Source organism: Harpia harpyja, chromosome Z (assembly GCF_026419915.1).
Source record: "Harpia harpyja isolate bHarHar1 chromosome Z, bHarHar1 primary haplotype, whole genome shotgun sequence".
NCBI classification, from domain to species: domain Eukaryota; kingdom Metazoa; phylum Chordata; class Aves; order Accipitriformes; family Accipitridae; genus Harpia; species Harpia harpyja.
In genome coordinates this window covers 65,225,911-65,286,321 of record NC_068969.1, presented here as the reverse complement: position 1 = coordinate 65,286,321, position 60,411 = coordinate 65,225,911, and the positions used below count along the sequence as shown (strand labels likewise).

General features: G+C 39.7%; 1 protein-coding gene across 1 annotated transcript; it reads right to left on the bottom strand.

The window, feature by feature from the left end:
• Positions 1–42,407: 42,407 nt before the first annotated feature.
• ISOC1 (isochorismatase domain containing 1) lies at positions 42,408–58,503 on the bottom strand. The gene is made up of 5 exons (XM_052778140.1): positions 58,068–58,503; positions 48,748–48,867; positions 48,380–48,583; positions 47,878–47,994; positions 42,408–43,895 (listed from the first exon to the last, which is right to left on the bottom strand). Exons 1-5 carry the CDS (start codon positions 58,365–58,367, stop codon positions 43,749–43,751), a joined length of 888 nt encoding a protein of 295 aa, XP_052634100.1. The 5' UTR covers positions 58,368–58,503; the 3' UTR covers positions 42,408–43,748.
• Positions 58,504–60,411: the final 1,908 nt, after the last annotated feature.

The following is a 60,411-nucleotide window of genomic DNA, read 5'->3' as shown; positions in this document are numbered from 1 at the left end:
TCCTCAGAAATTCCTGTGTTTAGCCTCACTGAAGGCAATACTTGACAGCGATATTTCTAGCTCAGGTTGTCTGGTCTAATCTCCAAGCTCAGAGAGGAGTTATTGCCTACAGAAGATTTTTCCTCACACTGAGTTCAATAGTTCTAATTTAGAATATTCTGATAGTAAGGCAGGGAAAAAAGAAATTAGTTTTTTCCAGATCAAACAATGCTTAACAGTAAGGACCTTTCATAGAAGAAAAACAGTCTGGTTTATGATATTAACCTCCAAATATGTGTGAAAGCCACATATGAGCCATGAAGTGAATGATTAATCAAATGAAATTCTTTATATTTTTCTGAGCAGGAAAGGAAGAAGAAAGCCAATTTTGATTTTGTTTTCACTTTTACCTTCATCCAGCTTTAACCAGCTAAGCTACATAATAACACACATTTCAAAATTACAGTGCCAATTAGCATTACGACAAAAAATATTTCTGGTCTCTTTGACAAAGCCGCTAAGTCCTTTACTATTCTAGAGTCAGATTTTAACATAATTCTATGCTGTTGTGATTACATATTTACTTAGATGTGGACTACACAGAAATCACTGGATGGGAAAAGGCCAACTCAAACAATTTTCCAGCAACCTTTCCAAGTTAAATCAAAGGAAGTGTTCAGGCGACAAAGAGCTCTTTACTTTAGCAACCAATGCTTAACTACCTTAGGGACTACTGACTAAGATTCCTGTTTCCTGGTAGGTTTCTTGTAACTTTTGGATAGATGTTTCGGAAAGGTCAGGAGGATGGTCATTGATTTGCATATGACTTTTTCAGAGATGTGGCCCTGAAATGTCTGTGACTGCTATCCTCTTTTCACTGTAATGAAAGGAAACAATTTTTTTTTTTCAGGAATACAACTAATTAGCAAATTAGTTATCAATTAACTTATTCTTAATGGTCTGTCAGTGGCATCTAAGAGATAGCATCTTATCTGCAACTAGAAGTCATAGAAAACAAAACACATTTCTGACACTGACATTGCAAAAGTCATAGAGCTAATGTTTCCTCTATTTTAATTTTACTAGGTGGTGAGAAACAGGAGAGGGTATCCTGTCCCTGTGGACAGAATGGCAAAACCTCAGCTGATTGCAGTGGTGCCAGAATTTTACCCAAGGAGTTCAACTGGAGTGACAAGGATTGCTGGATGTATAGACTCTTTGTAACATTTCATAAGAAAATGCTATTGGACAAAGTTTACTTTCACTTTACTTAAGGTTTGCTAATGCATTGGAACCATAACCTATGTCGAATGTGAATACAAGGTATAAAAAAAATTATTTCCATGCAGTTATTTTGTTTACCTCATGCATTTAAAACCACTTCATGAAAAGTGGGCAAATATAAACGCAGAAAGAGGAGGTCTGGAGATCTCAGAGTGGATGTCCTGTTGTAGCTCAGGAAAAGAAGTAGACTGACTGAGTAAACCAGCGTGAGGTTTGTCACACTGTAAGTTCCCTTGTACCTCTAAAACTGCTGCAGATGAACCTTTCACTTTGTGAAAATAAAATTAAGCCCCATGATTTTTACCCAGATGTAGCTGGAGAATCCCTATCTGATGCAACTGGAAGTCAAAACACCTCAGTGGGAGCTAGCCCACTGTTCAAGTCTGTAGTTATCTTTATATTTATATTTATCTACCTATATATGTATAAAAATATATGTGAGTTTATGTGTATATACACATGTATATATGTACATGTGTGTGTGCATGCTCCCCGAAGCCCTAAGAAATTAAATTGCTCTTTTCAATAATTTGGCTTCTTCTTTTGCATTTCCAGGACAAAACCTTCAAGAACATAACTTTGTTGTGCTCTTCTACAGACTTGAGTTCTGAGTTTGGGTTTTCTGCTGCCCATATAAGTAAAGGATTAAAACTTAGTACCCAGAAAGTGAATAAAGATCATTGTATCCCATGGATCGTCTCTTTTTATATTCACTGTCTTTCCTCAGATTTCTTTTTCCTAAAAAAAAAAAAAAAAAAAAAAAGGCAATGTCACAGTCACAGTGAATACTTTGTGATAGTAGCTTTTACTAGAAACATGGAAAGCATCCTATTTCTCACAATTAAAACAGAGTTTTTAATGAGTTTTATTAGACTAAAAATTTCACCAGATGAAGGCAGATAGCATGTCTTATGTGCTAGCAAAGACACAAGATGAATATTCTAAGATACAGAGACAGTCATTATATTTTATATGACACATTCTGTAGAATTACCATGGACAAATGTCATAGGAATAGACATACATACACAGAACTATAAAGTATTTGTCATGGCTATTGGAATGCAAGACACACCCACGAAAGCATGGATTCACCCATAAACAAATGTTTCCAGTTCTCATAAATTTAGCCGAGTGCCGTGTGTCCAGCTCAACTTGTGGTGTGTCATTGTGGTAGCTTATCCCAAGAAAAATCAGTTCATGCCTACTCTCAGAATCACACAAAAGCTATTTAGGGACTGCAAAAAGAAAGGCTCTGGCTGATAGTTGTATGTGATACACAGAAGTCAAGAACTGACAGAAGATTTTAAAGACTTTCAGTAAATGCAAAAATATGCTTAAACCCATTCTTTAGCATTCTGGGCGTAAGCATCTGTGCTGTAGCAATGAATCTACATAGATTATGGCAGGGAGTTTATGAGAGGTATGTTTTAAATTGCTTTCAATACTTCTTGAAAATTACTGGAATTATTCTGTATGAATTATATCTAATGTAATGGAGATGTTGGATGTGTTAAAATCAGTGTTTTAGGGACAGCAGTTTCTGAACACATTCTGTCAATGAATCTAATTCACACTCAAGAGTTTCTACTGCTTGTCAAAAGAAATGGCATCAAATGTAACATCGCTATCTAGCAACAGATAGCTTAATATGAAGATTTATTTAAAAATTAAAATGTAGGTGGTCAACATTTTCCACCTAATCAGTCTTATTTGAAAAGATATATTGTTTAGGCTTAAAAATTCTTCTTTGTCAATGGAACTGACATAAAATATTACGTCTATCAGAATTGTTTTGTTTGTTGAACTTAATCAGTTCAATATTTTCTTAGCAGCCCCCTGCCCCATAAGACATGTAATTCAAGGTACCATTCTTTTTTCTGAGCCCAGATTCATTGAAGTTTCCTCTCCTGGAGTGCAGTGGATCCTTCCCTCCTACCAAGCCTTACCATGGGTCTCACCTAGGAGGTATCATCTGCCAGGTGCCTGCAGAATCAAGAAACATTCCTCCACTAAATCTCTATAAAGGAGGAAAGGCAGTTCAGGAAGCCAAAAAAAAACGATTGAAGATGTTACACATTTTTATTTAAATAGGAAGTCCATCAGAAAATGTATAATCCTTTAATGAACTGAATGCTTCTGACACTTTTTCTGGGATTAGTATTCCGAAAGTTCGATTTTTCAACTTTGCTCAGAATGAGAACAAAACTATGGTACTTCAGAAGTTCCAGGTGAAACAAAAAATTCAAGTTTTATGCCAGTTCTAGGTTTGGGCCAGTAAGAATATGCATTTTACCAAGTCTTGCATATTAGGAGTATTTAGTAAAAATTGTTCTTTAAGCTTAAAGAAACCCACTTCTTTGTACCATGTATAATATTTAAAGAGTTAAAGGCAAATTTTTGTCAACTGCCTCCATCAAACTTTTAAGTCCAGAAAGGCAAATATTTCAGACCAATTATGAACTTAACTTCCACTCCCCTCAGCCCTGTCACATGAACCCGGGTTTAATTTTGAGGGGGTTTTTTCTTTCTCATAAGAGTATTCATTCACAGTTTGGTCCCCTACTGAGTGATCTCATTAAAGATAATCCCATTTATTGAATGTCCTTTCTGAGCGACAATTTTATCCACTGCCCTCTCTGCAATGATCCTGGAAGTCTTGCCCTGCCTGGCAGGGGTTGAAGCATAGGTCAGAGCTTTCCAGGTGTGCTACTGCTGGAAATCTCCCCTAAGGAAACAGTGGGATTCGCTGTTCTTTCCTCCAGCTATTGAGGGAGCCTGTCAGTAGGCAATGACAATTTTCCTGTGCATAGAAGAAAAAAGTATTCTACTTTCATAGTCTCGGTTACTTTTGCCTTTATTTTGGCACTGTTGGGAGAAACAATTAAAACCTGAAGCATTTTAAATGAGCCTGATAATTGAAAAGTACAGGGATCAATACTGCACTTTCAAATTAGAGGAAAAGATCACCTGCTCTCAAGGTCATTCCCTGTTAAAGGCTCAAATCCACTTAAATCTATGGATATGTTTTCAGTAGTCTAAGGATATATCCCAACGTCAATAAAATACTGGCAAAAGAAACCATTAGCATTCCTATGAATTATTCTTTAAAATCCAACACGCTTGCACTGTAGCAAACTGAACTTCTGAAATAATTGACGTCTGCTGCCAAATGCAGCCGGATGCCTCCCCTCCATGTAACAGGAAGTTTGTGCTCCTGATGATGGGAGCCCTTAGTGGGGAATTACGGTACCCCTGTCTGCTCACTCTCTCCTCCTCTGTGAGTTATGATCTGTGAGCTGTGAAACTCATAGTTTTGTCATTCATTGTGTTTCCCCCAAAGCTGTTAAAAATTAATGAACCATTCAACAAAATCCACATGTTCACCATCTAAGATTCTGATCCTTGCAAATAAATCTATGCGGAGCTGTTTGGCTTTATGCCTGCCTGAGCCCTGATGGTATCAGTGGGATCCTGCACAGGTCCAACAGAGCAAATTCATGTACAGGACTGAGCCTCCTGCAGCCTCTCTCTAACATAAGTCTTTATGTGATGCCATGAGTGGTTCACATGCTCAGAAAGCTGTCTGGCAGGTGTAACTCTTGGGCCAAATCCTTTTTTTTTTTGCCTTATATTTACCTTCCTTAGGCTGAGAAAAATATTTGGAAAAGACTTCGATTATTTTCCAAAATAAAGGCTTTTATGCAGTATTGTAGTTTGGTTTGATGTGTTTAGGGCACAAAGCAATCAATGAAGGTAGTTCCCACATATTTTTATAGTCAAGAAACCTTCACTCTAGAAGCCTAGAAAACTATCTTGTGTCTTAATTCTTTTATCATACCTACAGAAAAAGAATAAAAAATCAAATGTACAAAATAAAATGGAAGTACTACACAGTCAGAGACACTATGGTTTCAGAGGTATCACTATCCATTTATCTAAATTCTCCTATATTTAATATGCATTTATCTGGCTATCTATTGTCAAGACATTGCAAGACTCAGTTTCAGTGTACAACATTTAGATATTCTGATAGGAGATGGGAACATCACAGAGACTAGATACCGATGAAGAATACAGGGCAATAATATTTCTTATATGTATCCATCAGATTGGTGAAGTGAGCTTTCACATCTGTCAAACCAATTTAATGAAGCATTTAAAATACCGAATTCCTTTAGTCTCATAATTCAATGTACCAGGCCAAAGTGCTTTCAGCAAAAGCAAGGAAGGAAGCAAGAGGGATTTAACAGGTATTGCATAATGAGTAAAGGGTAAAGTTGACCCAAGATATGCAGGAATAATTCCCTTGAAATCACTGAAGTTTGTCCCTTTTGCACTGAGATTTAATTTAATCCCAGGTGCGTAACTACTTTGACACTATAACAAGCAAGCATTATTGTAGTCAGCCTGAAATGACACTACAGCTAGAATGATTTTTGCTTTGGTATGGGATGTCATTATTAGAACAGAATAGCTCTTACATATCCATATTTAATTACAGCAAAACAAAATAAATAATTTGTTAATACAAAAAATACATTACAATATTTTCACCTCTCAAATACCAGTAATTAATTACTGTAAAACAAATTAATTTGTCCTGCATTTCAGTTAATGTTCTGAGCTAATTACATGGTAATTATTCTGTTACTAACAGCTCCATCTTTTAAGTCTCTGCTGAAATTTGCAGGCAAGGAAGAAAAAGAATCCTGCTGCTTAGTTTGGAGGCTAAATCTTTCCTAAACACACAGTGTCATTTCATAGAACACAGAACTCCTTATGACAGCTTTAGTGTTATGCTTACTATCTCTTATAAAGAAAATATTAAAAATTATTTCTTTGGATCATTTCTTCCCATTTCCCTAACATTTATTTATGTTTCCCTACATAAACAACTTCAACTCTTACCAGCTCCAAAAACTGTGATAGCATCTCCTGTATAGGCCAAATTTGAAGTCTTAAAATTAATCACGTAAGAAGTTGATCATTCCTTGTAAACTAATTGCGTTTTGCCAAGATTTCCTAGTGGGACCTCTCAGATTAATCATCTATTTCTGTTTTCCAGTTCTGCCAGCCCTTCTTCCTGGCTGTAAGTGAAATTCATGATGAAAAACAAAAATGAAAATAATTCAGAATGTTAGTTTCTGGTTTTCATCAACATGTCAAATTTGACCAGCTGTCCTTTCCACATGCCTCTGAGGAGAAGACACAGAGCCACAGGAACATCTGAGGTGTCGATCTCATCTGATAAGAAGGCAGCTGAAGGATGCTGGGACTGTACAGAGAGATTGAGATTAGAAGTTCATCACCTCTGTGGTAAGATGCAGACCTCATTTCTACTCTGGATCAGGTAAAATAAACCAAATTACTGCTTGTACAAATTGTGTTACCTTTTACTAGAATGGTGGCCCAGCCTCATAGCTCAAAAGACCATATATTTAAGCCTTGCAGCTTTGCAACACTTGTAATCAAATGGGCCCGTTACTTCAATGCAGTGATCACTCTGATGAGTCTTAAAAATCATGTTGCAAATTTCTTTCCCTCATTTAAACTGCTATATTTCAGGAAAATGATCTCTTCAGGCAGTGAAGAGCTGTGTGGCCTCCAGGGCTGCATTGGAGACTAAATATTTTTGTCTCAGCACTTTAAAGACTGATACCGCTAATTTCCCTTCAAAGTAATTCAAAGACAAGGGCTGTTAACCTTATCACCTTTGAAAAAACTTACTTCTGCAAGCACGTAAAGGAACTTTATTAGGGCAATTATTCTCTGAGTTCAAGCAAATTGGACTATATTTATCTATAAATAGATATTAAAAATTGGACATTGACCTTATGTCTATCTTATCCGCTATGAACTTACTTATTGATACTATTTCCATTCTATTTAATATGCTTTTTTCTTAATATTTACACCCTCATGTCTTTAATACAAGCTGACTAGAACGTGTCCTTCTGTAATGCTATATGTAAGACCTAATATCATAGAAAAAGCAAGATATTGTGCTATGTTCCTATACTGCAAAGCATATAAGCAAAGGAGCAGCACTCACCTGACACTTCCTGAGAGAACTGATACTTAAACAATGCTAAGTGTCTCTTAATTTTTACAGCTGACATGATTTTGAACTCCTATAAATGGAAGGCAAATATCAGCAAGTCCAGAACTAGTGAAAGGAGCACAGAGGGGTACGCAACACTCTAAATAATATGCACGTTTGCCAGGTAATGTACTTTAAAAGGCAACTTTACTCCTTAATCTTGGATCTACATATGGAATTCCCACTGACACCAATAAAATTTGCAAGCTGAAGACAAATGGAAGAAGCCATCAAGACTGTCTACTCAAAGTAAAGTAATAAATGATTTTTTTTATTATTGTGCCAGATCTAAGAAAATGGAAGAATACAATATTATTAATACAGGACAGGTGGATCCAATACAGTTATATTCAAATTTGCATCTGAACTTTCTCATATCTAGAAAGAACTTATGTTACTTACAATACCGCTTATTCAAAGATATCAAGTGGTTTTACAAATACCAGTATTATAACCTGAAAAGTAGTTGAAGATGTGGAATGCATTTGGAAAAATGAGAAAATTATTTACATGGAATAATACAACAAATCATTGAAAGAACCAGGGATAGAAATTAACAATCCTGATTGTTAATTCTGTACTCTACCAAGGTAATGCAGCTTTCCAATGGAAAAAAGTCAATTACTATTTATAACAAGTCCAATAGTTATGCTTTTATACTGAAATAAATCAATTTACAGAAGTAACTAAACGTCTTCAAGTTAATAACTGTAATAGTCTAGTTTGTAGTTTATATATAGGAGGTGAAGAGCTAATGGGTCATTTTCCAGACTAGAAAAGCAAATGGCATTAGTATTTTTGAAATCTATCCAAGCTCCAAGTGTTTATATAGTGGTTGGTAAACTGTAACAGCTTGCCTACTGCTGAACGGAACAGGATACCTGGTCTAGACATTTAGACATAGATGACAGAATCCTAAATTATGCACTACTAATATGTATGTTGCATATTTCATACACTTAAACTGCCTAAGTAGAATTCAGTGAGCAAAAATGCTAGGACGATTCATATCTTTTTTTCAAAGAAATCTGTCTTCATAGCACTCTTGGTTCTAAAAATTACTTTTTATAATGTTATGCTTAAAGGAGTAAGCCTTAAATGCCACACTACAAAACTTCAGAGGGCAAGTTATTTTTATTTTACACTAGTATCTTGTGACCTCTACTAAGTCGAGTGCTTCCCCCTCACAGCACAAAACACCTGATTTTCAGGTGAGGATCTTCACCGGGGTCAGGGACCCCTGAGCACAAATCTGTGCTCTCCAACAGAGACAGAGAGGGGAAAGAGCACCTTGGGATGCCTTTCCTCCCAGGGAACTTCACTCATGGGCTATAGGGTATTATGACACACTTTCAGTTAGTTTGATGATACTGAATATTTTGTCAAATGTTTCATATAAATAATAGCTGAGTAAAGAGTTAAGAATGCAGGTTGTTTAGGGAATTCATTCATGATGGGATATCTAAAATTGATCTAATGAATATTGAATTGGACAGAAAACAGCCTATTTCAAAACATCCTATAGCCTGATGATCAGAACACTTTTCCTGAGGATATATGATAAGACCTATTTTCTACATAAAAGAGAAGGAAAGATATGAATGTTTCCCTCTGTGCACTCAGTCAACCATTAGATAAAACAGTGGAGATGTTGGCAGCAGCAGTGGCACCAATTTGGGGATTCTAGATCTGGTCCCAACATGTTTTCTTCCAGCTAGAATTACGTACTGAATTTAACTCAGCTTTTCACATCTATCAAATTCAAACTGCAAACTAAACCAGGAAAAAAAAAAAAGACTGAGAAGGAGAACAGGTAGAGGTGATATCTCTTACAGTCGTCCTTTGCCAGGTGAAGAGTAGATCATTCTCATTCAATTTATTACCAAGTAAATATTTCCTACAACAGGCTCAATAATTGCAAGGGCAAAGGTAAATGTCAAGGATCTGAAGTAGGTCAATATAAGGTTTGCAGCTGAGCATAACTACATGATCTTTCCAGGGTAAGAAGCAATCAATGCATTGCCTTCCCAATAGTTATTTTTTACTACTTTATGCTACAGTAACAGCCACTATACAGCACTGTTAGTCCATTTCTGTGCAACCAGGTTAGTCTACAGTCACCTTCAAGGTAATTCAACTTTAGTCCCTCTGATTTCAAGTTGAAAAGATCAGGAACATTCACCTGTTTAGTGGCAATGACAGATAAGAACTGAAAGAAAGCAAGAGTGATGGTCATCCATAAAAGAACAGGAACAGGGGAAGGACCACTGGAATAGGTTGCCCAGGGAGGTTGTGGAGTCTCCCTCCTTAGAGATATTAAAAAACTGTCTGGGCGTGATCCTCGGCAACTGGCTGTAGGTGGCCAGGCTGGAGCAGGGGGGTTGGACAAGATGACCACCAGCAGTGCCTTCCAACATCAACTATTCTGTTGTTCTGTGAGGTATGTACACGTCCCTGAGTTTAACATCCATGGGGCCAAGGGGAAAGGGTAAGTAAACGAATGTCAGTTCTTTGAATAAAACAAGATGAGAACAAGCCAAACTGCAAACACCATCAAAAAATCAAATCATGTCAAAACAATCTCTTTTCTTCATCTAACAGGTTAATAGCCTCCTGATATAAGGAAAGCACTAATCAGCTGTATTGGGTTTGTCTAGAAAAGCTTTACACAATGTTGCACATGACATTATATGCAATACAGAAGCATGAGCCAGAGGAAAACAGTACAGGGTAATGCCAAAGTGCCAGTAGTCACTACTAGTATACTACCAACATAGCTGTCTTGAGCACAGTTTCACATGTGGTTTTCCTTCCCCCCCCCCCATGCCCCTGCCCCAGTTTTTTCCCTCCTAATCTGAATAATGGCTGAATAATGTTTATTGGATTTACACCAAAATGGAAGAAACAGTAAGCACACTAGAGGACAACATTTGAAAACAAACTTACAAATTTGGGTTCATGGTCTGAAAGGTCCTACTTGGTTATATGAGTCTATCACCCTTAGAACTCATAACTTCTTATAGCTAGAGCAGTTTCATATGTGTTCAGATACAGATATATTTATATTAGTTTGTATATATTTGTATGTATATATACCTATATACAGATACCCATATGTATATATATGCATATATGGATGTATGTGTAAATAAATATTTATATGTGTATGTGTGTGTGTATCTATGTACATATACTTATATATCAGCTGAGACAGGTGATGGATTTGAAAACAGAGATGTCATGGACAATGTTTGCCAGAGAGGAAAAGGAATTATTCAATGCCATGTGATCTTCTAAACAGGAGTTGAATCAACACTTTAGGAAGTTTTGGTCAACTCTGCAAGGTTCCGTAATTGAGTTACTAGCAATGTCTCATTGAAAGGGGAAAGCTTATGATAGATCTAGTAGGCATTTGACCCTTCTGCTGAACAGATCATTACTATCAAGTAAGATTAAGAGTGGTTTCCTGTTCTAGTCCGACTTGAAGCTTAAGCACAGTGGGGAAAATATCCAAGATCATATGCTGCAGGAATTGATTTACTGTTGGAAACAAAAATACACTGGAAACAGTAATGTAGAACAAACCTGATTCCCCCCCGCCAAAAGAAAAGAAGGAAGTGCTTGTGAACATGTGTGCATCATTTTCCTAGCTATAAGCTAGCTAAATAGAAAACATTTATAAAATAATATATTTAATATTTTACCAGCTACATGTCTTGATATTGATATTTCCAAATACTTTTTCTTAATTTTCATTCTAAACACAAATCCCAGCCCAGTTATCCTCCCAGGCCATCCTCTTGCAACGAGGTGTGCAGACATTCCCTAGAATTAAGCTCTGTCAGAAGAAAAACCAGTACCAAACCCAAACCAAAAACCTGGCATTAAACCAAAATATTACCAAACCAAAATATAGTCTGTGTTCCTCAGTTCTTGTTTCTAGTTTGAAGAACTTTGTTTATCATTGTTATCCATTGCTTTGTAATCATCAGTTTAATTCTTCTTTAGAGACAAGGATGTGTGCATTTTCGAAGGGCAACAATAAGCTGCAGCAGCCATGTGCAACCACAGAGCAAGCTTGCTAGCTGATTACAGCTGATTAGCTCTTCATGTTACAGTCACTATAAGTAATCTAACCAGGAAACTGGAGAGGTTATCCAGAATGGCACAGTTAAATTATTGAATAAAGTTTTGCCAATTTACACATTTAAATGATATTTAGATGGTGACACTACCAAAGGGAAGTAACTGGTCATGATAGCACAGAGCTTGAGGGACAGTGTGGGTGGTTACTGGAGAGGAGATTGATCCTTTTCCAGACTTCTCAGTTTATACTCTGAAAAATAAATAAACAACTTGTGAGATTAATTTTAAATGTGTTTCGACTGCTTCAGTTTACCTCAGTAGTTTCTAGTGCCCTAAATTATGAAATATATGAAATAATTTTTCATGGCTGATTCATCCACGAGTCAATCTTATAAAAGCACAGACCGCCTGCACCACCTGCAGCATCTGATAAGCTTCCTTAGGCTGCTTGTGAACGTGACATCCCTTCCTTAAACAAGTACAGGTGCTACATCACAGAAACAAGGCACTTGATTATTTGCAGCCTGTTTTTTAGGACTATGCTAATAATCAGTGCCTAGCGAGAAAGCAGCTCAGTTGGACAAATGCTGCAATTTCTCCATGTTACTGCATGTCCTTGGATTCCTTTCCCATGAATCAGTACAATAAGCAGGTCACGTTATCTTCCTTGCTTCTTAGCATCTCAATATCCCTTTCACCCAGGAGGGTAATCATCTCTTCTGTAGATGAAAATTATTTTTTAAAAAATATGGAAGACTGTTTTCCAACTTTCAAAACCATAAGTCCTAACTTTTACCTTAGTAAGACAGCTATCATATGGACTAAATGGTTTAGCAATACCTGGCATGCCTACTGCATAAAAGTTCACTCAGTCTTTCAAGAGGAAGAAGCTATGGCAGGAAATTAAAAGAAAACCTCAAACAAGATGGCCTTATTATGCTCGATAGGGAATGTCAGTATGGCATTACTAATTTTTATTTAGTCACAATAGAACAAGCTGCTGAGAGGAATGCTCACAGTCGGGGCTACTGATAGGTAAAAAATGTAGTGAGGGATTAAGTATTTTCACGTAAGTATAGAAATATTGCGAATTAGCCAAACACTTAAGAGCTCAGCTGTTGCAGATGTCAGTCCTTCTGGAAGATGTTTTCTCAACACTACCTTAAGTGCAAGAGTGTTCTGCTTGACTGAAAAAAGAGCACTTGGACTTGCGTACTGGCTGGTGGCATAACATATTTATGAGTACGTATGAGGCACAACCAAAACAGATAATAAACCATCATATTCAAGTACTGCAGACTTCTAATCATTACTATGATTCTTTTTGCAAAGTGAATATGAAAATGACTTATTAAATGTGTAATACATTACTTGTTAAATGTGTAATACAGGCAAGGTAAAGAGTTTCATAAAGCAAGCATTGATGTGAAAGGCAACTATAAATTATGAAGGAAGGATAGCTGAAATGAAAGCAAATAAAAGACCACACATCAAAGCCTACTTGTCATTCCAGAAATTTACAAACCGAAAACGAAAAGCACCAAATGACCAAATCTTTCAAGTAATAATCAAGAAAAAGCTGACCCAAGGTCTGGATTAAGACCTTATTAAGAATACAGTCCATAAACAAATTCAAGCTATGTTTCTTTGTGTACTGGTATGGAAAAGCTGATGAAATACATTCTGAAATTAACAGGGAACAAGTGTGATTCATCATACAGTGGGATAAAATTACTGTTACTTTTTTCATCAGCAATTCAGAGAATGAGGTTATACCCTCCTTATGAAGAAATGAAGTTGATTTCCACATAAAAGAGCAAAGTTTTGGTATTCATGAAGCCAGTGTACAGAAGCAATATTTCAGGTCCCCATTCAATTCTATTTAAAGACAAAAGGAGTATTTCCACCTATTGAGTGGGATTCAGATCAGCCCTTCAGCGAACAAACAAATACAAAAGTTGAGAAATGGAAAAACCATAAATGGTGATTAATTTTACAATAATTAACATTGATCATTTGATCAACCTATGCTTTAAAAATAGCTTTTATGTCTTATCTACACACTATAGGCATGTCCAACCTTTTGCATGCTGCAAGCCATAGATTTGGTCACGTGGCTGAGAGCCATATAATAGATACATAAAATACAGCACATGACTCAGATACTTTCCATGATGAGTAGGACAAGGCCAGTTTAAGCACACCCTGGCTAACATTAACACACACCATGGCCCAGGGAAAAATGGTCTTAGGGGAGAAACCTTTTTGTAGCCTACCCCTTCCTTTGGCAGCCTTTTCGCAGCTCCACACCAATGGGATCTCTATGCTTTGTTGCTCTCCCAGGCCTAACGCTATCCCTAATCCAGGACCATGGATGGAGTTTATACGCGGTACCATAAATACTATTTATTTTCTGAAACTAACTTGTAATAGGAGGACAGAAATTCTGAATAAGCACCAGAATGTCTGAAACAATGGGGTCACAACCTGAGGTATCCCACTCGTGCTAACTTAGCAACCTTTGCTATAGACAATATCAGTATGAAAAATTTGTAGCAAACACAAAGAAAAGAAAGAAAGTGAACAGCAAACTGTAACTAGGTCCCCCAGTTCTCATTAAGGCAAATCTATATAGGCAGCTGCAGGGAGATGTGAGTTCAGTTCCCCTAGCCCAAGCTGGCCCAAAGAAACCAGGTTGGGTCTGGAAGCTGTACAACTGTGGTGTTCAACCATTTTAACTTCAGACATAATGTGCTGACACATCTCTATAACTTCTAGGCAACTGCTCAATTGCACCTGGTTACTGAGGAAAATCAGCAAAGCTTTTCTAGTCTACTTGCCATTGAATTCTTCAGAAGTTAGCAAGAGTAACGTGGTAATTCATGCATGACTTAGTTCAGCAACTGCCTACATTTACAATTTTAAGGACACCCTGTGAAGTTGTATGTGCAGCCAAATATTTAACTAAATTCTACACTAATTAATAGATGATCTTTTCTTCTTTTTCAAACTACAGTTATCTATTCCTCATACTGGTAACAGATGCAAGACAGTAAATGATGTTTTACTAGCACTACTCACAGACAAATTCACACAAGAAAAAGAAAATGTTATCGACAACATCTAGGGAGTTCCTCGAATCAAAGATCAATTGATTACAAACATTCATCAAAGAGAAATATATAAGAAAACAACTTGAAGAAATAAAATAATTTCCATAAATTACTAGCAGTAAATGGAAGAGTGGAAGTTGGGTTCCCAAAAATGTGGTTGACCCTGCCAAGAAGAACTGCTCTTGGCAGCTGTATCAGGTTTATACATTGCAACTACCTCTGAAGTACCAAGAAGGACACAAGATGTCTTTCTTAAAAGATGTAGCATGTTAAGGCACTGAGAGAAGCTATACATCCCTGGATGGGAATTGCAATATGCTGCTCCACCAGCATAGATTTCTGATAGTTATGATGCTAAATGTACATTATATATGAATTCTGTTCTAGAATACTTAAAGCACCACCCGAAAATCATATGATGAATCCATTTTAATGCCAGAATAACTGCAGATAGATAGTTTATAATAAGTATTCTGGATGCAATATCTGTGCAGGGCAGCTGTATCAATTTAGCTGAAGCAGAGTCTATTTGTATAAATAAGTGAATACAACTTGTCGTACAGATAGACCTTATTAACTGACAAATGAAGTCACTAGGAACATCACAGCAGACAAAATTACCTCAGCCAAATGAATTGTTTCAAGACCCTTTTATTTGTCTGTTGATCCTTTGCATTTGTTTATTGTGGCTGTATTTAGATGGCACTATGTTATGTCTAAATCATACTCTAACTTGTGACTCAGATCTACTGTTTTCTTCTTGCATCTCACTGCTTACCTCACTTCCCCCCCCCCCCCCCTAAAATTAGAGAGGGTACAGACTACAAAAATAAGTTACTGGAACTATTTTGCAGTATACTGTGAGTTGTTTTCTATTTCTGTCATAATTATATCTGAACAGTCATGCTTTTCCTCCTGATTTTGTGAGATTTTTGGGTTGCCTAATATGGAGAAAAGCAATGAATATGCCTTAAATGCAAAACACAAGCCCAGATATGACCACGAAGTTGAATGTTGTGCAATACCCAGTATATTTTGTTGCCAGAGTCTTCTTGCTAATATTTAAATGAATGTGGGCAGTTGTTGAAAGGATCTTAAATGTAATTTGAATGCATTAATCATAACCTCTTAAAACTGAGGTCTGGGGAGATATACTTCTTTTCCTCTACTCATCAGCTGGGAAACTCCATGGCTATATGGATCAGTAATTTCAATGTAATTCTGCTGTTCTTAGTGATTGTCCAGTATGGATCAAAATTTCTCATTCAAACAGACTCATCTATTCAAGTATAGCTACCTTGCTACAATGTTGATATCACAGTTACACCTTTTCATTAACAGGTATTTGCCTCAGACTTTTTTCAGAAATGAACTAGCCATTAACAGAGACTGCATCTATCGTGCCCCTGAACTATCTTATTAACACAGAAGTTCTGTTAGAATCAAATTTTGTTTGTACTATAACATTCAGAGCTCTCATATTGTTTGGAATTAGTAACAAAAGTAATTACGAAGAGATGATAGCATGGAGTGCATTTTTTTCCCATTCACTTTAATGGCTACAGTAAAGGAAGCCAAATAGAACAAAAGGACAGAGCTGACATGTACTAGAATTGAAGTGGACATGAAAAAACCCAAACCCTCTGATGCAAACTCTTTCAAACTGTTTCTATGTTTTGCAGATGCAGAGGAAACAGTGGTGAAATGAGGTCTACAGTGAAGATGAACCATTAGGCTAATAATTCACCTCCTGAAAAAAAAAAAAAAAAAAAAAAAAAGCCCTATTAGTCTTGTTTTACCATTACCCTGAACAGGAAATAATCTTTGAAATGCATTAAAGGTGCCAAGTAAATGTCTATCCATCATCAATAAAGATGGAAGAACCTGGCCATGAAGGTAAACTTACAGAGGCATTGACTGTGTGGTCTGTACTCTGAAATTTTTCTCTGCGTATGCATTAGTAACTTTCATGATTTACCTACCATTCTAGAAATCTTAAACACTGCTACCACCTCCTGGTCAATTTACACTTGAATCTACTAGCTCATCAGCAAAGAAAGGGAAAAAGGAGGAAAAGCATACTCTAAAATGCTTTTCAAAAATAATTTAGCCTTGTTATTCCCTCAATATATTCTAATTCAGTTCTTTCTATTGTCATACATGAACAATCTTAGTGTCATAAGATGAAGAATCCTTTTATTCCTGAATTATTCTCAGGAGGAACCACTGATAGTAAGAAAGAGTGGCCTGTAATATTACTTTCCTCCATTTTCATTATTTCCTATAGTACCTCTTGTAACTAGGTCATCATTGTCTGCTGTGTAGAATCTTCCATGTTGAAAGAGGGAAATATGCCAGTGCTCCATATACTGTTTTAGCAGCCGAGTTGGTGTTGAATTCACTTTTATGGTGTCTGTGGTTCAGAAAAGAAAAAAAAAGTCTCTCGGAAAGTGGTATTAAGGAGCAACAATAATTTCTCTGCATTAAAAAGAATTACACATACAGCAGTTGTCATGAAAACTGAAGCTTGCAGGGTTATGACAGGAAAAGTTCTTACCCTTTAATGTTAATTAAAACTAGTGCTAATCATTTAATTCCATTTTTAAAAACGGATTGCATCTACCCTAGCAATTAACAGTTCATACATAAAAGAAAACACTACCATCACTGAAAAATATACTGTTTGACTAGAAAACTGAGGAAAATGAGAGAATACTATTCCTAAAAAGATTTCTGACAAAGTTGTGGTATTGAGCAGTTCCATTAAATAACCACACAAAAGCAACAGAAGTCCCTGTTAAACTATCTACTTGGAAAAAAATCAGCCAGTAGTGTCTGGCAGTGAAATCCACAGGCAAAAGAACAATGATGAATCTGAGCCAAGCTGTTTGGATGAGGATCTATACTCCTTCACATTTCCTCCATTTTCAAATCTAGGATTATGATCCAACCCAGATTTCAGGTTCAGATCAGGATGTCTCTAAAGTTCAGGTGCTCTTTGCTGATTCTAACCATCTCTGAATGGGGTAGTTGATCAAAAGGAAAATAATGACCAAGGATGGTGATGCATGTTTGTCTTGTTCATCACTGAAGAACTGGATCTCTGCATATAGTAATTAATTGGTAACATTAATTCTATTCTGTAGAACAGAATTCTGTAAAAACTTCTTGATTTTGGCATTTTCATCAGGTAGGAATGAGATGCTTACAGAGACGTTAGGCTAGTTCTAAAGTAGAGTTACCAAGAAAGAACAGGGTTTGAGTTCTTATTCTCTATGTATTGTAATGTTAGTGCTTGGGACAAAAAAAAAAAAACCCCCCCCCCAAAAAAAACCTGTGTGCTAAATCCTAATTTGTTTATTGCTTACATGAGATACTATGAAAATTCACTGATTAGTACTAGCCCAGTCTTGCTGTGGTGTAACCAAGAACAGAATTTTAGCCTTCAATTTTACATCAGATTTAAAGGGGGAAATCATCCCTTTACATTCTTTCTAACTTTATGATCCCATTAAAAAAGCCCAGACCTGAGCTTACACACAAAGGTGCATTTAAACTTTACATGTTCTAACCATTTAAGTACATGTTTTATTTTACCTCTTTACCTTATAGTTTTGGTGAGAAGAGAAACTATCAGCCAAGAAAAGAAAAAAAAAAAAAAAGAGAAAAAAAAAAGTTTGTTGCTGTGGTTTTTCCAGTTGAGCTAAAACCAAGATACACTCGCAACCTCATAGAAGTGCCTCACTGCATTTGCAAGATTTCTAGACCATCTTGTAGACTAGAAAGCTCTGACCAATCATCCATTTTTTTTATACTTATCTTAACAGAACTCCCAGATTTTTGTTGCATCAGTCGGTATGTTGCCCTGACACCTGGATAGCTTCTGAAATTGCATACATTTGTCCTACATTCCCTAAAAGCAGCAAGTGACTTTAGCCATTGAATATTCCTTGCTAACCAATTTGAAGAGTAAATGAATTAAAACAGAGCATTAATTAGATGAGAGAAAAGAGGGATAATGTGGGGTCACACGAGGTATAAGTTCTACTATAGAACATGTTAAGGATAGCATTGTCAGCATTGAATTATTTCCGCTCCTGTTGATGTCAGAGGGGGCAAAGAAAGGCCAACACTAAGCACTTTCAAAAATCCTACCCTAAGGGTTCAAATACACTTTTAACATAGTAACCCGGCCTTTTGTTTTCTCTTTCATCAATGCTAGTTCCAAAACAATGGAATCAAGAAACAAGTTGGGGTATGCAGTTACCATGTTAAAAATATTTTTGTTATGATTTTATGCTCTGTGGCTTTTTTTCATCTGGCAGTGGCTGAATCTAAAACTGGAAGTTTCCTGTCTTACATCCACACATCTGTACTACTGAGGGATCCAGCAACATGTGGGCTACGTGGGAACACGAATCACTCTGTTGCTTTGTATGCTGAACAGAACAAGCTCCAAGAAGGGAACCCTTAAAACTTCGGAAGAGCTTCTTCCACTGAATTTCTTGTTCCACATTTGGCTCTTCTAAACTTAATTCCTGGGGTTGCTACTATGCATACTAACTAACCAACCATTTCTCAGCTGAGCCTGGTCAGTGTGGCTTTCTTATTTTATAACTGGAAAAAAACCCAACAAACAACAACCCAACACTTTAACAAGAGTTGGATTGTTTAGATTTGCGTATCAAAAGAGACTTTAGAAATCAGCTCAGCATATAAATGGTGCTATTTTATTTATAACAACATCTCAACACCTGATTCATTTCTTTAAATAAATGTCTCTTTGGCACCGTTTACACATATCTGAAAACCACCACGTAATTTGGCACAATGCAGTACAGTTGGCAGCCTCTGCTCAAAAGAGGTCCAGGACTGGAACCAAGAGGGATACCACAAGCCAGCACTGAGGTGCATTAAAAGAGTTACATGGGGAGGATTTCACAGTGATTGCCTGCACCGTGTCTGATCCAAGCCATTGCTATTAGCTTCTCACTTTTGGAGCATTGAAGTCATGCAGAAAAAATAAATATGTGTGTATCTAAGCCTTTCTCACTCCACTCAAAGGTCTTTTGCCTCTACCTACCTCAAGCTCGCTTAAGAATTAGAATTTTCATTTCCCAGAAGACATTTTCAGAAATGTGACCTCCAGAATATAGAACTGTACAAGTATTTTTGTTTCCAAGTAGTCAATACTAGCATTTAGCAGATTCAGGCATTTGACATTTTGCTTGGGCATTCATCACAGCCTATCTGAATAAAGTCCTATGTCATAGTTATTGCGGAGGTTACGTCCAGCAAAAGTTCGTGGGGTGTAAAACAAATTCCATTTCTATTGGGGAAAAAAAAAAATCTCTTGTGTGTTATTAACTTTGTGTGCAGAGCAGAGGGGAAAAAAAAAAGTAAAAAACAAAACCCCCAAACCCATTTAAATTCTATAAATGATTAAAAGTTCTGCTGAATAACTTCATTTTCCAATTTGAGGAAAGGGTATTGCTGGGATCCAGTCAGTTGGCCCTAACATGCTTATTCCTGAGGAAAGCACAAAAAAGAAAGTGGGTAGAAGTGAAACAATCCCAACATCAGTGTTGCAGCACCACCTCTTGTCAATGCGCAGCTGCACAGACACGATCGTCGGGCTTCGACACATACAAAAAGTAGCACTGTGATTGTAATAAGAGTATTTTTATCCTCTAAATTGCACCCCCAAGTGGCACACCAAGTTTGCTGTAGTTTGGTTCTCCAGAAAATGTTGCTCAACTGTTTTACAATAATCAGAGGGAAAAAAAGATAGATAATATTCCAGGTGTTATTTAATAAAAATTCATTTTATATTAGTTCATTGATATTTATTAAAATATTCTGTAATATTCAAAATAGCGGGAAATAAACTCCTTATAGGTGCATTGTAATTTGCTGATTGTTACCTTTTAACGTGACTCCTGAATCTTCACTTTGATACTGTGGCTGGTGGCAGCGTTACAGAGCGTTTGGAGACCTTTTAACAGAGAGAGGATTTTGAAAAGGGTAGGGGAACGACAAGGAAATAAAACCCTTCTCTCGGCTCGGCAGTTCGGGCAGAGGCTGCTGAAGAGGTGGGATGAGGGAGGGGAGGCAGCCCCCAGGCGCTGCCCGCAGCAGCAGCAGGGCCTCCCCGCCCCAACAGCGGTGGTGGCGGGAGCCCTCCCAAAATGCTGTCAGCACTCATGCATCCTAGGGCATGCCCGTGCGAATCCTGTCCCAGGACAGCTATAGTGCTGATCCTAAGACTTGAACATCCCCCTCAAGGGCTACGGTAGGTGATTTGATTTCAATCGTGTGACATTTGCATTTCCAGTTGTGTTTTGGGGTGGGATGCTATGTATCCTTGAAAGACGAGAATTCCTCTGAAGGCCAGTTGGGTGAGCCTGAAAGCATAGTGTTCACCTGGAAAAGTTGAATGAAGTTGTTTGTATTTTGTTTGGTTAAATTTGTACTTAGAAGAGAGAAGGCAAAATTGCTTCGGATTACATGAAAATGAATGTGTTTTCTACATTATATGCTCTCTGCTAGCGTTCTCTACTAGTACTTCAGTGGAGAGGCTACGATTAGCCCACCCTCAGTCATGTAGAATTAGGGATCAGTATTTCTCTCGAACCTTTGGAAATACAGATTCAAGTCCCAACAGAGAAATGCAGGAAAGCGAATTGTGCCAGACAGTGGGACTCAATGTGAAAGGTTCTGCCACCTCCTCCACTTCGTGGAACTAATAAAAAAAAATTGCCAAAAATTTGAGATGAGGTGGGGAGCTGTTTCTAGTTGACTGAAATTCTATTCCTCTTGGAAAATATTATGCACAGAAGCACACATCTGTCAAAATATTTCTGCTTTTCCTCCAGAAAATAAATCTTGCCAATTATAGGCCTCTGAGGAGAGAGTGACACACAGTGAGGAAGAAGAAAAGGCAACACCAGTGCCCATTCCTGCTCCTTCAGCTTATTCTTGAGAAGGTGCTTGATATTCCATGGGCTTTCTGACACGGTGGGATTTCTACTCCATTGGCTGCACAGTTTTTATGGGAAAGAATTTCTTACCTTTCTCAAGAAACCAGTATAAAATGAAAAGATGAGCTGCTTAAATGCATCTAGGCAAGCTGGTTGCCTGTGATAATTAAGAAGTGGTTCCTTGTCAGTGCACAGAATGGGAAAGCTGCTTATATTAATCCAACTTGATAGTTGTACATCTTTGGGGGAACACAATTTTTTTTTTTTAAAGATATGGCAGTCTGTAAAGAAAAAAAAACTACGAAAACATGCAGTTCTTAAGAATACACGCTACCCTTACAAGGCAGTTTTGAAAGACTTCTCATGTTCACCTGGCCAAAACAGGACTGTTTTGATGAAGTATGATAATTGGTTCATCGCTTCTCATCTTTACTAGCAAAACATATCCCATCTTGTTCTTCCTAATGCTAATCTTACCAGCCAGCTTTAAAATAATTTTTCTCCCATACCGTTTAATTTCTGAATCTTTATATCAGCACCTACAAGCTTTCTGCCCCAACTTCTGGACTTCTCTCCAAAAATCTAGGTTTAAATGTGTGTTCATCCTACTCCTATGATTACTCCATCAATAGCTTCCATGCTGTGGTTTTGTTTTTTTAATTCTTTAATCCTGGGCATATCCTTTGTCTGCTGGAGTACCACGGGGATGTCTTTTCAATCAAACACTCACCACAGAGCCTGTCACTGAAGGAAGACATCTTGTATAAGTTGTTGCATAAGGCACTTTATTTAAAAAAGCCATCTTCCAGATAATATTTGCTTCTTGGAAATTGTCATGTTTGGGGGTTTGGATTTTTTTTTAAACACATATGAAATATAAATTCATAGCTTAGGAACCATGTCTTTCTCTAAGTTTTAAAACTTGTTCAGCCCTGTGTTTTCAGTAGTAAGAAGAGCAAATCAATAAGGGTGGACACCAAAATGTGTCTCTTTACATGTTCTTTTTATAGTAAAAGAAGGTTGCTTTAAGGGAAAAAGGGGCCTTAAATAATACTACAGTAAAGTCATGAGAAAAAGCAAGTAACCTGTGCTGTGTAAGTACAATGACCTGAAAAAACTGTATAAGGCGATAATTTGCTGAACAAACTTAATAAATCTGTAAGGACAAAGGCCAACTGAAGGATGGCAGAAACACCTTACTAGATCCATTGAGTGGGCAATGAAACACAGGGTGAATGAAAGCTGGTGTCAGTAAACACAAGGTATTGCGTACTGGCAAAACCAATCCCGACTCCACTTATAAAAAGGGAGGCTCAGAAGTGACCATTACCACTCCTGGAGCAGGACCTTGTGGCTACAAATTCAATGAAAGCATTATCTTCTGCTCAGGGCTCAGAGCAAGCAAATAAAACAGAAAACATTATGGTGCCACCATACAAAGCCCTGGTTCCCTGCTGCTTTGAACACTGTACGCAGTTCTGGTCCCCTCATTCCAAGCAGAATACGCTAATGCTGAAAATGTTCAAGAGGCAGTAAGGGTGATCAAAGGCATGGAGCAGCTTCTGTGTGAGGAGCTCTGGAGCAGTTCAGGAAACTTTGGATGCGAAAAGGGACATTTGGGGATGAAGGAATGTCATAGATGTCTACAAAAATCAAGGTAGCCTAGAGACCATGTCTAGGGACACGTTGTTTACTGTCCTTCCTGATACAAGAAGTGGATGGCAGCAAACAAAACAGTAAGAGGAAAGTTTGAAACCACACCAGGAGGTGGTTCTTCCTGGTATAGAAGGAAACAAGAAAAGGACTTTGGGGATGTTGTAGTTTATACAAGGTGAAAGGAAAACTGGACAAACACTTGGAGGAAAATCTACTGAAGCTTTAATAAAGACAGAAAATCACATCCACCTCAGGAAACCCATTAAGCTGAGGAAAGTTGAAGACTGGGAAAGTATGACAAATACATGCCTTGTTCTTATTCTTTTCTTGGCATCCCAAGCAGCTGTTTATGGCCACTGTTGGAGACTTGGCTACCTGCCTAGATAGGCCTGTGGTCTGGCTTTGCACAGAATATTTTCATAGTCTGTCCATGGGGCAGCAGATGCTACTACCAAAGTCCTACTGCTCCACCATGCCTTTAAGATATACATGCAGAAGAGAGAGTTCAAACTGAAGGTTTCTCTCCTCTCATAAACCAGGAGATACTTTCCTATCTGAACACTTTCTCACCCCACTTAACTGCACACAAGGGCAACTGTTGTGGTTTTTTGTTAAGAAATTAACACACCTCCCTATGTTCACTTTCAAGCAAGGCTATTACCTAGTGCATTGGCAACTGTGCTACTGTCTTACATATTATAGGTGGTACATTGCATTTTGGATGACAAATGAAATATTTGTAAGCTTTTGTAAGATGTAAAATGAAAAACTGAAAAACTACAGGTTTCTAAGAAGTGACAGAAAGAATGTGGAAAGAATTTGAATTCAAGATTAAAAGAGAGTTTTAGAAGCTGGAATATTAGTTTCATCACCCAGTTCAGGGGAGTTGGTGTGTATGGAAATAATATTTCTTAAACTTAGCAGAAGTAGATCATACTGAGGCATGTATTAAGATGGGAAAGTAGCTTATTTTATACTCTCATCAAATAGATGGGTTTGTTTACATTTTTTTCAGTTTTCAATATTTAATACAATTAAATGATGTAGAAAGGGTCTTCTCCTGAGGGAAAGAGAGATGTATATCATTCTCAGAGTAATAAATCCCCAAACCTTTGATGCTGCCTATGAAGTGTATGGATTAAGCAGCCTTTCTAGTCTTTTCTGGTGATTGACTATTCCTGATAAATCAGCAAAAGTGAAAGATCTTAGTACTGAGAATGTAAATCTGTATGCTGCTTATACACAGTCCAACAGAATAATGAAATCAGGCATTTTACAGGTTTTCCACTTGTTTTTTAGTGGGGTAGAAGAGTCTGGTAGAGTTTTCTTACTCTCAGCACTTTGGTAGAAGTTACAGTTACACTCTTAAGACAGAACATTCAGCATATGCCAAGATCTAGCTTAGTATCAAGCCTTCTTTAGAAAGTAGGTAAATATTCTTCATACTAGTTTTGTGCTTTGTACAACATGAAATGGATTTATTCTTATGTTCTTGCAAGCACCAGCACACTCTTGCCAGAAGCCTTCACTGGCAGCTGACCTACTTTTTCTGAAGAGCAGCACCCATCTCCCACTTCCCAATTTAAATGAAATTTATTATCAGATTCTACTAGAGCACCTCTTTTTCTGACAGGTTACAATAATTATGCACTTATTAAATTGGGTCTTGTCTTACAAATGAAGAACAAATCGCTCTCTAAAGGAGACAGAAAGACATTGAAAAGTAGCAGAACTGAAGATAAACTTCTGAAATACCCCTAAGACCTCTCGCTCCTTTAACTACATTCCTTAGCTGACCCTTGAAACCCTCCCCAAAAAAGTGCAGTTCTTATTTCAGTGTAACATATAGCCAGTTACTGTATACTAAAAAAAACCACTTTCTGTATATATTTCTTCTGAAACAAAAGAAGTATCAGACTATTACTGGAATAGTATGCATCAAGTTTACTAGAAGTTATTAAAAAACCAAAGCCATGGGAAGTTTGGTTAACTTTGTACCAATTAATCCTTGGTAGTTACCATTAGAAAACTATTAATAATACAAAGCAGCAATAATTGATGCTCAAATGTTTCTATGTTCTGTTATATTAGTAAAAATATACTTCTAATTTACAGATTCCATTTTTTAGCCATTGAAGACCATGTGATTTGCATCAGTCCCTCATAACACTGCCTCTTTGTCACCTGTGCCTTTGGTTTAAACAGATCCCCAGATCTCTCTTGCTGAAAACATTCAGGTATTTGACTTAACCTATGTCAAGAAGTCATGGCAGAGAAGGGGCAAGACAAAGCTCTTACTTAATGTAGTGAGATATATCTGAGTGAAATAGCTTCTCACCAACAGGAGCTCTGCAAATGCAAAATTTAAGTGTATTCAGTATCTCTAGCTAAATTTGGGGATAATTTAAGCCTCTTTAAATGTCAAGGTTAATTTTTTGCAGCAAAGTTTGCAGACAAAATTTCACCTCAAATCAAATTTTTACTAAAACTGGTAGAGGAAGTATTAAAACACTCCCCTTTGGGCAATCCTCAGAGAAAACATCCCCCAGGCTCCTTCTTGCACCATTTCCCCCTTTCTCTGCTAGAAAATCCTTCTTAGGCTTCTGTCTGGCTCATCTGTGTCACCATGAAAGTATGGATAAGGCTTTTAATTCTTTTTTTCCTAGACAACATTAAAAGAGGGATTGCTGTAGCAGTGTGGATGGCCTGACCCTTGGCAGTGATTGCAAAGGAAGTAGGTACTCTGGGACTTAATGCCCAAAAGTCAAAGGTGTGGCAGAGAGGTGGCTGGCTGCACAAGGCACGCTGCTAGTCAGGTCTCTTGTTCAACAGAGACCAGATACATAAAGACACATTGCACAACACACATTAAAAATGTCATGCCTTAAAGGATTTGTGGTATCTGATTGTTTCCCGCATACCTTTATTACCCTCACAAGAACCCAAGCACAGATGGCACCAGTGTATCGATTCAGGCACTATTCAAATGGAAAAACTTTGCTTTAGAGAACTTTGATACTCATTCTGAAAGCACGGAAGAAGTAATTGTCAAGACATAAGAGTAGCTCATTTTTACATGCTAGCTGTTTCTTTAGGGGATGTCTCTACAGGGTTGGTAAGCCCCGGAACACAAGTAGAATACTTACTTCAAATTGTTATCCAGTTTTTATGGTCTCTGAAATACAGAGAGAATTCAAGGTGCTTCACATTTCTCCAGCCTGTGTTTACCAACACACTGTAGACTGACTTCATTTCAGCAATGAATGTGTTGTTTTCTACCAGTATTTCTTTGTTAGGTTAAAAGTTAAATGCTTCTCGGAGGTATTTCCTTGTAACAGATTTCCCAGAGAGAACCTCAGCCATTTTCTACTGAAGGCCAAGCATGGCGGTAACAAAAAGTAATTTTTTTCTGACTTTTTTTATTTCCAATACACAAGAGGAAAAACAGTAGGTTGGTTTATTTTTTTAGAAAGAAGTCACAGAAAACCAAATTAGCAGAAGATTATAGATAGAGCTCTTAAAAAATCTAAAAGTAAAATTTTCTCCAAAGATTAATCAAATCCTATTTCTTTAAATTAAGATGTGCTACCAGATTCGCTACCTTTTCTCATGGGAAAAAAATATTAAATAATTCTAACATTACAGGGTAGAATTTAAGGACTGGTCTTCTCTATGTGTGGTCACTGATTGTGGATCTACTAGTCCTTAATCACAGAATATCAGAAATCATACTATTACATCAAAAACACTTGTGTTTTGATTACTGTACCTCACATCAGAGCTCCGAATCTGGCCTTTTTGGCAAAGTCAGCTATAAAGATGCCCAAACTGAGCTCCTAATGAGAACATCCAGAATCACACTGCTTCATATGTAAATACAGATGCTTTGTAAGCCTGGGCTGGTTCTGCCTCTGAGGGTTAAATATATCCTGTAAAAGCATTGTCCTCTGAATCAAAATTTAACTCTAAAGTATTGCCCAATTTAACTGTCTCGTACTTTGCTCCACCTCCTCACCTTTTCAGCATTTAATGTTTTCCGAAGTACTGCATGTGTCTGTTTCCACAGTGACTGCTCTACCATTCACATGATTACTGATTAACCTATGAGTGGAGTTAAAGGATTATCCTTAGACAAGACACTTTCAAGGCACTTGTGGTTTTATTAACTGACCGCAGTCTTCCTTTGACTATCACAATCCAGCTGTAGTTAATTATGCAGCTCTGAGCATGGTGGTTTTTACTTCAGTAAGTGTTTGAGGAACTGCTTTCTGATTGTCCAGTGTACGTACAGATTTCACTGTATCACAGCAACTATTTGTTGAAGTAACTTCTGTTATCTTATTTTTAAGCACATAATACACGCTTTTTAGACATGTGGACAGCCTAGATTTTCTTGAGGAAGAGAACATCAAGTACTCATTAAATCTTAATGTCAAACCCTGTGCATTACAGATGCATCACATACAATCCTTACAATTAAAGAATGTTCCTTAAATTGTTGTTTATGACCACTCCATCTGAATTTGGAGACCTAACATCACTTAACAACTTGTTGAGCATCTATTAATCAGTGGTTTTGAAATCCCCGAGAGCACTGTCAAATATATTGATAAAAAGAAATATCACCCGTAATTCAAGAAGTTATGGTAAGTAAGTGAGTTGCAATGACTAACCGGAGAACTAACACAGTTGTTTGACAGTGAGTTCAAGTGACTGTTTACAAAGTAACGAGCACAATAACAAAATTGTGATCATGAATCCCCTCTCCATTATTGTATATATCTGTATTTTGTGAAGTGGTAACCCCATGGTTACTGGTCTGCTCATCTGCAACTTAAACACAACAGCCACCTCTCCCATATTAACTCCTCACATGCTCCCTCTGGCTAGCTGCTGAGTTTCCAGCACAGAGTGCTGTGAAGCTGGCAATAGGGGCAACTGTGCATTCCTTGGTTTGCTTCTGCTATCCAATGCCCTTAAAAGATCATGTTCTCTTCAGGGTCAACCCAAGAGCAGCCCTCATGCAGCCTGGTGCGTATCTATGTCTTCCAGCTGCTACACATCTGACTCACAAGTATCTCCCCTGTGTTGCTCCCTAGTGAAGAGGGTCAGAACGAGCTATTGTTAAAATCAGACTATGTGGACTCACATTTTCCTTGCTGTCACCTTTTCCAATCAGTTGTGTTTCTGTAAATTTAGTGGAAAATACTGTCATCATCTGTGAGACCACAAAATATGCATCAGCTTGGAGGCTGCCGTCCACAAGGGTGCACGTAGGGTGAACCACTGTGAAGCACCGAGCTGTAAACTGTCCCCAGACTGTCTGCTGTTGTAGTAATACATGTAGTGTAATGCCACGTTAGAAAAGAACAAAGATGTCATGAACTTGAACAGGATACGGAAAACAGAATGTGTGTGTATTTAAACATAAAGATAGATAATAGACATGGAGGTTTCTAAAAGTCCGTATCATTAAGTTGTTAAGAAATAATTGTTATCACTCTCAAGATACTATAACTGAAAGCTAAGCAATGCTAATGGGACCATCAATCATGCAAGTTAAGAGCAAACTACACCAGAGATCTGCAGCATCAAGGTCTTTGTGCAAAAAGCTATGAAGTTAAATTAATAACCTATAAGCTGTGGGCATACTTGTGGAGGGACACTGGCTTCTGTTGCTGAGACGTTCTAGAAGTAATAAAATGCTATAAAATGTCAGCAAAACCCCACAGTTAAGATGTGCGAGTGTGTGTGTGTGCTTGTGTCTGTGGCTGGGGGGGCAGGATTAAAAATAGAAGACGTTTTATATTTAATCTTGAGCATTCAGATGTTTCAATTCAGGACTGACACAGCAAATAGTTTTACCACTAAAGCAGGCTTTACCTATGCTAAGTATGCAAGCAACTTAAGAATGAATGGAAAACATAAATTAAGTTTACACTTTCCTATGTGATAAACTACACTTGGCATGAGATGTCCCAAAGAAACTTCAGTACTTACTGGAAGGTTCAGGAGTGCATGTAATTTTGGAATACCAAAAAAAGGGCTGAAAAGCAGAATACCTGAAATTTAATTGGCTTGTTTTAGTTTGACTGAAGACACATTCTGCTGAAAATGAACACTTTTGTCCAGACCTCAAAACATGATACCTTGATTTTATGATTACATCTGAGATGTTTCTATTTATATACGAAAAATTCAAAGATGTATAACCTGACAAAAAATACCCCCAAGACAGCATCATTGTAATGTCATGGAAAGAACATACTCAATATAATTCACTGTTACTCTTCTTGACATAAAGCTTTACTTTCAAAGATAACATTGTTTAACATAGTTTAAAGGTCATATTTTAAATATTAATTGAAGTCTTCATTACAAAGCAAGCACCAAGCAAGCAAGCAAACTCTCTCCTCATTTTATCTCAGGTGCTTATAAAATAGAAGAAAAATTGAATGGAACAGAAATGGTTTGTTTTCCTGCATAGGCCTAGAGGTATCAATGTGATTGAATTTGTCAAATGTCATTGTACTTTAATGATGTTCTTCAGCCTTCTATCAAACTTACCAGTTAACCCAGTTTTTCCAGTCTATAATCTACTGTCATGCAGACATTTTTTTGCCCAGGTTCAATATTTATTAATTTCCATTCTATTCTTCTCAGACAATACTAAATGATGCCAAGAGACTCAATCATTAATAATCAGTAATGGGACAGCATGGAGGAACTAATGGTAGACTTACTAGAGCTAATGAAAGGATCGCCTCCTTCTTTTGCCATCGTTACTTGCTTACTCACAAGCAAAGATGAGAGGTTGCAAAGCAAGAAGTCATTTGTCTGCACTGCTATGTGGGTGTTCAAGGGCACATGAGTTGGAAGGTAAAAGACAATTTGTCATCAGATTCCTTGTGTTTGGTACTTGCTTTCTTTACGTATGGTATGTTGTAAATGTCTGATTACTGAACTCGTTTTGTTAGGTTGTGTCATAAAGCTCATCTGTACACCCACCAAGGAGCACAGAGTGACAGTGGCAGGAGGGGGACCCCAAACAATACCCTGCCCTGGCTGCTCCCAGGCCCACACCAGGGCCACCAGCCCATCAAAGGCCCATCGCACACATCTGGAGGAGTCCCGGGGCAGGACGGCAGGAGGGAACCCAAACCAAGGGCTCCTGAGGAACAAGCCACCTTGCCATGGCCCTCCCAGGGCTGTCCCAGGAGAGCCCCAGCCCACACCCAGCGTGAAACCCGCCAGCAGCAGCCATCCTAAGCTTCTGTTGTAGGGCGGTTGCTGCCCAGGGCTGGGGGGCACGTTCTGGGTGCAGGGGAAGAGCAGCTTGGGTTCCCATGGGATTTATTACGGGATGTTTGGGGGAGGAACCAAAGGTGGGAAAAGGGTGTTGAGGTGATCTGGGGAGGAACAGGAGTGGCAAAATGAGGGGCAAGGGGGCAAAAAGGGCCGGTGGCAGGTAAGTAGTTGGTGGGTGGGTACACTTGTCAGCCATGCCCTGCGCCCGGCCAGCTCGCCACAGTCCTTCCTTACTCTGTCCTGGGTGATGGCTCCATGTGTGTGCACGCTGTGCGTGCACATGTACATGTGTGTGCACACATATGGGGTCTGAGTGCAGTGGCTGATGTCAGAGGGTGGGTGGGAGCCCCGTGTCCGTGGTGCAGTGACCACAGTGGGTATGGGTGCACAAGCGCCAGTGAGGATCATGCTGGATGGGGTGCCAGGCTGGTGAAATGGCCAGGACTGTGGGTGCAGGGGTGTCTGCGGGCAACAGTGCAAGGCGTTTGGCTATGGGGACAAGACAGTCCCAGCCAGCTTTGTGTGCATGTGCGTGTGTGTGCATGTGTGTGTACGCATGTGCAACAGTCTGTCGCAGCAGCTGGTTTAGGGCTGCAGCCTCAGGGATTTTATGTCCCAGTGCCAGCAACTGGGGAGACTGGGATTGAGGGGCAGCTGCTGGTCAGGCTGACGGTCTGAGCGGGCTGCCAGAGGGATCCACCTCGTCCATATGTATGTGCATGTTGTCACTTGTGGACCCCTGTCCTGCTCTGCTGGAGAGGAGAGCAGGATGAGGCCCTTGGTGCTGACTGTGCCCGTGCGAGTGCTCCGGGTGTCTGTCTGATCCGTGTGTCCGGACACGTGTATAGGTACCTATGTGGTATGTAACGTGTGCTCTGCGTGCGTCTGCCTGCTGGGAACGCACCTCCAGCCTCGCTGCTGGTTAGACCCGGGGATGTGGAGCTGAGCAGCCTCGCCACTCCCAGGCTCTTGGATCTGGCAGGATATAATGTCCTGCAACCTAAATATATATTTTTTTAAAAGTAATAATAGAATGATTCCTGTGTAAACAGATTAATGACTTACCTATACATGCAGAAATGAAAGTTTCTTTGTAACTTTAATATTTATTCAAGGATAAATCTCAAGCCTGTTAGGGGACTTGGATTCAGCTCCCAGACTGATTTTTTTCTCACAAAATTCTTATAGCTTGTTGGCAGCTTTGTCTGAAACAGCACTGGCTAAGGGCTACAGCCTTGACCCACCGGTGATCTCAGTGCAACTGTGAGGAGGATTGCCAGGCTCAGCCGGTCTGTGCAGATTCAAAGTGCTCATCTCCATGAAGTGGCAAATACTCAGTTTGGCTCACTGTTTAAATTTTATCCAGCTCCCTGCTATTGGAAACAACTATATCTTATACTGCTGTTTATTAACAGGATTTGACATGCAGGTTACACATGCAGATTCCATCTGAAACTAGTCAGGGTTTGTGATGCTATTTCCACTGGAGGAATATTTCAGAAACACATTCTTCAGATGATTTGCAATTGTCTTTAATTTCCAGTCTGAAGTCACTCCTGGCTTATCTATTTTTCTTCTGCGATTAGAATTCTGAGGCCGTGATGTTTTTTTTTTTTTTCTTCCCTAGCATTTATCTCCCAACAATCATATAGAGAGCAAATACATCCTTTCATTCCACTAGTTTAAATAAGGCAACCATTTAAAAATTATGTTCACACTGCATATCTGGCCTGTGCCTGAGACTCCTAAATTTTTACTCTATCCAAAATAACACACAGCCAGGCACCAGTCTCTCAGTTTGAAACTAACAGCTAACAACTGGGAAGCAGTAAGGAACAGCTTTCTAAGCAACAACTGAAAACATCAGTGTGTCATTAACAGTCTTCTCACACTGAACCCAAACATAGCACTATACCAGTTACTAGGAAGACAATTAACTCTATCCCAGCTGAAACCAGGACACACAGTCTCCTTATAAAAATATATTTTCATGTTAGAAAACCTCTGTATTTCATACTTTGCATATGGTAAGAAGAGTGGCAGTAGCTGTGTTCCACATTATTAGCTAAAATCCACACATTCCCAGTGAAAAACTAACAGAAGCTGAAGTGCTGTGCTAAATTCATTTCCTCTGTGAAAAACCTGTTCTAAGCATGCAAAGAGTGATGACAGAAAAAATTTCTTGTAATGCATTGCAGTAGAAGCAATTTAGGGTGTGTAGCAAAACAAAACACAACACCCTGCAGGGATATGCATTGTAGCTACAAAGATACAATAATTTGAAGGTGGTTTAAGTTAGCCTTTGAAGGTGACTGTTTTTTCTCCAAGCTAGGTTAGCTCAACTAGATCATCTATATTTCTATTGCTCATCATCAATAATTTCTGTTATTCAAGAAATAACTTCTGCATAATTTATAACTTGTGCTCCAACTAGAATTTAGATTGTGTTTTGTAACATCACAAGTCTTGAATAGAAACTTCAAATTTTCTCAATGTGTGCCTTTAGTACACTTTTATACTGCATACCAATGAAAGTCACAAAGGTCAGCTGTGATTTGAGACAGATTGCCCAGTCCCTGGGTGCTCAGGTCTGGCCTGTCACAGGCTATGGCAGCTTTACATGATGTACTACTTCTGACAGTACAGTGAGAGGCAGTTGATCCTGTACCGGTGCTGCACAGCTGAGCCACAGATACCATGTAAAGTGGACCGAACTATGATGTCTAAGCAACTTCTGAAATGACACAGCTCCTGCTGACTGAGAAGAGACAGCAATCGTGCCTCTCTGAATTACATGGCTATAGAAAAAGATGGTTAGGGGCTGAATTTCTGCCTCCTATTGTTCTAGAAGTTCTCTTGTCGTCTGTTCTCCCAAGCTAATGCACAGGAGATGACTGCTAAATGCATTGCTTACATCTTGACATTATACATTTGAAAAAACATGTTCAGTTCCCAGAAGGAATCTGCGAGGGTCAAGTGGGGCACAGCACCAGATTTTTTTTCTATTGCACTACTTTAAGATGCTCCTTCAAAACTTCGGTGATATATGGAAGAGGAAATCGCTGACACTTCTGGTCACATGGAACAAGTATATACAGTGGAAATTATTGGAGGTATATATTGGCATAGAAATGGTAAGAATTTCTGGTATTATATACTTATTTATTTTACATTTTAAATCTTTAAAGTGAATTTTGTCATTGACTGTCAGAAATCCAGGATATGCAAGTACTCATCAAATAGAGTAGACCAAGGGCAGTGCAGGATTCAAAGCCAAGGACTAGTCACATCTTACAGCCATTAGCAGTATAATGCACTACTTACATACTTGACTTATTTGTCCACAGAAAGAAACTGATGTGAAGTGAGGAAAAAGTATGAAGTAAAGGTGACTTTACAGTGACATTCACACAAAATAAAGGTTCTTAATGAAACCCCCCTGTAATATTGTTGGTGCCTCATGCAACTCCCTTGAAATACTTTCAATGAATGTGTCTTCTCTTTTCTTTGTGTGTGTGTAGGGAAAAATAAGAGATTACTCTTTCCTGGAATAAAGACAAAAAATTTCAGAGTGCATGAAAAGGTATTTTGGAAACAAAATGTGAATGTGCACAGAGACTAATTCTTCCCAGCGGGGTTTTTGCAGGCATTCAGGTAAAGTATGGGACAGCATCCCATTGCTTTACCATGCATCACAACCTATTTCTGAATACTAATAGAATAAATGCAGTGAAAGACAATTAGGATAGTATTTTCAAATGTAACTTGAGTCCAAATACATACTAGAACTTCCTGACAACCTCCACGCTACAGATGAGGAAAGTCACTTCATTTAGATGCTTTAAAAAATTCAATCAGTAGTTTAAAAAACATGGGATATTTCAAACTATTCAGTTTTGGACTCATCCTGTCTAGGTCATCAGTATTACCACCATAGGCACAAAAGTAAATGGCTCTGATAATCTTTGACCTTTCACAAGGGTACATCTGTATCATTAAAGTAGACTTCTTTTCATGTTATCTTTTGTTCTGCAACTAAGAGGCAATTAATATGTCTCCCTGTTGGCCACTTTCCTCCCATTGAAACTGCTGGACTTAGCTAGGCTGATACTTAGTTTCTTTGCAGATTATGTTCTGGAATCCAGATTATGATCCCAGTTTATTTAGGTTAATGATCTGATAAACTCATGAGTAATCCCATTGATTACAAAGAGATTAACAGTTTCATGAGATGCAATAGTTTCACCATACATTCCATAAAGCAAGCTAAAATACTCTCTATTACTGCACATCACAAATCCGCAAGATTTTAAACTGTTTCCACAGTTTATAGTAAATTACATATGGCTTTATTCTCTTAGGGAGAGTAACTAACCCTTACATGCCTGAATAATGTGTAGGGTAAACAGAAGCAAGCACATTCTCACCACCAGAATAATAATTAATGTTTAGTAATTAATACCAAAAGTGTTTTTTCTGAAAGTGGTAATTGCATTCTTTTCATTGTAACATGCAGCCTTGCAAAGACTTGATTATACCTTCAGTCTTTTTCAATACCTGATCAAATAAACTCTTCTGTGCAGAATGCTACCTATTGCTGCCGTGTAAAACAGAAGGTCACATCTGCATTACCACACTGCTGAGCTGTGTTCAAGGATTTTTCAGCTTCTCATGTCCAGCCAGCAAGAAGGTTGGAGGGGCACAAGAAGCTGGGAGGGGATACAGCCAGGACAGCTGACCCAAACTGGCCAAATGCATATTCCATACCATGTGATGTCATGCCCAGTATATAAACTGGGGGGAGTGGGGCTGGGGGGAGCGCTGCTCAGGAACTAACTGGGCATCAGTCGGCAAGTGGTGAGCAATTGCATTGTGCAACACTTGTTTTGCATATTCCAATCCTTTTATAATGATTATTGTCATTTTATTATTGTTATTATTATCATTATTTGTTTCTTCCTAGCTGTTCTATTAAACTGTTTTTATCTCAACCCATGAATTTTACTTTTATTTTTTCAATTCTCTCCCCCATCCCCCAGCAGGGGGGCAGGGAAAGGAGTGAGTGAGCGGCTGTGTGGTCCTTAGTTGCTGGCTGGGGTTAAACCACAACACCATGTTAGCCATCCTCACCAGAAAGTCCACTATGTAAATCTGCTATACGTTACCCAGTTGTTTTAAACCAATGATAATAGGTGTCCTGGTTTCAGCTGGGATAGAGTTAACTGCCTTCCTAGTAGCTGGTACAGTGCTATGTTTTGAGTTCAGTATGTGAAGAATGTTGATAACACTGATGTTTTCAGTTGTTGCTCAGTAGTGTTTAGACTAATGTCAAGGATTTTTCAGCTTCTCATGCCCAGCCAGTGAGAAAGCTGGAGGGGCACAAGAAGTTGGCACAGGACACAGCCAGGGCACCTGACCCAAACTGGCCAACGGTGTATTCCATACCATGTGACATCCCATCTAGGATAGGAACAGGGAAGTGGGGGCAGGGATTCGCCGCTTGGGGGGACTGGCTGGGTGTCGGTCGGCGGGTGGTGAGCAATTGCACTGCGCATCATTTGTACATTCCAATCCTTTCATTATTGCTGTTGTCATTTTATTAGTGTTATCATTATCATTATTAGTTTCTTCTTTTTCTGTTCTATTAAACCGTTCTTATCTCAACCCACGGGTTTTGCTTCTTTTCCTGATTTTCTCCCCCATCCCACTGGGTGGGGGGGAGTGAGTGAGCGGCTGCGTGGTGTTTAGTTGCTGGCTGGGGTTAAACCACGACAATAGGAAAATCATTTTTAATATTCAGATATTAAAAAATATACTAAAATATGCCATTCTGAAAGAAATTACACTATTTATAAAAGAAACCATGTTTCATGTATACACGATTAGGGACAAGTATTTAATAGAATACAGCAACCCCTGCAAATCATGGCTTTTCAGAAAAACTGTCTAACCCTATCTCATTTTACAGACTGGAGCTTGGTAAATCTTCAGTATTTCTCTAGTGTGGGACTCTGAATTGTCATGCACTGCTGGTCTCAACCCCTCCTGCAGATTGCTTGAATATCCTCCTGGGTACTCATTAAAATAAAATAACTGTCTGAAACAATAGAATTGCTCTTCTTTAGCTTTTCACTTTCAGCCTTCTGCTCAACCTCCACATAACTGTGAGAGGAGATGTTTACCACTGAGGATGGAAGAGTGGTTCCTTAGAAGACTTTAGCCTCTCTTCCCTTTAATGTTGCCCCAGTAGAGAGAGATGCTTCTAAGCATTCAACTACTTACGCTTCCTAGGGGGAAATCTGCTATTTTCCTCTCACAGGCTTCTTGCGATGTTTCCCTAGAGTGACTGATACTGCACATTGCAAAGGTCTGCCTCCTGGAGCTGGCAAAGCTTGCTCTGAGCCTTTGGATGGTCCCAGCACTAACACTTCTTGTCACCTCCTGTCACAGCCACTCATGGACGCTGTCGAGTAGCTCACTGTACTGCAGCAGGTTTATGGTACACACTATTCAATGGTAACAGCAATGTAATGGATTCATGGCCTGAATCCAATCATGATGCAGATTAAATCAGATTCTCCTTCTTCCTCTCCTGACATGCTTTAAGCAAAACTCTTCTACTTCTTACTTTGGGAGAGGAAGGGGGATTGCGAAGGGACGGGGCAGGGGGAAGGAAAAATCCTTAACTTCAGAGACACTTCTCATTCTCAGCTTGTACCTGAAGTATATCCCACTTATCTTAGTAATGGCAGACACTACCTGTCAGCTCCTTGACATGGCAGGACATGGATTTCCTTTTAATTGTATGAAAACTTAAAACTTATTCCATGTAATACCTATTTGTGGCAGGCTACTCAAAACCCACCTCATCATTATTCACAGTTAATGAGTGTGTCAGGACTTGCCAGGGAAACCAGAGCAGGGGGGAATTAGCAGCACCATTGGAGCCAGCTGCATCAGTCCTAGCAGAGTGCAGAACCCTGTCCTGGGCTTCAGCTCCATGCTGCTATGCCAGAGCTCTGTAAACTGCTCATTTCCAATCAAACACAGAGACCAACAGCCTGGCCCGTGAATTAAACTGTAAAACTTCCATATAGTACATGGGAGTGAGTTTTTACCCATTTAACTATTTACTTACCTTGGAATTTTTAATATACTAATCCCCTTGGAATTTTTAATATACTAATCCTTGCTCTAGAAGTTGCAGGAATACAAGTTATAATCTTTACAACGGGTTCTCTTTTGCATAAGAAAATTTTATACAGCAACATAATAGTCATAGATTATGAGTAATACATCTCCTGTGATGTGCTGTTTCTGGTGATCTTAGTCATTTTAGGGAAACTGCTCATTTTAACCATGCTTACCCACCCAAACACATCTACTAAACACTAATAGAACTGTGAGGATACTTTATGCCATTTAGGGCATGGGATTCGCAAGTGATGGCACCTTAAGTATTGAGTCAGTAGGCACCAAGAGCATAAATATATATGTACCATGTTTCAGTGACAACACTTTCCTATATGGCATTGTTCACACAATTTTAGACTGTCTTTCTCCTGTAAGGGTCTTGAAATAGCCTTGAAGTTGCTAGCAGATGATATGGTAATCCTTTGATTCCTTGGATAAAAGGATTTTGACTAGGAAGACCCAGCAGGGTTACTCAACATGACAAATGCTCCGAGATTCAGTACCTCAGTACAAATATACCAAAATTAAACAATGCCACAATACATATACACACACACAAAAAGATAATGTCTGAAAGTAAGTTTGTCTTTAAGCTAGCCAGAGACATGAAGTAGAAACACTGATGCCATGAGTTGGTTAAACACTCTGGTGAGCAGTTAGACAGCTTATTCCCTGGTTCTTGCCATCAGCAATGTTCCTTACTTTATGACTTGGGAGGAAATCTGGATGGAGTCACCCTGTCTGCAGCACCTCAATTCAAATCCCACTGAAATTATTAAGATACCTAATGAATTCTTCAAATTCTGGATCAAAATGTGAAGGCCAGAATGTCTAATGTGTTTTATTGGGACACAAATAACACAAACAGGTACATATTAGTACTTCAAAATAATGGTAGCATTATACTTAATTTTAATAAGCTCCTACAAACTATGGAAACAATGTGGTAGCCTAACGCCTGCTTTTTCAGATGCCTGAATGACATTTTAAAATCCAGCTTCAGGAGTTCAGCTAGACTAAGGTTTTACCAAGAGGTTTGTGAACCTGAACAGGCAAATCTTTCTGAAAAAATAGTTCAAATATTCTTATTTGGATTAATTGCAAATATCTGCTTTCCTGAGGCAGCACAGTGAGAGGCTGCCACTAATGCATTTTGGCTCAATCTAACAATCCAGCCCCCTCCCTATGATGCAATATAAGTGGCACCAACCTAGTTCTAACTCACTTCATTTCAGGTGTATAAAGATCTTTTAGCTATAAAAATCCATGTCCTAGACAGGTAAAATCATTCCAGTTGTGATGAGCTATCTCTGTTTTCAGAACGCTTTAAGTTTGTCCAAGTCTCAGTTGTACGTATTCCTGCTCTTGAAACCCCTGTGCAGGTAACAGTTCATACCTGCCTCGGGGATGTCAGTGCTGAGTATTTGGTGATCTTCAGTCTTTGCTCCAACACCTTCCCCTTCTTTTTTATTTTGATAGCAGAATATTTACCCTTCCAGTTGGCAATTTTTGTGATACTTGGAGCCAAAAACTTAGCTGCTTTTTGGACAGTTACAAGGTAATGAAAACAAGGTAAAAACAGTCCAGGAAGGAAATAAAGTGCACAGCAAGACACAGGCAAGGACTGCTGTGACTTACCCAGTATTTGCAAACTTAAGGTAAGTAATTCTATGTTAATAACTGTTCCAGCTCCTTAACGGCCCCATGAGAAAAAAAAAAAAAAAATCAGTAATAATTAGAAAACAAGTCTTCTTTCCCATTTTGTCTTTGCACTTCACCTTCTATTCTCTATTAACTGTTCTCTTCATTTGTTTGCTCAATCTTCTCTCTTGAGCAGATAAAAGGGTTTCATTAAAGCAAAACCTAATGCTGTCAGTGGCAGGAGAGCTGCCAACCCTGGCAGTTTTAGTAAGTCTATTAAGCTGACCTAAGCATGCTAATACTTAATAAATTCCTTCTATTCACAGCAGTCCTTTGCAAGTATTCCTTTATCTCATAAGAAAAACTAAGTTATGCAATTCAAATAAGTAATAAAAGGCCAGACCCCACATTCTTCCTTATCTTTTTATATATATACATATATATATAGTTCTGTCCTAAGAGAAGCAGCAGCATACTATCAATCATAACCTCTGCTGTCTAGAAGAACTTCTTGAGATTACAGAAAGGTCTAACAACAGCTTCATGAAAGTATTCCATTTCAGAGATTATTAAGAAGAAACCAGTACTGGACAATCAAAACAGAACTTTTTTTTCAAGGATTTCCTGCCATAGCCCATTTGCAGAGCAGATGTTCTAAACCTATCTGAAGAACATCTGTTATACCCATCTAGTATAGTTTATCTCTAATTTATTCAGAGGGGAAAAAAAAACTAGATTCTACAAATCACTGACATCTTCTGTCACTGCCATAGCACTTAATATGGCAGAAAATACTCTGAAGAATAACAAGTGAACTATGTAACAGTACTAGTTGGCATCACCGCTCATCAAAGTAAAAGCCTTTATCCTCCTTAATATCATTTACCTTTCTTCAGGGCTCCACAGCTCCAGCTATTACTCCATGACTAATAGAAACAAAGTTTTTAAAGCAACAAAGCATTGAACATTCATCTCTTACATAAGAGAACAAATCTGTAGCAGTAGAAGAGTTTCAGTTCAACAAAAATCTTAAAAAATCTATGGGGCTTCTAAAAGAAAAAACAAGAGCACTCATGTCAAAAAGAAAAGATTGATCCTAATTCTTCTCTTCTGAAAGATTAATGTCATTGTTTAGGTAATGTAATATATGGGGGGGGAGGAGGGAGAGGGCACCACCCAGATGTCTAATAGGAAACATACTCAATAAGCAGCATGATTTATTTAAGTGCACATTTACCCAAGAACTACTGTCAGGCAAACGCAGAAATGATGGTGGAGCTGTCCCACAGCATCATTTCTCCAGCCATTTGTGATGACCATAACAGAAAACATTGGCTAGCAACAGCTGATTTTTTATTCGTTCTCCATTTTCAGGTTTTGCAAAGGGTACTGGGGACCTTACTTGTTTTAGTTCATACAAAATTATCACACAGGCAGAAAAGGACCATGGTTCTATGAATAGAGAGAATCATATTTTAAACTCAAAACTTAAACTGTCCCAATAAGAAAAAAAGCACTCATCTTCATAAGGGTTTAGCATATTTAGCACAGAATTTTTACACCAGCTACTCCAGTGAGGCTAACAACACATCAGCAACTTTGCACAGAAGCTGAACACCTACAGAGAAAAATAAACCAACCTTCTTTATCAAGGACTGTCTGTCTGCTTCCCCAAGGAAAAAGAAATTACACTGAAGCCACCTACAGCAGGTGGCAATCATGTTGCTTAGCCACAACTGTGGTGAAGCCTTCAATTAAAGGACAGCCTGGCACTTAGTGATGAATTAGGCTTTTTCACAATCACCTGAGTATACCGCTAAGCAATTCTCCTCCATGTTGTTTCATTAATTTATGTCATATCCTTGCAGGGCAAAACAGTACTTACACGAGATAATGCAACAGCCTGCAGACCTCTTCTTATACGGCTCAGTTCTGCTGTTCTACTGCATGCGAACACCCACTTGCCAGAGAACAGAAAACACAGATGAGTTAGAGCATGAAGAAGCAAAGGAAATTCTCTCCTGTAAATAAACTTACTTTACTAAGTTGCCATATATGGCAATACTTTTTCTATTCTTTTTAAATAAACACTCTTAGAATCTCATCTGAATGATTCACGTGATGCTGATTAATGCACCCATCTAATGAGGGAGAAAGACTTCAATCATTCTGCCCCTAAATTCATGTCTAAGACCTCAGTTTTATAGCATAACACTGGGTATTTCTGCATTATTTTTTGAGCTTATGGAAAAAAACACAAATGAAGGACCTCGACAAAGATCTAGTTTGCCACGGAAGACTATGCAAATACCAAAAAAAAAAAAAGTAAAATCACCACAGAGAATATCAATGCATATTATAGATTCTTCCCGAGTGCCATCTTGCTAGCCAATGATTCCCTTTGTGGTAAAAACCTTAGTTAGGAAAGGACTGTGTGCAAAGGAACTTGTGACATATGTCCTCCAACTTATGTTTGTATAAAAATGGTAAATTTTTAGTAACAAATACAATTATCTCTTAAAACCCCATGTATTTGTTATTGAGGAAGTTGATATTGTTCCAAAAATAAACACGTGTAAAAAAACCAAAAAAAACCCCCTATCATTTTTTCTTCAATTACTAACTCTAGGTACCATCAACACAAAAAGGTAAGAAAGCAATAAAACCATTATTTCATGAGAAATTTATAGCATTTTTGTGCACAGCTGTTGATTTATATAAGTGGACTTTATACTGCTAGGCAACATGATTAATATACCAGAAAAGAAGGTAAAAAGTAGGTCAGGTCAGTGACATAGGACAACAGTTCTTCAACTCAACTCGCCTTCCTGCCTCCAACTTGAAGCATAAAATTCATTCCTCATATTTTGGAGCACTAAATAACACTGTAACTAGATGCAGAAGACAAGAATTATTAGACATTATCCACCCTTGATCTTTACATGAAATTCCCATGACATCTATAGAAATTCCACAGCTGCACAAACCAGAATAACGTCCATAGCAAACACAGCTTTCAGGATTTGCTCTTCAATATATATCACAAGCATAAGAGAGACAGCGAATGTTAACATTTTATTCATTTTGAACATATAAAGGTTACAACTCTCTGAAACAATTTTTTTAGAGCCATCTTGTGGGGAAAGTAAGCAATTTAAAACAATACATGTACTCTAATAGGTTATCTACCAAAAAGATCAGTGTTCAGTATGACATCTTCTAGTACTCTTTTAAAAAAATAAATGTCTCAGACACACTGTAAACTTTATACAACATTGTTTAAACCACTGGAACGTGAAGGAAGTGCCTTTATAAACAGTCATGTGTTAGAAGATTGGTTCTAGATAGAAAAAATATATATCATTAAGTTAAAGATGCTATTTTTCTGAAGAATGCTTTTAGGCCAGATTCCATTCAAACTCCACCCAACTGCATCCCAGAAAAAAAGCGCAAAAACCTAGAGAAGCTGAGGTTTCTTTCAGAGCTTGCTTGGCCAAATGAGTAAATCAGATGGAATTATTCAATCTAACTAAAATAGGGTAAAAAAAACCCCCAAAACAAAACAAAAATCCAAATAAATCTAAATATAGTAGTAGATTCAGCACTCGAAGCTGAAAAGCTTTTGTTCTTTAACATCCTTAGCATTGCCAAATTATTTGAAGTTTTGGTAATCTTCTGCTAGTTCTGAAGGACTTCACACCAGTTGTTTATAAAGAACTCATTGAATGACAGTTTTCTGTTTGCGTACACTTAAGTGAAGTACAGGGTTGGGCAGTCAATTTTGGAATAATTGAAAGTTGTGATGCAGGTTTCAGCTACCTAGAGAGCTGCTGCTTGATCTATGTGTCTTGTCTATGAAGCAAAGCACTTAAATTTTAACCTAGAGAACAAAAGCACACATGTAGTCCCTATATCTTACTTGGTTTTAACTTATGCCCTATTAAAATACTTCATTTACATAGAACATTAAAGCGTATCACATCACATTTATCCAATATGTAATTGTCTTCTATTAATACAAAAGTAAAACAGAGTATCACAGAATGCTTTTACAAAGTGCACAATCAAGAGGTGTCACAGAAATATGCACTTTTCAGAGCTGTTACAATCAGTGTATAGTATAGGCTAGCGGGCACCTCTGTTAATTTTTGTTTTGCAAATAAATAAAGATATTTGATAACAAAAGGGTCCTACGGTACCCAAAGCCTCTGACAGATGTAACTAAACAGAACATACTGGCATCCAGATGTGTAACCAGACAATTTTGCTAAGGCAAGCATGAGTACGTCAATTTTTAATTTTACACTTCTACCAAACTTTGAGTGAAAGAAGGTGTACATGTGCGCTTACAGCTTTTCTTCCTCCTTGAAGATGACAATGACATCCGCTTCCTCCACATCCTCTTTAAACTTTGGAAAGGAGCCCTGACTCAGGTGCACTCGCCTTAATGAGATTTTGGATTTCTTTGAATTTTGGATGTTCTTTGTCAGCTACCAGCTGCAGCAATATAGCTTCACTAGTAGTAACTATAATTCCAGTACGAGCAAGACGCTGAAAGAGAAAAGAGCAGAGAGAGAATAACATGAGATACTTGCAAATGTGAATGAGTATACATTTTGTAAAAACGACTAATGGTATTTTTAAAAACATCTATTAACAAAAGTATTGCCAATTCCATTCCAACATTTCTTAGTAGTGCCATTTATAAAGCTAGAATGGAAAGTGACTGTTTTTAGATTTTCCTGAGGAAAAAGGCTGCCCTGGATTGCAATTAAGGCTTCCTGCTCGGACTGGATTCTTCCCCCATGTCAGATTTAATATGCAGAAGACCCACGCCCTCTTATATTAATAAACCTTTCCCCTTGCATGGTCCCAAGGATAGCTTTCTTCACTCTTATGCAGATTTGAAAGGCCTCGGGAAAAAAGAAAATAGCGAGGTCCAAGCTGAAGGTGTTAAGCAAGAAACTTAATTGTAACAATTTCTCTTTCAGGGCTTGTTGTGTACTAGTACTTTGGTCTTTGGACTACACAGCATGCTAGTACTAATAATCTCAGGAGACAGAACAAAAAGCTTCTCTACAGACCTTATAAATCATACTAGCACAACAGCGGCTTCTTTTAACCAACAGCCTCAGTAACTCCTGAGTTAGTTCTCACAGGCTACAGAATAAAAAGCATCACTGCATAGAAAGCAAAACTGAAAGAGGTCTGCTAGATCTTGTAAGTGTGCAACTAAACAAAGCAATGCACATGTAGCCCAAACCACAGGAGTTATCACAAAATTTTTTTGACTTTTAAGACTGTGGTTGTTGCTACATAGCAAAGTTATCTTTAAGTAAAGGCTGAACCATCCCCTGACCCCCATCAACTTCCCAGCAATTGTACAGATGTTTCGGCAGTAAAACTCTTCATCGATCCAGCTTTCCCTCCATTATCCTCTCCTCAGCTGCATGCTCCACCAAATCTAATAGGGTCCTGAATGAGCCAAGGGAGGGCAAGAGGCAGAAAATACAGATACGTTCACCTTCAGACAGGTTTCAATTATAATTACTAAGGGAAAGAGACTCTCCAAACTTTCTAGGGCAGACATAGATCACTGCTGTTTAGTTGTTCCATTACAAAGCAATTGAGGGGGGAAAGTTATTAATTTTAGGGGACCAGTAAAGTATATGTAACTACAGTCTATATAATGAGAAACGAACTAGGCTAGATTTACTCAAGTCAATGCTTCCTCCTTGCAATAATGGCAGCAAGCCTTGCGATATTCTTAAGTTGAAACAAAGCAGATAGCTTCCCCAGCTCTCCTATTCTGTACAATAACACATTTGTTTAAACCACATACACATACAAAAGAGAAAAATAGGTAAATCACAATGAAATATTATAGCTATGTTTTCAAGATGTACTTCTCCAGGAACAAAAAGTTTTTGCTTTTAACTAGTATGGATAAGAGAAAAAACAGACTGTTAAAGAACCTTGCCTTCCAAGAAATGTTGATTGAAAAAAGAGAATGTCTTCTTTTCAGAAGTGAAACATACCATAACATGTCAAAGAGGCTGGCATTGGCTTACTTCTAGGACTAAGTATAATTTATATAGTTTTGATATAAGTAGGAATGAATTGATGCACATGCTAAGCATACTGGGTTATTTTCAAGGAAAGAAAAAGTTTTCTCAGAACATAGTCTTTCAAACAAAGGAAAGCAGCAAGCATGTGTTGCATCCACACTGCAGAAACAAGTAGAACAGAAAAGAAATCCAGCAGGAACAGACTAAGCTGGCTCAATCTGAGACCAAGCAGTGACACAAGGCACCTTCATCAGATAGGGCAGATACTAAGAACAGCCACAACCTTGGCCAGTTGGGTTGAATTATTTCATGAATGGAAATTTTGAGGTTTTTTGGTTTCTGTTTTTTTTTGATTGGAAGTTTTTGCCTGCTGTCATTTTTAAGCACACAACAGAAGCAGACGCAGTAACTCTTTAGGCTCATCCAGGCAGACCTGAAAGCTCTGGCTATCAATTCATTCAAACCACACTTCCTAGTACACCTGTTCAGATATTTGCATGTTTGTCACCAGCACCATCAAAATACATGCTATGAGAAGGGAAATGTGGAGAACTGAAGGGGTGGGTGGGACCAGATGGGATTTATTTGAGGTTGCTGAGGGTTGTTTTCACTACAAGGTCACTCTTTATCATCCTTGAAAGGTCACTGTGAAGAGAGGAGGGCTATTACTGGGAAAAGGTAAATGTTAAACCCATATTTCCAGAAAGGTAAGGAGAAGGATCCAGGGAACACAGATCAATGAACCTCACCTCAGTTCACCAGGTATGGAGCAAGTTTGCACAAGAGACAATGCCACTAAGACTCACTAATTAAAAGAGCATAACTAGAACTGTCAGCTGTACGGTGAGACTAAAGCAGGATTACCCAAATGCTTTGGTATTTTACCAACTTCCCTAAGAAACATATCACCACGGTCAACCAGGATTACTGACATGCCCAGTACATGTGTCCCTTTCTCCTAGTCTGCTCCCAAGCATGCCCACAGCCCTCAGCAGCATTTTTAAAAGAGGTTCTATGGCACAAAAAGGAGACAATGTTGGCATGTGCAGCCACAGAGGAGGATGAGGAGGAGTTACGGCCATATAACTGGCTGGGTCATCACAGCAAGCCAGCAAACATTCCCAAAATCATATTTTAATGATGACTACTTAAGGGACCACCGCAAAACATTTTCTTTGTGCTTGGTGAGAAAACATTGCAAAAACATACTAAAAAGTTACCTTAACCTGACCAATTTGCCTGGATTACAGCTTTTGCAACCAACCACGCTTTTAAGATGATCGATACCTTTTTGACTAGAAAGAAAATCAAAGCTAGCTAGTCACTGCTTTAACATCTGTTAACACTGCACCAACTTCTACACTTGCAGACACAGCATAAGTGATAATCAAATGTACAAAGACATACACAATAATGCAAAGAGATTTCAGTTTTTTTATATTTGTTTTCTCTACTACTGCTGCTGCACCACATTGACTTGGGAAGTCATGATTCCAGGCATTCCTGCACTCTGTGTGCGTCACTATGCTTTACATGACAGATGACATTAAGCTTCCATTTAATCAAAGTCATGGGTCTCATCAAACGCTATATGCTGGTGATTTCCCTTTAGCCTTTAATTCTCTTATTCATGAGAAACAGAAGAAATTAAAAGTCTTCTTGAAATCTATGAAAGAAGTATAAAATGCTGTAGTTATTACTAGTTTCAATTTCAAAATAGTTGTTAGGGCCTGAGGGAAAAATTGAAATACTTAACGTATATATCGGTTTTTGATTTCTAACAGTGATGCCTCTAGGCAAGTTAGAGTACACTATCAAAAAATCGTTTGCATGAATTTGCTACCACATAGTTGTATGTGCTTTTATATCTTTTTGTTACATTTATCTCCACTTTCTCAACATTTAGTTAGACTAAGCTCCTATAAAGGGGGGGCCAGGAGGAAGTCTTTACTATAATCACAGAGTCTTGAGATTAAGCTTTAATTTGCACTGATGAGGAAGAGCAGAGGGACAGACAGACATACAAGAAGAAGCTTTGAACAGGATCACTTATTATATTCCATTGCATTTCAAGGAATTTCAACAGCAGAACAAATACTGTTTGGAACAACAAAATCAAAAGCTCTATAGCACTTCTACTCTGCTATACAGATAACACTCCATAAGAAAGTATCCTAAAATGCTAATGGTTATACAGAGTAACCTAGATTGCATGAAACAATCACTTTTAAAATCCAAGTGTCCCAAACTGGGTTCCACATATTAAATCATAAGTTAGGGAGAAAAAATAAGGCAGTAATCCTTCTCCACCCTGGAAGCTATTCTGAGAATCAGAACATTCACCTCTTCTCAAGTCTACATTTGTCCACTACTTACTGTGTTTAGAAATTCCTTGTTAGCTTACAATAAGTAGGGAAATTAACATACATACCCAAGGTGGAGAAAGCCTCGACTAAGAAACTTACCTCAAGAGCAAACATTCTGTCCATCATACTTCTTGATGAGGTGGCATCAGCTACTATGTGGACTTCCAGACCTCTGCCAATTAATTCCAGTGCTGTTTGCTGGATGCAGACATGAGTCTACAGGGGAGAAATCACAGGCAAAAAACCCACCAACAAACCATTGCTATAAAACATGAGTAGCACAATGCCAAAGTAGAGTACATAATTTATTAGGGTTCAAACACGTATTTTTCTACCCCTGACATTACTAGGGAACTCAATGTGGGTTTTAAATGCCAACCAAGTTTGAGATAAGAGCCTGTAGTTTACAAATATCTCATTTCAGATTTTATTATGAGATAATATCAAAGACAAATAACACAAGAATAATTTAATCTGTAGAGGATATCTGAGCACTAAGCAATATAAATTGACTCTTTTTAATTACAGAAAGCAATGCTTAATACTATTGTGGGCCAACTGACATTACCATAAAACAGTACAAGAATGGCAAGGCACGTACTTCTACTCCAAACAGGACAACGCTGCGCACTCCAGGGATCTCTGCTAATGCTGCTTCAACTTCTGGCAACACCATTGAAAATTTTGTTTTGGGAAGCACAAGTTTAGCTCCTGTTAAATCAATTTCTTGCACAGTGCTGCCAAGACCTTTGGGATACTGTTCAGTTACAATAACTGGAATTCCTAGGAGCCGTGCGCCTTGGAGCTGCAAGGGGGCAGGAAGGAAAGCGTACAAGAAATTATTAAAGAACGATAATGGCAAAGACATTATTATGTGAAATTGAATAACCAGTAAACTGGCTGTGTGTAAAATAATAACTTACGTGTGTGATCAAAACCCACTACAAGAAAAAAAGCAAAAAACCATACCAGCCGTTGGCCTACGCTGATGATATCACCAAAGTACTTGATGGCAGGCCGGAATCGCTCTTGCATATCACAACAGAAAAACACAGTGCTTGAGGGTGTCAGGTTGCCCAAAGTAGTCATCTGAAAAACAAAATAAAGATAATGTTTTCCATGGCAGTGAAGACCCTTTCAGAAAAGCAGCAGAATGAGAAAAAGCCTGCAACACCTCTGCCAGGTAAAAGACTTGTTACTTTAAGTCAAAATAGGAGAAAGGTTTTTTAAGCCTGATTTGGTATGTTTCTAAATTCAAATGAACAGCTGAGACCAAGCACTATAGTACAGTCATCAATAGGTAATCAAGATTTTATTAGGTGAGAGACACAAGTTAGTGTAAACGTACATGGAAACTTCTGAACCCTAAAGTGGGGCAGAGAAGCACACTCCCTGAAGTACTGTAAAAAAAAAAAAAAAAAAAAAAAAGTACCAACAGGAAAATTACATTCCTCAAATTCACTTTTAAATCCACAACTCTTGGAACTGCCATAAAATCAGGATAAATTAAAGTTAAAAAAAAAGTCAGACTTCCACTTGCTTTCAATACTCTGCGTACACATATTTTCAAGTTTCATTCTGTAGTCACTTTGTTTTATCTATGACATCTTTTAGCACAAGTCTGCTGAAAGTCCAAAGGCTAGAACGAAAGCATAGAAGCTTCTCAGTATTATGATCAGAAACTGAACTGAATACATTTTAATGACAAAAATAATCTCCCAGAGTTTCCCTCATACAGGCTACGAAGTGGGGTAGAAGTGGGGGGTAAGAAAAAAGAAATCAAATATTGAATTTTCTCATGCTTTGAAAGAGTGCTTTGTATTTGATGAAATTACTTGTACTATCTGCAGAAGCAAAGGATAAGGCTTCAGCTGGAGGCTACAGGGAAAGAAAGCAGCTACATACTATCATATAGTTGTAAGGCAACTCAAGAGGAACTACATCCATTCAGGAGCTTTTCAGCAGATTGATAAATCAAATTGAATAAACTGCTTCTGCAAAGTACCCATTAATTGTATACACTTCATTTCCTGCAAACTGAGGTTGTGATGTTTTAAACCAAAACAAAATTACAAAATCTGTAAAATAGTATATTTTGGAAGAGCAGGGATATATTGGGTTTATGTGGCAAGGTTTTGGTAGCGGGAGGAGGCTGCAGGGGTAGCTTTTGTGAGAAGTTGTCAGAAGCTGCCCTATGTTGGACAGAGCCAGTTCAGCCAGCTCCAAGACGGATCCGCTGCTGACTAAAGCTGAGCCCATCAGTGACGCTGGTGGCATCTCTGTGATAATATATTTAAGAAAGGGTAAAAAAAGCCCACTGTGACACAGCAGCTGGGAGAGAGGAGTGAGAACATGTAAGACAAACAGCCCTGCAGACAGTGAGGTCAGTGAAGAAGGAGGGGGAGGAGATGCTCCAGGCGCCGGAGCAGAGATTCCCCTGCAGCCCGTGGTGAAGACCATGGTGAGGCAGGCTGTCCCCCTGCAGCCCATGGAGGTCCATGGTGGAGCAGATGTTCACCTGCAGCCCAGGGAGGACCCCATGCCAGAGCAGGTGGGTGCCCGAAGGAGGCCGTGACCCCTGTGGGAAGCCCGCGCTGGAGCACACTCCTGGCAGGACCTGTGGACCTGTGGGGGACCCACGCTGGAGCAATGTGCTCCTGAAGGACTGCACCCTATGGAAAGGACCCATGCTGAAGCAATTTGTGAAGGACTACAGCCTGTGGGAAGGACCCACATTGGAGAAGTTCATGAAGGACTATCTCCCATGGGATGGACCCCACACTGGAGCAGGGGAAGAGTGTGAGGAGGAAGGACTGGCAGACACGAAGTCTTATGAACTGACCGCAACCCCCATTCCCTGTCTCTCTGTGCCACTTGAAAGGAGGAGGTAGAGAAATCATAAGTGCAGCTGAGTCTGGGAATTGGGAATCCTTAAATATAAGTCCCAAATCTTTCATTGATTCACCACATCTCCTGAGTAAAACATGTTTGATCTCAATTCCCAAAGCTAAAAAACTACAGTAATGGCCATGCTCAACCATACAGAATGGCCTGTTCAAATTGTTGTAAAAATTACTTGTGCATTATAATTGTAAACGTTAAATTCCCACACCTCTCAGATTCAGTACACCGCTACTGCCAAAACAGCAAAAGTTCATAACCTCAGTTCCTTCAGTCCTTGCCGGCAAAATGGCAATACTATTAATACAAGCAGTTACGAAGGCAAATGCAGTAATGACCATAAAGCAGATGCTCTAACACTGGACCCACTGATGCCACAGGAAGACAGAAGAGCATCACAACAGGCATCAGGGAAATCTTTTTCACTAGGAAGGTACAGCTGCACTGAAAGAGGTTACCATGGGTAGTGGGATCTCCATCCTTGGAGATTTTCAGCATTCAGCAAAGTGACAGCTGATTTGATCAAGAATTGGCTTTGCGTAGGAGTTAGGGAAGGCAGCCCCTAGATATCTCTCCCGAACGACAGTTCTACAATTCTACACCATGTAATAAATGAGGCCTGGGACCAAGAATGCTTGAAAATAAAATTAAATATTGAATAACTGCCTTGTTCTTGAACACCATCCATCTACGCGCTTGAACAATGCAGAAACCAGTTGGTGAGAAGTACTAACGTACAATTGAACATCACAGTGAGGACCTACCATGACCCATTCTAACTTTGGCACTACCATCAGAGCAGTCAATCGTGACATTTAACTTTCCCACGGCTCAGCGGCAAAAATAGAGTAATTGGAATAGACAATATTTGTAAGTGTGCCTCCTACTCAGAAAACGTGTCATTTTGTCTTGGCATTTACAGGACAAGCAAAGACCATTATTTTCTTCTATAAATCATTCCACCACTCTAATTTTTTTAAGATCACTTTGAACTACTGCAAACCATCATGGATCATAGAGTGATCAACATGGAGTTAGTCTACTGCCTTAGACTATCCTTCCTATCCTAGACCTTCCTATGCCAAGGCAGTGGATGGCACTACCATCCTTAGAGGAACAAGTATGAATAGACTAGGAAGGCCTTCAAGAAGTTGCATAGTCTGCCTCTACAGAAGCATCAACCAAACACAAATATTCTTCACAGATACCTACCTGGTCTGACCCATCAGCAATACACAATTTACAGAGCTCCTATACAATCCATCCCACAGCTCTTATCTTTACCTTGCAGTGTCTCCTTACCCACAGCTCCTTTGTTGCCATTTAAGAGCGTTATTTCCAGTTCTGTCCATGCTGGATCTGAAATGCAAGAGCATTACCATCCTCCTTCACGTGCATAACCATGCACAAACATCTATTACCATACCTCAAGACTCAGATCCAGTCTCCCTTTAGTCCTATCCCTCCCTTATTCTAAAACATATCTAATACTTTCAGTCTTTCCTCCTACAACTCAAATAATTTTCATTGTCCTCCCTGGGGTGCTTTTCAAATTGCAGTCTACAGTGAGGCACCCAATACTACTATAACAGTAGTATTTCTCAGCCTGTAATACTTCTCAGCAGTAGCAGAGCCCCAGAGAAGATTGGTCAACTCACAGCCCTTGCAGGCTCTATTCAATTTGTACTTTCCAGTATGCTATTTGTTCTTTTCATAATAGATGATACTTAGACTCCTGAGGTGCATTTTAGCCTCAAAAATCATCCCTTGAACTCTCCTTCATGTTTTATTTGCATAGTTGATTATTTCTACCTTAGTGTAGGAATTATTTCTACCTTTATTGTACCCATTTTTAACTGCATCTTATTTCACCTTGTTTCTCCAACTTGTAATGAAAAGCCTGAATTCTGCTTTCTCTGATGCTTGCAGCTCCTCCCAAATACAGTATTTGCCTTAAGCTTCAGCAATGACATGAATGACAGAATATTTACAAGCAGTGGATTTGGAATAGATCTTCTAGACCCCAATTCAATATTATTCTGATTTGACAGTGAAGCACAGAAGAAAACTGACTGCCTTTCCAGCCAGGGAGCATCCTCATTACAGACTTCCACCGAACCCATAATCCCATGTGTTTATGTCAAACATCACAGGGAGCTGGAGCAAAAGCTTTTTGCCTGCTTTCCTCTATTATCAAGTTGGTTTAATATGATTTAATTTATGCCTTCAGTTTCCTACCAGCAGCACTCTAAAGTAAAGTTGGGTCAACTATGTATTTGCTAAATAGAAGCTTTTGCAAAATCTAACACAAATAATTCCTATATTGATTTTCCTATTTATTTCTGATTAACTTGCAGTCTAAATCGAACCATGCAACACCTGGCAGAACAAGAAGAAACCAGAAGAAATAGATGGCAAGATCAAAATATCAACACTCGTTGGTGTTACTTGGAATAGCAGATGTGGGAAAGAGCGCAGCAGAAAGTAGTTTGAAATTAAGTTTCATAAATAGTAGCAAATGCAGTCCATAAATAAATTCACAGAAGTATCTGCTACATATAAAGGAAAGTTTCCATTTACTGTTTCTTCAGTGTGCCACGCAAGTCCTACCACTCACTTGCTCTCAAAGCCGTCCTCGGTCCTCCACGGCCACACTGCATCAGAAATATGGGACACCTCCACTTCATGCATCCCCCAGCAGTGAACACCAGGACCACCCACACCGTTCCAGCGTCGCACCCTACCAGCGAGCTGGGGTGGGGGCAAGCGTACACCCGAACGAATGCCAAACCCTAGGCTGGCACCTCTTTGCTTTCACTCCAAGGAGAGGTAGGCTGGGCCTCTGCAGGCGCATGGCAGCTGTCCGAATCAACCCCAAATATAACATCTACTCAGCCACGGTATCATTAAACAACCTAAATTTAAAAGGAAAAAAAAACAACAACTCCCTAAATCACCTGAAGATCCCACGTACGCTGTATAAGCTTCTCCATTACCCTCCATTAGCCACCAGGACTTTCTTCCCTCCAGCTGGAAGTTATCCACAGCACAACCAGAATAGGTATGTCAGATGGACATGTAACTCGATGCAGCTCTTTCACCCAGCGAGAGAAGTCATCTCTAGGACCTTGTCCAGACCATGATTTAAAGGTATGCTCTCACGAGTTACATCAGCTTCAAATCCTACTCTAGAGAAGGCCTAGGTGGGAAAGGACAAGTGTTTTTTCACATCTATTTCATCTCTGCTGATTATTATTAATCACACAAAATGTGACTGTGATGAAATGTTGTAATTACAGTATCAGCTTTACAAAAATATTCACATATCCTGGGTCTTCATCTGTACTTTCCCTGTTCAAACTTCAGGAAACCATTGCACACACAAAATGCAATTTTCCCCCGCTATTTGTAATCAACAAGAAAATGGAAGGAGAGAAATAATCCTACGTGACATCACTAGTCACCTCATAAATCTCTTGCCAAGGTTACCCACTAAAAGGGCAGAGCAGAGGACCTCACAGCGTTGGTATTTCAAGGATGCCATGAAAATACAACAATGAAAAGAAGCTATCATATTTTCTTCTCCTTTACTTCTAAAAGTAAATCTGTCAGATTCAGTTTTACTCTGCTGCTTACCTTTTAAAGGGGGGGGGGGAAAAAGAAGAAATTCAGTTTAATGTATTTCAAGGGAAAAATAGGTTACAAGTGTTTCAGCTTAGGAACATAAATATTTATTTTATGCTAAGCCGAAGTGCTGCCTTTATATGCAATTCAGCATTTTAAAAGGACAGACTTAGCTAAACACATGATGTTCATATAATTACAACAGTACAAAATTCTTTATCAAAATCCAAAATTATCAAAATGCTTGCTGCAGAGTACAGATACAGAAACAAGGATTCTGGATTTGAAGAAACCTCTCTTTCAGTATTTTCAGTCAGTTTTTTCCCTTCTTTAAAGTGCTGCTTTTAAAAAAAAAAATTTCTTTAGAAACACTGTATTTAATTGTAGCACTAATGTATCCAAATTTATAATTGCATGTTTAAAAAAAAAAAAAAAAAGGAAACAACTCCCCTCACTTGACTCAAATCGTGCAATTTATGCTTTGCCTTTTCCTGGTCTTCAGAAAACAGACTTAGGCTCCTGAGTTAATGTTACTTCTATTTCCAAAGCATCTGAATGTAGCAATATTAGACATGTGTAAAAAGAGTGAAAATCTGTGTATAAATAGTTCTGTTTTATTTACCTTATCTTTCAGCAACAATTAAGTAACATTCTGCAAGAAAGATACACCTGAGACATCAACATGTCTTTTAAAAAGAACCCCTGAAGTAGAGGTGCTTTCTGCAATGATTTCAATAATAATTTTACCCTTTTAGCTCCAGCATCTTAAGGTTACAAGTTTGTAAATGCAGGGCACAAGTACTGCTGAAGAGGAGTCACCTTGAAGTTATGACAGCAACTGTGAAATAGCCTCTCTTGGGCATATATACGAATGCTGGCTGAACTCCTCTATTACACAGCTATAATGAGCATAGCTGTCTTGTCTTCTGATCTCTCCAAAGTGTTTTTCCTTACGGCTTCTCTCCTCCAAAGGCAGCTACAACAGTTACAGCAAAACACGACAGTTTTAGTAGCATTAATTAACTGCATTTAGAGTTAGAAGAGGTTAAAGCGGTCCTGCATTCCCCCACCCCAACTGTAAATATTATTCTGTTAAAACTTTCAAAAAAAGTAAATTCCATGAAAAGCAGATGACTCCTTTCTGCTAGTACTCAGTCCCCCAGTTTGCAAGCAAATGCCCTCCTCACCCGTTGGGAGAGGCCGAGGGTAAAGTCCCTCCTCGCTGCAAGACAGTGGCTGAGGAATTTGAAGAGCGGCAGCCAGGCTGAGCATCAGGGTTTATTGCATCCCACCAGCCTGCCAAACACTGGGTGGCCAGTAAAAGTTCAAGTGGCTGTTTTGCACCAGGACAGCTAAACCAAACAAATGCACATATATGAGCACAGTACAAAGGCACAAAAATGTCCTTGTACGGATCGAGCCTTGAATTGAGCTGCATGGAGTGACTTTCCAAGGGCAGCATATGGTGATTTCTCCATGAGATTACTGCCCCCCTCAACTGCAGGGACAGGAAATTGAAACAGCACAGTCAAACACCATTTGGTGCTGACATTTCTTGAGCTACTGCAACAAAAGGCATCCTTCCGTGACAGGTCCGCACAGGAATCAAAATGGGAGGATATCGTTCCAGAGCTCATGGGTGCTACCGCCCTAGGGTAGCCATCTCTAACTAAATGCATACATATATTTTATAAAGTATGCACATAAAAATACTGAAATTATTGTCTAGGGATACAGATGCTAGTATCTGTGACTCTTTATTTTAAACCAAATATATATTTCCAAATATGCAAGTCTAATCGCATCAGTGAGCAAAGGTTGTCCCTCTTGAAAGACACGTTCAAAATGGTATTTCAACTGACTATGCCACACGCAGAGTTGACAAACCTATGTCATGTGTAACTGCAGATAAAACATCGGGGAGGGAGACAAAAAGGGCACACAATAGTGGCAGTGCATGAATCAACATATGGAAATAAAGTATAATCTTCCCATCAGTAAATCCCAAAGGTCTTAAAAAGCACAGCTGTGACTTATCAGACCAAATGTTCCCCAGATGAGTGATCTCTGAGCACCTGCCGGTGGCTTAAGGCGAGCTGACTGACATCACTGTGATGTCTCCAGCTCATTCTCAGCTGCTGAAGCACATCAAGGAGGCAACTAAAATAATACACAAGTACCATCCTTTTCATATCAACAGTTGCTATTGTCAGAGAATTGCAACAGTATCAGCGAAAGCAGCTGATATCAATTAGGCAATTAATGCATTAAATATTGGTTCACCCTGAATCCCTGCAGTCAGTTAAAGCTGCGTAGTGCATCTGCACTCTGGAAATAACGTATCCTTCCATGTCTCAACGCTGACCTTTTACACCAAGATGTACGTCCTGCTACGAATGCTGGGGCTGCATTTATAGTTTCAGTGCAGAAGCTGTTTGCAAGAGAGTCTTTGCAGAGCAGTGATCTGCACGCACAAGTAAGAAACAAAATTCTGACCTGCACCACTGTTGCACACCCAGATTGCACAAATTCCATTTTTAAAATCCTTGCTTGTATTAACACCCATACCAACTCTTTTTGCAACTTGGCAAGACGGTCCCTTCCTGTTTCTCTGGCTGGGCACCCATCCATTCTGTTTCCAACACACAAAGGAGAAAGGTTTTAAACTGAAGACAATGAGTGATGAATGATGAAATGAGTAGTAGCTGACAAAATAAGTTATTTAAACTAGTTTGGTCTTACTAACCACTCTTTCCATACATAGGGTTAAGGAAAGGACAAAAGACTCCAAAGGCATCCTTGATGTACAGTCTAAGCGAACAGGACACCTTGAGAGTTTATGGGTTCAAGACACTATGGTTAAGCAGGGTTTACAAACTGTGTGAATTAGACTGTTTGTGGAAGCATAAAGACAAGATGAGCAACGTTTCAGTTTTTACAACATCACTTTTTCAACTTACTAGTAATGTTGGCTTGACAAAGTAAAACTTAATTATAAATTAAGAAGAATGTTCTCAATTAAAACAATAACTACATGTTTTGTTTTGTTTTTTACAGTTGACTTCATGATGCTGGAGAAACGAAAAAGCAATTTAGCTTCGAGTGCAACTATTACAGCATGACTGGCACGAACCTCAAGCGTGCATAAAGATATCTTAGTATGAAACACACGTACTGTATCTGGCAGTCTGGTTTCCTGGTTTACGGCCACAAAACTAGCGAGTTACGAACCTGCAAATCGGAAAGAGCTTTTGGGGGCCAGAAGGGATACAGGAGTCCTAGGCACCGGGAAGCCACGAGACCGCGCTCCGGCAGAGCCCTCGTTTGAGTTTCCTCCTAGCAGCATTAGCTCCGGTGAAGGCCGGGCAGCACCCACCGCCTGTTTTAAGGGCGGAAACACTGCTTATTTCAGCCACCGGGCTGTCTTCCCATTCACCGGCGGGCCAAGTAAGTTCTGGCCCGCTGAAGGCAAAGCCCGGTTACCAAACGCGTGCGGCGCGGAGCGCACCTGCCTCCCCGCCTCAACGAAACAAAAGTTTCCACGCAGGAGTCAGTCAGCGCCGGCGTGCGGGGCTCTGCCCGCGGCTCCCGCCCGCCCCGGGCTCCCCCGGCCGCCGCCCCCCCCACCCCAGCTCGCTGCCGCTTCTCCCCGGAGGGCTCGGGGGAGGCCGGGCGGGCAGCCGCAGCCGGCGGCGGGACGGGGCTGCCCGCCCACACGCAGGCACACCTGTGACGGCCGGCGCTGCCCCGCCGTCGGGTCTCACCTGTATCTGCAGCGGCACCAGGCGCACCTTGCAGCGCTCGCTGACCAGGAAGCCCTTGGGCAGGTCTATGTACTGGCTCCACTCCTCGGCGAAGAGCTGCACCACGAACTTGCGGTGCATGTCTATCTGGTCCCCATAGAGGCTGAGGAACTTCTGGATCAGCAGCTCGTAGCCGGCGCCGTGGGGCACGCTGGAGGGCCGCGCGAAGACGGAGAAGCAGAAGAGGACGGGCACCGAGCCGCCGCCCGCCGGCGAGCAGCTCCCGCCGCCTGGAGCAGCGGCCGCCTCCGCTGCCGCCATCTTCAGGGGCAGCAGCGCCGACCGCAGCCAGCTCGCTGCGGCCCGCGCCGCCGCTCCTCCTCCTGCCGCCTCCTCCCCCCGGCCGGGCGGGCGGCGCCGGCCGCCCCCAATCCCAGCTGCGGCTGCTCCTCCTCCTCCTCCTCCTCCTCCTCCTCCTCGCCATGGGGCCCGGCCCTGCGCCGCAAGCCCTCGGGGCCGGGCGCGCCGCCGGGGCGACTCCGCCGGGCGGGCACCCGCTCTCCCGCCGCCGCGCCTCTTCGGAGGGCGAGTGCCTCCCCCTCAGGCGGGCGGCGGGAGGAGCGGTAGCCCCTCAGCCAAACGCCTGCCCTCGTCCGGGCCGACGGGGAGAGCCCGGGTCCCCCGGAGAGGGGCAGGCAGGCGGCGGGAGGCGAGGGCACCTCCCGCTGGGGCGGCCCCGTCGTGGCCTCGGCGCGGCCGGCAGGCAGCTCGTTCCCTCGCCGGGGCGCAGCCCGCTGCCGCCGAGCTGGTGGCAGAACCCGGTGCGGCGAAGGGGCAGGGGCGCGGGGCTGGGAGCCGCGGAGCCCCGTCGGGCGGAGGCGGCGGCGGCGGCGGGGAAGGCAGCCCCGGCGGGGGGGGCGGGCGCCGTGCCGGTCGGGTCCGTGGCGGGGACGGGCGCGGCCGCGCCCCGCGGAAGCCGGGGAGGAACCTGTTGATAGAGCCTGAACAGTGCCCGGTTTCTTTCGAGCACGATCCAGCCCGGTCTGAGGTCTGGGTGGGGAAGAGTCATTCGCTCTCCCGGTACCGAAACCGGTTGCTGCGTCTAACAGGAGGCTTTCTTCAGAAAAGTCCGTTTCTGAGCAGCCGGAGGTACCTGAGCTGCTGCACGCCGGGGCTCTGAACCTGCAATTGCATCCACAGAGGAGGAGAAGTGAGCAGGATGCAATGCATCCCCACATTTTATCCTTCCCAGCTTCCTGTTCTCTACTAAATTTCCAGATTCATTAACCCTTTGTGTGCGTGTGTGTGCCAGGAGTGACTGGCAGCTGGAAATGTTGCCCATATTTTTGCCATAATTACCAGATTTTCTGCTGCACTTCAGTGTGCCTGGGGGCAAGGATCTGAGTAGTGTGTTATACTCGATACTCTCTGTTAAAACCAAGTGGATGTTTTCACGCACTATGCAATGCAGTGGCAACACCTTCAAGGTTAATGTCTGCTTAGCTAAATACCAACAAGCTGAAGGTCGAAGTTGTTCTCATGCTTTACTGATGTCGGAAATCTAGAGCTGTCATGTTAAATGACAATACTATATTTTCACTAGTTCTGGGTTTGGGTTTTTGGTAGTTTTTTTTTGGGGGGGGGGGTTCTCCCCAGAAAATACAATGCTGATACAAATTGATTTAAAAATGGCAAGCGTAAGGAGCCTTTCAGAATTATATATTTACATGCTCATATACTCACTAGGCACTGAAGCAACCTGAAGTGATTATTTTATACACTGCCCAAGAAGCAAATGTTCAATGGCTTCTGCGCATTACATGGAAAACTTGCAAATTTTACTGTGTCTAGGCAGAAATTACACAAAGTAAGGTTTTAAAAGGATTCATTGCGAGTCTAAAATATACATTGATTCTACCTTCTTTTACTGCCAGTGAATTCAGTGGATTCATACAGAGTTTGCACCTTCCTTCCAAAGGAGGTAGTGTCAATCTGATTGTATTCAGTCTAACTGAACACATCCCTGTGATTAAAAAACACTTTTTAAGGAGTGAAAACACAAGAGATCCTGCCCATCTGGGTTCTGTTTAAACATTTGATCCTGTCCTGTGTGTGATGATACTTAGCTGGGGAAAAAAGCAATTTTCCCCTCTAGAAATACATATGTAAGAGTGTGCAGTGAAGTATATACAGCACTATTCCACCTGCCAGCTATAAAAATATCCAGCAGCCAGGGTTCATGGCTTATTTTAATTATTTGTCCATGCTTACTGTTCTGCTGATTTAATTTATGAATACAGCTAGTCATTAATGCTGTTACAGTAGAGGCATACAGGGTAAACAATTTTATGGCCCAGTCATTAGC

Excerpts from the sequence above, each read along its gene's own strand:
- ISOC1 (XM_052778140.1), bottom strand. The coding sequence starts at position 58,367 with ATGGCGGCAGCGGAGGCGGCCGCTGCTCCAGGCGGCGGGAGCTGCTCG. Across the intron at positions 48,868-58,067 it reads TGGTGCCGCTGCAGATACAG|ATGACTACTTTGGGCAACCT; the intron begins GTGAGACCCGAC and ends TTTGTTTTTCAG. Across the intron at positions 43,896-47,877 it reads ACAGAATGTTTGCTCTTGAG|CGTCTTGCTCGTACTGGAAT; the intron begins GTAAGTTTCTTA and ends TTTCTCTTTCAG.